The 70,854-nt window shown below is 39.9% G+C and overlaps 6 protein-coding genes across 7 annotated transcripts in view; 2 read left to right on the forward strand and 4 right to left on the reverse strand.

Moving 5' to 3' along the window:
* Positions 1–12,352: 12,352 nt before the first annotated feature.
* socs9 (suppressor of cytokine signaling 9) lies at positions 12,353–16,958 on the reverse strand. Its single transcript, XM_008280640.1, has 2 exons — positions 16,873–16,958; positions 12,353–14,800 (listed from the first exon to the last, which is right to left on the reverse strand). Exon 2 carries the CDS (start codon positions 14,650–14,652, stop codon positions 13,021–13,023), a length of 1,632 nt encoding a protein of 543 aa, XP_008278862.1. The 5' UTR covers positions 14,653–14,800; positions 16,873–16,958; the 3' UTR covers positions 12,353–13,020.
* A 185-nt stretch (positions 16,959–17,143) lies between these two features.
* samd4b (sterile alpha motif domain containing 4B) lies at positions 17,144–31,422 on the reverse strand. 2 transcript variants are annotated; one of them, XM_008280643.1, is made up of 13 exons: positions 31,098–31,422; positions 29,287–29,727; positions 28,704–29,138; positions 28,208–28,450; positions 27,957–28,066; positions 27,551–27,637; positions 26,914–27,187; positions 26,547–26,632; positions 26,128–26,243; positions 25,664–25,856; positions 24,990–25,116; positions 21,112–21,195; positions 17,144–20,164 (listed from the first exon to the last, which is right to left on the reverse strand). In XM_008280643.1, the coding sequence occupies exons 2-13, from the start codon at positions 29,480–29,482 to the stop codon at positions 20,136–20,138; spliced, it is 1,980 nt and encodes a 659-aa protein (XP_008278865.1). In that variant the 5' UTR covers positions 29,483–29,727; positions 31,098–31,422; the 3' UTR covers positions 17,144–20,135. The 2 variants fall into 2 exon arrangements, with proteins under 2 accessions (XP_008278865.1, XP_008278864.1); XM_008280642.1 differs by having other exon boundaries at positions 28,668–29,138.
* gmfg (glia maturation factor, gamma) lies at positions 29,413–34,889 on the forward strand. The gene is made up of 8 exons (XM_008280641.1): positions 29,413–29,418; positions 32,815–32,905; positions 33,335–33,431; positions 33,577–33,626; positions 33,711–33,760; positions 33,897–33,979; positions 34,170–34,243; positions 34,699–34,889. Exons 2-8 carry the CDS (start codon positions 32,903–32,905, stop codon positions 34,768–34,770), a joined length of 429 nt encoding a protein of 142 aa, XP_008278863.1. The 5' UTR covers positions 29,413–29,418; positions 32,815–32,902; the 3' UTR covers positions 34,771–34,889.
* A 189-nt stretch (positions 34,890–35,078) lies between these two features.
* Positions 35,079–40,555, reverse strand: paf1 (PAF1 homolog, Paf1/RNA polymerase II complex component). The gene is made up of 14 exons (XM_008280644.1): positions 40,317–40,555; positions 39,057–39,089; positions 38,840–38,932; positions 38,633–38,754; positions 38,463–38,529; positions 38,279–38,380; positions 38,061–38,166; positions 37,808–37,876; positions 37,442–37,545; positions 37,232–37,348; positions 36,953–37,081; positions 36,606–36,711; positions 35,975–36,059; positions 35,079–35,860 (listed from the first exon to the last, which is right to left on the reverse strand). The coding sequence occupies exons 1-14, from the start codon at positions 40,361–40,363 to the stop codon at positions 35,430–35,432; spliced, it is 1,611 nt and encodes a 536-aa protein (XP_008278866.1). The 5' UTR covers positions 40,364–40,555; the 3' UTR covers positions 35,079–35,429.
* Positions 40,556–49,091: 8,536 nt separating this feature from the next.
* Positions 49,092–60,586, reverse strand: LOC103356490 (serine/threonine-protein kinase TAO1-like). Its single transcript, XM_008280645.1, has 20 exons — positions 60,109–60,586; positions 57,086–57,334; positions 55,850–55,921; positions 55,646–55,747; positions 55,482–55,527; positions 55,270–55,366; positions 55,048–55,161; positions 54,847–54,938; positions 54,521–54,614; positions 54,339–54,420; positions 54,048–54,215; positions 53,720–53,920; positions 53,396–53,524; positions 52,822–53,058; positions 52,590–52,718; positions 52,251–52,454; positions 51,870–52,109; positions 51,286–51,498; positions 50,947–51,129; positions 49,092–50,260 (listed from the first exon to the last, which is right to left on the reverse strand). The coding sequence occupies exons 2-20, from the start codon at positions 57,215–57,217 to the stop codon at positions 49,718–49,720; spliced, it is 3,078 nt and encodes a 1,025-aa protein (XP_008278867.1). The 5' UTR covers positions 57,218–57,334; positions 60,109–60,586; the 3' UTR covers positions 49,092–49,717.
* Positions 60,587–65,808: 5,222 nt separating this feature from the next.
* The window catches only part of tsr1 (TSR1 ribosome maturation factor), a 13,108-nt gene continuing 8,062 nt past the window's right edge, over positions 65,809–70,854 (forward strand). Inside the window, exons 1-5 of the mRNA XM_008280646.1 lie at positions 65,809–65,945; positions 67,827–67,930; positions 69,612–69,840; positions 70,250–70,384; positions 70,479–70,854. The exon at positions 70,479–70,854 is cut by the window's right edge and continues 79 nt beyond it. Of these exons, the coding sequence (XP_008278868.1) occupies positions 65,828–65,945; positions 67,827–67,930; positions 69,612–69,840; positions 70,250–70,384; positions 70,479–70,854 (962 nt within the window). The 5' untranslated portion in view covers positions 65,809–65,827. The remainder of the gene's footprint in view (positions 65,946–67,826; positions 67,931–69,611; positions 69,841–70,249; positions 70,385–70,478) is intronic.

Here is a 70,854-nt window from a genome sequence, read left to right on the forward strand (position 1 = left end):
AAACTAAAATGTGTAAACACGTGAATTAATAGAGATATCACTGAATAGAATTAGTAATAAATAAATAAAACCAATTCAAATCAATCAAGAGTGTGACTGAAAAGGTAAGTCTTGAGTATGACTTTGCCTCGATGTCTTTATATTGGCATATTAGTGCCCAAGACACCTGGTGGAGTTACTCCTCACGCGTCCTTTGCTACAAACAACATGCAAACGAATGCAGCATCATGCATGTAAAATTTTACTAAATTCTGTCCATTTTTTAAACAAAGGGGAATAAGTGTTTGTTGTTCAAACACATGGCACCTCCACAACAAGTGTGCACAATATTGGAAACGATAATAGGCAGACAAAGAGTGAGGTCAGAGTTCACAAATCACTTGGCGACGCTAAAAGACATTTTGGTGTAACTGGATCACATTGTTACAAAAAGTGGAGTTGTGGATTTTCAAGTGCTTGGCTACGTCCCTAACCGACGTGCCAGCAGCCAACATGCCAGCTCGCCCCATTCTGGTCTTTCTTTTGTCATTTGCGGCATAAATGTCAGTTGAATTTAGCTGGATTCTAAGGTGCTCTTTGAAAATCTCCGGTCAAAAAGAGCATCTGGTCACACTGTCTGAGTGTGGATTCATTCAGCGATTGAGGGTTTATCACCAGTTAAAACATTTTATGCAGTTGGTTAAATTTCCAATGGAAATGAGATTTTTTAACTTCATCCCATTTGCATGCTGCATTTTTATTTTTGTTCAGTGTACTTTCTGACATTTGATTTGAATATGCAAATTGTCTGTGGGGGAAGTTCAAGCACTACATAGTCGTCCCCCTCCCCTGCAGAAATTTCAGCGATAAAACAAAATGCGTCCATGGCATCTAGCAAGTCCAAAGCAAAAGCCCAATCTTCACCTTTGATAGACGTGGGAATCGGTTGTGCAACAGAACACCATCGTGCAAGAAAACGATGATTCATCAGTGTCTCAATCTCAATTTACTCCTCATTACTGAGCGTTTTGTGTGTAGCTAACGGTGGATGAGTCATTTCAGACTCAACGCCAGATCCCTGCTGGTTTACACTGTAGCCACAATTTGAGATCTGCTGTGAACAGTGAATATAATTAACTGGAACATATTCACGTCAGCACATTTATAGACAAAATCTGTGTGTTTTGTTTTTTTGCTTTTTTTTTTATGCTAAGCTTTAATTAAGTAGAGGTTTAAAAAAAAAAAAAAACTAAAATGAAATAGAATGTCTATATTAGGACAAAGTTTACGGAGCCATACAGTGTCAGTGCATCCGCAGGCTTCTTCCACTTCCATGCAAATTTGTCTTTTGAATCAGCTCACTCAGCATGCTGGGATGTTTTTCTTCTCCAGGTTTTGATTAAGTGAGCTTGAGAAATATATCAGCTGGAACACAGAGGTGTGAAAAAACTCTTCCGACTACTGAGTGACACGTGTGATGCAACAACACAGCGATCAGCGAGAAGGAAAACAACTTGACTTGTTAGGCTATTAGGATCCAATGTGGTTAAAGCTTCAACATGCAACTTTTCTCTAACTGCTCCCCTGCAGTCGGCCATTCGCCAACACGCGTCACTCATTCTGACAAGGACCTCGAACAGAACGGATTCTGCTTTGAGGAAATAACTCTGCCTAAAGCCTCCGTGGGCACCAAAGAAACAGGCAGTTAATACAGGCTTAATTCTAAAAATCGCTGCTATTTTTGAGTCAGACGTGTCTCCTGCATGTCAACACAGCTGACACTACCGGTGGTGCAGAGATTTTAAGAACGAACCATATGCAGCTTTGAACAGGATGCGAGCCACCTGGCAGGAACGTTCCCACAACGCTGGACCATAACGTTGCCAACAAGTTCTAATAATTTCTTAAAGAAAAATGTTTTAACCAAATGTTCAAAGAATGTTGTCAGAAAAGTTGCATTTCCAGTAATGCTTCTATAAAGCAAATATAATGTTTTATCGTTATTATTCAGAAGAGGTTCCATGACAGCAAAAGGAGGACAGGGAAATATCCTTAAAGCAACATTCAAAAAATGCTTTCCTGATGTTCTTGAGACCTCAGATGTGTTTTTGTACTGCGATATATTAACAAAGGTAGAACATTCTGGCTGCAATGATCTGAATGTTCTCATTTTGGGGATGTTCTTGAGAAAACACATTGTAGAGCGTTCCTCTGTAAAACATTCTCACAATATTCCATGATAACAAAAGTAAAAACATTGTTAAAGCAACAGTCAAAAAATGTTTTCTCGATGGTCTTGATGCCTCTGATGATTTTTAGAAAACCTTCTTTTAACTTGATATACTCACAAAGGTGAAACATTCTGGCTGCGATGTTCTGACTGCGTTCTGGGGATGTTGTTGAATGAATATATTATAGAACTTTCCTCTATAAAACATTCTCACAATGTTCCATGACAACTAAAAGGTAGAACATTCTTAAAACAACATTTAAAAAATGTTTTCTGGTGTTATTGAGGCCTGAGAAGACTGAAAGTTTTTTTTTATTTTATCTAAACGTTTCATAACATTTCTGTAATGTGATATCCTAAAAGGTGGAACATTTTGCCTTTTTATTAAGGGAACCATCATAGAACGTCCTTTTGTAAGACAATCTCACAATGATGAAAAAAAAAAAAAGTAAGGTTCTCAAAACATCATTAAAAAAACGTTTTCAAGATGCAATATAGATGTTGGATGACAGAACGTTCTGTGTGAGACGTTCCTGTACTTTCACATATTATCAAAAGGTGGAACATTGTGCCTGTAATGTTCTAAGGGTGTTTGGGGGATGTTGTTGAGGGAACACAAATCCTCCCATACTGTTCTATGATAACAAAAGGAAGAACGTTTTGAAACCAACTTTCAAAAAAATGTTTTCCAGATGTCATCAAGGCTTCTGAAGACTTTTTTACGTAATGTTTTATAACGTTCCTGGAATGTGACGTATTAAAGGTGGAGCATTTTGCCTTTTTTGTTTAGGGAGCACATTAAAAAGAGGGTTAACAACAAGACGGTCCCACAATGACAACAAGGTAAAGATGTTTTCAATACAACATTCTGTGAAAACATTTTCAAGATGCTATCGATACGTCAGACGACAGGGAACACATTCTAACAAGTTTCTCTATAAAACATTCTCACAATATTCCATGACAACAAAAGGAAGAATGCTTTTAAATCAACACTCAAGGATTGTTTTCAGATGTTATCAAGGCCTCAGTAGACAGAACGGTTTCCATACAGAATGCTTTAGAACGTTCCTGGAATGCGTTATATTACTCATAGTGGAAAATTCAGCCTGCAATGTTCTGAGGGTGTTTTGGGGATGTTGTTGAAGAACACCTCAGTCTAGGAACTAAAGGATATAATGGTCAAACACCTTTATCCCCAAACACTTTGTAGAACATCTTTTGTTATGCTGCCTCACTCTGGGAACTAATATCCAACTCCCTGCTGAAAACATGAGTCGATCTTTGCAGAACTTTCTCAGAATATTTATGGAACAAAAAAAAATAAAATCTAACTGGGGAGATTAATGTTTTGGGTTGTTTTGGCTCCTTTTTTTTTGTTATCAGTCTGGCAAGCAACCGCTAATTGCACAAATATTGTAAGCTAAAACAATAAGCTGGCAGGCACAGCTCAGCACAAGTACAAGGCAGATGTTCTATCAACTAAAACTAATTCCAAACAATAATCAGACAAAGTGAGCACTGCACACACACACACACACAACAATCAATAACCGGAATGCTGATCAACAAAAGCTTCACAGGCACACAGTTATGAAACACAGCACACTGCCACATGCAGCACATAAATGCAATAACTTCAAACGGGAGAACGACTTACTTTGAGGAATCCTGCACAGATATTGCACACAGAAGGCCTGGCTGATCTCTGCGGCCTCGTGTTCATTTCATGATAAAGCGCAGCATCTTCGGGGAATCATGTTTTTTAAATGGCGCATTATGTTGCCGTGCAGCTTTGTGAGCACCTGATTGTGCTGAATATTCCTCGCTGAGCCTTGTTATTGTCTCCAACACGCGTGAATGTGGCATTTATCTGACAGCTCAGTCCATTATATCTCAGGGATGAACAAACTTGCAGGAGTAAATCTGTAAATCTGTTGTCTGCCACGTCTGGCTTTAAGGGGAAGCCAGTTTGACACAGGTCTTGTTCATTGTGTTGGACTAAATCTTTCTTTAAAAATCAGACATAATGTTTTTGGTCGCCGGAATTTCCCTGCGTAAAAAGGGGGCATGCGGTGCGTCATTTGGTTCCTTTTCCGCACAAAATGGACCGACGGGCTCCGCCTACCCCATTCAACAGGAACAGGTTTTTCCTATGAAGGCTATAAAACCGCATTAAGGTGGACAGGGCTATTACTGCAAATGATGCATGCCCGGAGAAAATTGTTAAGTTAATGCAAGTATTTTACTCCTTTATCTCGATCGTGACAGCTGCACTTGAAATTTCACACATTTAAGCATGATGTAGGTGCATTCAGGTCTGACATTGTCATATAACGAAAAAAAAGCGTAAAAATCATGTGAATTTTTGGTGGTTCTACAGGTTTGCAGATGCAGCCTAATAAATGATATCTGTAGAGATAAATTTTACCTTAAAAAATCTATTTCAGGAATATCTCAGGAAATATTCATGAAAAAAGCACGACATTTTCATATTTTTTTTCATCATCATGTCATCGATTAAGAATCTGCAATATTACAGGTACAAGTAGGTCAAATAATCTTTGAATTATGGGTGAGATGAAATGTGAAAAAATTGGAAGCCATGATGAAAAGTCCCATCTTTCAGCACAGATTTTTTTTTTTTTTTTAATGATAGTGCAGAATTCATCCAGTGATATTTTCTGAATCATATAAGTTGCATGTGACAATAATCATAGATAGATAGATAGATAGACAGATAGATAGATAGATAGATAGATAGATAGATAGATAGATAGATAGATAGATAGATAGATAGATAGATAGACAGATAGATAGATAGATAGATAGATAGACAGACAGACAGATTATGGGCATGATTTTCATATTGGAGGCTGGAGAAACAGAGTGAACTGTTACCTATTGTACCTATTAAATTCATATACCTACTGGAAGAGATGCTTGAATGTAAACTCTTCGGCAGCTCTTATAAATATACATGTATTCATACATTACCAGTGACACTCGTGTTGAAGGCCAAGTTTATTTCCAATGCAAAGCATTAGAATCTGTTTTGATCCTATCGAACCGTTTCCACGGTGATAATGAGAATAAGTTCACCACTAAAGTCTTGCTCACAGAGGTGCATCAGATTACCATTAACTATATGTGAAGGCAGGAGAATTCGCTGCTAGAAATATCCCTCTATCCCAACACATCTGTGGGTTAGGTTGTGGTGATATGATGATGATGATGATGATGATGATGATGATGTCATCCCAGTGATCTAGTGTTGTGATAACTCACAAAGAAATGATGCAAAACTACAAGATGAGTCTCCTCCAAAAAAGAGAGAATATATATTTTACAAAAGGAATATTTTAAGAGCCATTTTGAAACCCCAGAACTCTGCTCTACTTGGATTAAGCTATCTGGCAATATTTCTGTTTTTGTAGTACAGATTGTCCAACTTACTCAACTTTGTTCAGTGTTTGTTATCAAGTATTTCATATTAAAAAGTTCCCTATATGTTTTGTTTTGCATTATTGTCACATGCAACTACATATGGTTCAGAAAATATCACCAGTTTACTTCTGCATAATCAATATTTTTGCCCTGTGATAGACTGGTGACCTGTCCAGGGTGTCTCCTGCCTTCACCCTGAGTCAGCTGGGACAGACTCCAGCCCCCCGCGACCCTAGTGAGGATTAAGCGGTGTATAGATGATGGATGGATGGATGGATGGATGGATGGATGGATGGATAATCAATATTTTTGTTAATGTGTGTTGAAAGATGGGACTTGATGGATGAAACTTTATTTCATATTTCAACTCACCCATAATCAGAGACAAGTTGATCTACTCGTCCAATATTGCAAATTGTGATTCTTTAATGATATGATGAGAAAGAACAGTGAAGATTTTTTAGGCTCAACATACCCAGATAACCCATTCATCTGGCTTCATACTCCACAGTTCTGGTTCAAAGCACAGAACAGAATCACTGCAGCATCAGTCTACCTGTCCATGCTCATGTCACTGTCCTGCTTTTGTCTAGAAACAAGTGTTGGTCTGTTTCTCTTTAGTGTTCTTTAAAAAAAAAAAAGAAGATGAAGAAGAAAGAAGAGAAAACAACAAAAAGCTGAAAAAATAACACATATTTTGTTGGTGTGTCATGTCTGTCCCCTGCTGTTTGTGGTGTGCCTCTCCTCCTTTTCATATTTGATACGTCTGGCACTTGATGTAGTTCATGAGCTAAGCTCCTGTTTTTCACTAAGATAATTACCCAACTATAATTCTGAATTTCTAAACCCCAGCAGGACGTTTGACAACACTTAGGTTACCGCTGTTTTGAAGACATTTCCAGGAACCTCAAAGGCTCCCCCGTCGCGTTGCTACAAAATCTTCCCTGTGATGCACTGTAATTTTAAACAAAGAAAGATGGCAGCCGGAAATAACATATCAAGGATCCATGATCCAGTGTCTTGGTCTGTCATCGACCAAATCCTTTAGGCTGATTCAGTAGTAAATTCACTTCACTTCAGATTACTTTATTTCTAATTTAGTCATCTAAAGGTTTAGGTAAACTAGAGTAAGATGCTTCCCCGCCCTAATAATTCTCCTTCAGATCGTTTGATATAGTCATTTTTGACTTCAGGTTTTTTTCTTGGCTTTGGAAATCATTTCACTGGTGGGAGGAAACCAAAAGAAGTGGGTTTGACAGTCCAAAACAAGCAAAATATGCAGATTTTTCAAGTTGAGGTCCATTATATTTAAACTGGTAAAGGTAAGATAACCCTAAAATTATAGATATTTAAAAGAAAATTGTTCTCCAGTGGGGCATTTTACCCTGCTTTCCCCAGATTTTGAGCTCTATCTTACTTCTGGCGACTTAAGAAACAGCCTGGGTAACAATATGATCATTTTGTTTTCTTGGTTTCAAAGCTGGCTTCATTTATTTTCAGATGTGAGAACAAATGCTTCTAATGTAATCATGAATGCAAAATGTCATGCGCCTCTTGTGATTGCATGGTTACAACCACCAAACCTGGTGCAGTAAATACTCATTGGTGTTAACATCTACCTGTGTGACAGTATTATTAATGCAGAGAATTGGTGCCACGGATGAGTAAGCCCGCCGTGCTCTTTCTGATGTGTGTACTTTTGCAATTACGTTATGCATATATTGTTTCAAGACCAAACTAAACCAATCTAATGCTGCAGGTACAGATACAGGTGTAGTGACTGACAGTTTGTTATATAAAAAAAACTGTCAGAAATGAGGCAAACTTGTAGATAAACATACAAGAAGAATCCTTCATTTACACATGAATGCAAACTGAACTGGAAAAAAATGAACCAAATAATTACTTGTGTCAAAAAAAAGAAAACAAATCTGTCATAACATGATTTACCTGTTGAATAAAAAATAAATAAAAATGGCCCGAGCATAATTAAGATAAACTAATGATGGCTAAATTCTCTGTAACTGTGGGGGCTCACTGTCATGGCTTACACTTGATGAAGCCATTGTTGGGGAAACCTGTAATTTTTTTTATCTTTTCTATGGACAAAAGGCCCACAGCAGCTCAAATAATTAGTAATGTTTTCATCACAGAAGACTGAGTGTTAATATTTATGTCAGTTATATTGTTTGTGTTCCATTAGCCCTTTCACTTGTTGTTATTCTGATATACAGTACGTCGATAATGACAGAAATGTAAGAGATAAATGGAATGTGCAAACAAAAGCAAACCAGTTATGTATTAGTACATTACTGAGATGCACATGAAACACATTCTTGCAGGTAACCAACAAAAATAATGTCACTTTGATAAACCAACCAAGCACGTAATCAAACAAATATTATCTTCTAAGAATACCACAGTCGGGTAAGACGGCTGTATACTTGAAAGCAAAGGAGCAAAAGTCCTTGTTAGTTTGTGTGAATCTCTTGAGAGTTCAGATAATTTCAGCGTCTGGCCTCCACCAACATGTTTCTTTTTTTTTTTCCCCGCTAATTAAACTTGTCCACCCACTGACAATATGTTAAAAGGATCGAAAATGAATACCTGAAAATATCACCGGGTCCAAAAGGTGCCCGCTGTGAGGAATGACTCTTATAATAACTAGACGTCGAGGTCTGCGCGTTCCTTTATGAATTCTACTTGTTTTCTCCCCCCCCCTCACCGTGACACGCTGGTCACTGCGACTGTTTTGCAACCGCGTAATTAGTCACAGAGAGCAGGTGTTATGCAATTTGATTTATCATTTAAGCTATTATAAATTTTTCCCCTACCTATTATCAATGATGCGTGGGCCCTTTTCCCCCCCTCGGTGATTGTGGGGGCTTATTATAATTAACCATTCTTCTCAAAACAAACATTGCTTATCTATAATTATATCAGTTATCTGTGTCTCCATTACAGTGTGTTTGTACAAAGACATTATGACACACATTACAGCTACATTTTGATGTCAAATTACATAACATGTTAATTTGCTCAGCTTCATATACAATCAAAGTTCAAATATATCTTTAATGGTGTATCCCTGGTGTATATAGATTGTTTCCAGGGTGTTGGTTGATGACTGCGTATGGACTAAAACCCCTGATGTGGGCTGTTGTGTGTCATTTACACTGCAATCCCATCGATCTGTGCGTATCCCCTGGTTTAGCTGTTGCATGCCCAACACCCTTATTATTCCATCAACAACCTGTCAGCGCAGAGGCGAGTGAAAACAGGGTCAGCAAGAGATTGAGCAGTAAGAACACAAACAGCTCCAAATTAGAATAGTGATGGTTTGGCTTTTTTTGTTGTTGTTGTTTTTTTTTATTCTGTTGCAAAGGCCTCGTATGAGCTCCTACATGCCTGAGAGAAATGGGAGTGCATTCAGAACAGGGAGGGAAATATTGTGCTGTCAAAGGCTTGCTTCCAGAGACACAAACATCAAACATATGCATGCCACCGTTTGACAATGTACCTCCTAGGGGCGGAATTGGGAGACACTTTTAAGAACTGAAACTTTAATAACTTAGGAATTACTGACTTGTTTTTTTTCACAAGAAGCGTTTCGTGTTTGAAAAGGTGTGACTTGAAATAGGCAAGAATGTTCTGATTCATGTTCAAGGCTGCAATTCAGCCGGATTCATTTACTGACCAAAAATAACTCTATCTCGGCTGCAGTGTTTCCTCTGTCACGGAAATGTATTCCTCCTCTCTGAGCGGATGAGAAGAAACATGTCTAGCCGTATGCGTCTTGCAAGAATTGGAAATCAGTTTGATACGCCCTCCCCTGAATTAATGGCCCAGATACACACTGCATCTCATGGTGGTTGAGTTCACAATCTACATCGGTCTAAATACAGTGTGAAAAAGCACAGACCTACTAAAAAGACTGAGTCGCTGTGCACATTTTCAGTCTCAAATAAGCCAAGTCTGTGCCATGTTGAGCCCTTTTTGGGGCATTTGTTAGATTATGACCGGCAGATTATTTGGGAAAGTAATTGTCCCCAGGTGTTGTGAACATCCCAAGCTTATTCTCCACCCCCGTGATTCTCAACTGTAGAGATTAGGCTGAGAGGGAAAATCTTTTCCCTCGATAGAAGCAAAGGAAAAAAGAGGTCCAAACAGGCACAAACACGTTAAGTATGTGTAGCCAATCAGCTTTCTGCTTTGCCTGCGCATCCCGTCCCTCTGGGCCTGTTGATCCAGGAAAAGAAAAAGTCCGCTTTTCCCCCCAGGACTCGTAATACCTGCATGATGAGCGCCACAGTGCTGCCAGCTGCAGAAACCAAACTCGGTCCCACCGTCTCAATGCACCACACACAGAGAACATACAGGCCTGAGAGCAGCAGGAGGAAAACACACTGAAGCTCTTTACAGCCACCTGCTGTGCTTGATGTAACACAGCATTTTTTTGCACTAATGGGGGAAAAAAAAGCACATCAAATGAAAAAACGCAATCTGCATGTGTTGTGGTGTCGAAGTTATTTTCTGAGCTCTCTAATTGGAAACTGAATTGGTTATTCTTTATTTTGCAAGTCTGTAATTTCCTAATAATGTTTTAGGAAAATTCCTAGAAAGAGCTATGTAATTTAGAGCTGGGTGTGAGGAAAACAGAAGCAACCGGAGCGTGGCTTTATTTACCAACAGCTAAATATTAATCTAATATTAAGCAAGAAAATGGACATGTGCTGTATATTGTATTGTGTGCATGCCTGTCTCCATGCTACACTGGAGATGAATTGTTAAATGCAAGATTAACAGCTGAATCCATAAGTAGACACTCCTCTTCAGGAACCTCCACATGAACTCACAGTTACAAGTCAGTTCCCTTTTGAAAAGTGAAGGCAATCTGAAAATAAAGTCTTAAAATGTGGTCTTGGCATATAAAACGCTGTATTATTGGATCATTTCTGCCATGAATGCCAGATTGTAGAGCATTGTGTCGAGGTGGAAGATGCAATGCAAAAACCTTGAGCTGTCAAGAGACTGAAATTGCTTCTGCGGAGGTTCAGTGTAGCCCACCCTTGTGTATGCATGACAGGTCAAATGTCTTCTGCCACTGTAAATCTTATTTTATAGTTGACTTTTTATAGAGGCTTAATTAAGTATACAAAGGTCAAAGGTCCTGACTTTGCATTTTGAATGCAGGCTTTAATGGCGCACTGGAACTGCTGTCTAAATTATAGCGGCTTCATTATTGGATGAGTGCTTGTCATGGATGATTCACGCCCTGCATATCAAATTGGCCACCTCAAGGAGAAAACGGAATCACAGCGGTTCAGAAGAGGATCCCGGACCCATTCTCCATGCTTTCCCATTAACACTGGGACGGTTGTCTTTTGTGATTATTGCTCAGTGCACACAAAAGTTAGCGGTGTGGTCTCGCTTGTGTGTTTCCATTAATACAGAATGCTGTTCACACACGGCGGTAAATGACTCCACCGCAAAGGTAAATTTTGCAATTAATCTCGGAATAAGTCACAGATAATAAGGTAAATAAGAGCCCGCCTTGCGTGAAATACTTTCCTCCCTTTGCGTTGTTCATTTGTGGCAAATTTACTGAATTTATTTGAACATTCAAAAACGAAGATGTTTGATCATTTAAGAGAGTTACAGTATTTCTACTTTAAGTCAACATTATTACATTTTATAAAATAGCTTTAGAGTGTTTGACATAGGTGTATTACATAAAATATCATATTTTATTACGCTACAACCTTCACATTTCAGCATTTGCTACTTGACGTATTCACTGTTGGATCTTCGCCTCTCCTCCGTGTCTTTAGGTTTCTAGTTTAGCACCGACTGTTCTTTGAAGAGCTTCTCAAAGCTTGCAGATTTTCGTCTACGTAACTGACTTAGTGTCAAGCCCCAGCAAAAGCTCAAAATACACCCCTTCTCCTATCATTCTTCCCGTTAATTAGGATTCACCACAGCTAATTCATTATGATAATTTTGTCACTGAACTGCTGGAATGGAAGATTAGTGTGGAGACACCCTACCTCTTTCAAATAGACACAGCAGGAAGTATAGCAACAAGATAATTTCTTCTTTAAGGATGTGGGTCTTTGCATCCACATATAGATGCAAAGCACACACACACACACACACACAAAAAACCCTGACCAAGCCTCTGCATTAAAGGAACGAGGCAGCACAAGTCAGTTTTGAGCAAAATAAGGTCCATAAACCTCTGGGCTTCATCATTTTGCATTCTGATAATACCGCTGCTTCAACAATTGCTGACAAGTTCATGCAGGCCACGTTTGATCCTTCAAAACTAATAAAGACTACTATAGCACTGGCTGCATGCAGTTTAGACTTATAGGGAACCCACGCACACGATATAGGTTGAGAACAAAGCAGCTCTGTGATGGAGAATCTGAGCATAAGATGTTCACATTTACTTGTCGAACACTCTTTGCTGAAGATTAACTTAGCCCCAGACTGAAAAGCAGTGCTTCACTGCTGCCTTTGGTTGAAACCTCCAAATCTGTTTTGCCTCTGACCACATTCAGTATCATAGTTAGGTGCAACCGGGTGTGGCACCAGTCACCACACTAGGGTAGTCGTATCACACATCATTCAGTACACGGATATACACTGCAGCAAAGGGAGGGGTTACACCACTGGATACCAGCAAAAACAAGGTTTTCTGGGTCTTCAGTCAGTCTTTAATTTGCATCTTTCCCTGAAATGAAACTAAAAAACTAAAAACTAATGTGAGCATATAATTGTGACATTCAATGTGCGACAATCCTTTTCATTTTTAACAAGACCAGGTAGAATATGCACCTAAATCTTACCCCGTCTGGTCAGCCCGAGGCTCAGTATGGGGAACAATGATTAATACTGCATACGTGCCGCACTTCAACACCTCAGTAACAACTCCGGAACCTTGTCAGTATGTGTTTCACCTTCCCAGCACGTGACTGATGAACAACTCTATTATAATCATCTCGATTCACACTAGGACTCTTCCCCCTATCGTCAGATAATTAAGCTGATTTAGTCACACTTGAAAACACAGACGATACGTGAGGGTAGTTCTCTGAACGCCACAGATCTAAATAACTTTGTTTAATTTGAGCATAAAGAACTCTGAGTGTGCAAGATCAGTGAGATTACATATTGCCTCGTCAGTGTAGTTTAGTAAAATTGTTAAGACATGTACAGCAGGAATAAAATAAATACATACAGTGTAATGTAGGTTAATACAGCCGAGAGAGAGTTAAGAACAAGACTCATCGTTCTGTCCAGTCAGAGACTTGCATTAAAAATGTATTTGGTAGTTTCTTGTAGTCATTTGTCGTTGTCCTTCATTCCCACCAGGTATCCATTCGCCGTACGCGTACTCTCTGCTTATAGTGGTATTCTTTCAGGTGCTTTTTTAAAGCATTTGGAATGGGAAGCATGTTAATGCCATCGTAGGTGGTGCAGCTGCTAATGACCGCTCGGCAGATGTGCTGCAGGCTGAAGGGCTGTGTGCGGTGGATGGGGTTGGACAGGAGGGGCTCGAAGAACATGCAGGAGTTGGGGTCCTTGTAGTGCTCCAGCAATCCTGTGACTGTGGGAGCATGGAAGACACTGGGGTCGTGAACGTCAAAGCTAAAATTGTGGTTCCACTGTTCTATGCGTGCATGTAGCGAGCGGCCGTAGCGGCGGAAGCTAACAGAGAAGAGGTAGTCTTCCTGAGCAGAGTCGCGCAGGAGGAAGGTGCCTTCGGGCTTTCCCTCCAGCAGCGTTTCTGCCTCGTAGCGGTCCATAACCCCCCAGTAACACGGGAGGTTGGTGATCTGCAGCAGGTCTGGAACTAAACAGTGAATGTAATCAATCTGAGTGTGAATGCGGTAGCCATCGTGAGATTTGTGATGTTCTGTCTGAGGAAGTATGGCTCTAGAGGTCATGTTGGTCGCTGTCACCTCTGGGTCAACCAAAGGGTCGGAGACAGTGTCACAGGAGTGGACAGAGGCTGACGCTGAGGCCACCACCTCATCCAGAGTGTCCAAACAGCTCTGAAGTAGGAGTTGGTGTTGCTGCTGTCTTTGGAGAAGGAGCTGCTGTTGCTGATGAACAGAGGCTCTGTCAGTCCCAGATAATTCATTCATACCATGCGCCAGCTTAGGGCCATGCTTGTAGAGAGGGTTAATTTGGGCTGTCACCTCAAACGTGTGGATCTCTGCATTGGGTGGTGGCTCAACGCCTTGTTCGATGCTGATGCGCCTGCGCTCTCGCAGCCTGTCATCCACGTCCTCCACCACAGTAGCCATTGCTGAAGTTGGGGCACTGCACACGACTGCAGAATCCAGCAGGGGAGGCTGGGTAATGGGGGCCGTGTGTTGCTTAATGAGATACCACTTCTGAGCCAGCTCTGATCCTACAGGGAAAGGGCAGTCATCCAACATCAATTCACTGAGATGGATCTTACGCCTCGAGGAGGCACAGGCAGTTGACGATGAAAGAGCCTGTGGAGGTGGAGCTGGTGCCGCTGCGCTGTGTGTCTTTATTGGGAAACACTGCCCCATTGCATCTTGAATTTTTTGCCTGAGAGTGCGACTGCTGCTTGACCCTCTGCCCTCACCTTCGCCGGCTGCAGGTAACTCTGCCGCAGAGCTAACTGTTCCCAGACCTGGCCTCGCTGTTACCCGTTCTTGTCCCAGCAACGAGGCAGCGACTTCCAGGCCCTGCCATCTCCAACTCTCCCTCAGAGGAGAGGAGGAGGATTGGTCCCTTGTCTCCAGGTCACTCAACAGCTCGCCATACTCAAAGCCATCACTGACAGGCCGCTCAGCTGCTGGTTCATGGGAGGCGAGACCTTTTTTCTTCCCCTTCCCACCTTTCCGTCCGCCACCTGCATCTCGTCTCTCCTCTGACCGACTCTGTCTCACCTTGGGACGGGCCCCCCTCTCTCGATCTTTCCCTCGGTTTCCTGACTCCTTTGGTAATGACATGACAGCAACAGTTTCACCACTCTAGGGAGTTGCCAAGGAATGACTTGTAAGTGCAGTTATCTTTTAGCAAAAGTTTTCCATCCACATTCCTTGTTTGAGATGTCATTATCATCATCCATGCATAGCGGCCACAGAGACTTTAAACGACCTGCAAAACAAAACAAAGGCTTCGCTTAAGGCAAGAATTTAACACATTGACATAATTCTGAATAACATACTGTCACACATTTCATGATGCACAGTCAGCTGCCATTTTATTGTATGCACTCATTGTACACAACAGCACTGGTCGGAATTAAATCGATATGACGGCTGTAATGTTCGGTGTTGTTTAAATGGTTTCAGAAAGGTGCTGACTTGAGAACTACAACTGACCTTTAATTCTTGACTATTCTGCTGATTCAATCAATACTTAAAACTTTACATTTACAAAATAGTGAAAAATGTTCCACATAACATTTTGGCAGTTTACTGTGTTGCTGAATTAAACAACAAAAGACCTTCTAGTGTTTAATGACATTTTGAGTGTCTACAAGTTCGGGCTGAACAACTGATTAATTATAAACAGAAATCACAATTTGAGTCAATCACAAAGAATCCAATTTAAGATTCATAAGGTGTAGCTAGAAGACTAACACTGTGATTCAATCGCATTTAGTTTAAGCACATGTGAAACTTTTAGGGGTTGTTAATGAAGACATGCACATTGTGGTTTAACTGACACAAAGCCAGTCCCAGTGCTTAATAACCACACCTCGTACATCATGTGTCTGATCCAGGGTGTAAATTGTCTGTGATGGTATGACAAATTCACAGCACACTCCTTGTGCGACAGTCACGCCTTTGATGATATCTCATTAGAGCTCCAACAAATATTCAAGTTCTTGTTAACTATTAGGTAAATCAGCAACTATTTGAACAATCAATTAATTACACGGAGTGACTCTCAAGATGCTTTCTAATCTCATCTTGTTAAAAAAGTGGATGTTTCCTGTTTATTTACTCATTAATGGCAGTAAGCTAAATATCTTTAGGTTGCGGACAAATGAAGACATTTAGGGACATTATCTTGGGCTTTGGAAACACTGATCGACACTTTTCATCATTTTCTGACATTTTATAGATGAAGTCCGGAAAATAAGCGACAGATTAATCAACGATGAAAATAATCATGAGCTGCAGCCCTTTGTCTTCTGTCGTAATGCTTCCTCACATCAGATCAAAACTATTACACAGAGATTATTTAACTGAAGCTGGACTTAAAACAAATAATGAGAAATTGATTCGCAATATGTCAGAAGAAATGTCCAAATCAATCAAGATCAAAAGGAATTCCTGCGCATAAGTACACTGTAAATCAAAGGCATATTAGGAAAAATATTAGGAAACTAAAACAAGCATCCAACAGCAGCCAGTATAGCACCAACATCCAGTTTGCTGAATGAAACCACTGTGTTGGTTCTGAGGCATCCTGTTCCAGCTGACCTTGCTGCAAAGTTGTCCTATCAGGACTGCATGTCAGTTTATCTTTAGTTTGAGCAGATTTGATACTATTCTTTGATTTAATAAAGATCCCACGTTACCAGGTCTGACAAAGAGAAAACCATCTACTAAGTCTCCTAACATTAATGCAAGTGAACCTGAATTCACAATTACTGAAAAGTTAAAAGGATGTGAAACGTATAACGTCGTACCGAAAAGCAGCTCCTGTTGTAGTTTATTTAAAAACGCTGCCAGTGAACTACCGCGCTTATTAGCTCAAGTTCTTATTTATTTTAACAGAGTTGTTGTGTCAGCCAATAACCTCTATTTGTCTTGAAAAACAACGATACAAAAGCTCGGCATCAGAGACGAGCCTCTGTCCTCTCAAATCACATCCTCAAGCTATTATCGAGAGATTGGGACGGTCGATTAAAACTAAAAACCAACCAACTTTTCCTGTGTAACTTAAGCTAACATTAGCAGACGTAAAATACGCTAAACATTTCAAACTTTTAAGGCAAACTGCAGACTCAACCGTAGTTTTTACACCGAAACACATCAGAAAATAATGATAACTAACATGCTAGCATCGTTAGCAAGCAGCTGTTTACGGTCGGTGTGAGCTAAGTTAGCAGGGCAGCTAACTTGGGCACTCTTTACAGTAGGAGGAAAGGCTTAGCCGTGTGTGTAGACACTCGCATCTAGCTTTTACGGCTTTAACACAAAGCGTGAACATACCTAAGCAGTTGTACTCAAGTTTCCCGACGAGACAGCCTTTGTTTCTTCTTAGATAAACTAATGACGTTAACAGCAAGGCGGCTAGCTCACATTAGCTTGATGAGCTGAACCGTGCGACCCGGAAGTAGAAAGCCGCACAGGATCATAAAGGACGTGTGTAATATCACGAATAAAAGCAATTTAAAAAAAAAAAAAAAAAGAACACCGCACTTTTTTTTTCTCTAGCTGCTAATGTGGAACAAAGTGAATGGACACAAACACAGACCACAAGTGAAGTTGCAAAAAGAACTGAACCTCTTTATTTGGACTGTCAATGATCCGACGGATGTTGCACTTCAGACCATTCACACATATGAGTGACAGTAAAAAAGTAGAGTGTAAGCATGTGATGCAAAAAGGTTCATAAAATATTAGAAAATGTCTGGAGGGTGGGAGGGGGAGGGGAGTTATTAGAATTAAATATAAATTGTACAAGACATAGATGTGCAGTGTAGCCTACAGCTGGCTGCATTAATTCAATAACTAAGCCTGGCAGGGACATTAACATGATCTCAGGACCACTTGGTAGACGTCTCCATATGACACAGGCTCTGTACCTCCTAGTGGATGCTTGGTATGTTCAAATACACCAGGCTGAACTCATGAAGTGCATTTCCCAACTCATTTCACGCATCATTGGAATGTAAACATGGAGTAAACATATTCCTTGGCCTGTTATTAGTGTTCAGTTTACTCATAATCACATCATTTGTGGCTCAGATAAGCATCGTCATCCCCTGCTGCAAAATCATCATCATCATCAACACACTTGTCGAAATCTGCCGCATTGTACCTCTGTGACCGTTTGCAGTAATAAGCAGGCTTTCCAAAGCAACAGAGGCCATGAAAAGGTTAATCTGAGCCATTTGTAACATAACACAGTTGATATACAGTATAGTGAAGAGTTAAAAAATAAGAAGAGCTGAGTCTTAAAGCCAGCATTGGTAACTCACTGAAGTCCTTTGTTTTTGCGGGCAATGAGTGTGATGCTTTTACTAAGTCAGATCTATCCAAGAGCCTGCTCTGAAGAAAACCATGACTAGAATACTTCGTGAGATCGTTATTAAAACAAACATATCGAGGATGCTGGAGCTGAGCATTTTCAGGCACCACATGAACAGTTTATCAGGACATGACAGCTGACAGTTTAATCACAAGGCCAGAGGAGCTATTCTTTCTCGTCACCGCATGACCCAGAAAAGCAGGTGTTACATGCCTCATACAGGTATCATTTGAAGAAAAAAAAAAAAAAACAACTACTGAGACTCATATGGAGTCCACAGATTAGGGGGAGGGTAGAGGACTTTTGTTTTTTTTGTTGTTGTTGTTTTCAGGCTCTACCCAGCCAGCTCATGTGTGAGAAGGCTTCAGTTCTTTAATGTGTTACATAGTGAGACAATGGATTATTCATGACATCACATAACATGAACGGGGCATTATCCCAGAGAGATGTAAACAGTGACATTTAGGCGATATAAACATACAACATTAGTTGCAAGATCTCTGCTCTTCTAGCTGTTGGTGACACTGGGCACCATCAACCACCATGTCCTCTATCTACAACAGTGCTGTATTAGTGTGGCAAAACATGCGGTTATAGAAAATAAGCATAAGTTATCAATATCAAGGGAGAGTAAAAAATACAATTGGAAAAGATATCTGTAAATAACCATCTTTACTAGGACAGACCTCCTATGGCTCTGCTGAAATAATATGTGAATGGTTATCCCTGCCTTATGATGCAACCAAAAGTGATCAAAAAGTTAAGACCATATTACACATACATGCACCTCCGGCTCTGCCACATTCACAGACAGAGGCTGTATAAGACAGTTTTTGATTCAACACTGATACCACATGATAATGTTAGGGTTCTGAGACTGAAACACACCGAGACACAAACAGAAAAATATGGACATCGTCAAGCACCTTGAAAAGTATGATTCATCAAATCATCACGTTGGCCATTTGAGGAAGAGGGCACTGCGAGGGTGAGGCGCTGCGCTTCGGAGCATTTTACTGCAAGATCAGGCTTCATTTTCCAAAGCCAATCATAAGGGGGCCAGAGGGTTGAGATGAGTTTTCATTTAGTTTTTTCACCCGGTATTAGAGTGTAAATTGAAAACACTCTGCCCTCCTCGCTTTTATCAATGCAATATCAAATCAGCTCTCACGGTACAAACCTCCCCAGCCCTTACCCCTCTAGGGATTCCTCGGCACAAAATGAGATTCATCATCATTTATGTAGTAGGGCATAAAATAACAGACAAATTGCAGCTGGCATAAATTCTTCAAACCGCTGTTCTTTTTAAAAAAAAAAGAAAAAAAAATTAGATCATTCTGTTGCATTTCACTACAAATATCTTTCTCAAATTAACAATCGCACAACCCTTCTCTTTGGCTTTGTAGAAGTTTAGAGGAGGACAGTCACTTCTACTTTGACTATTTGTTCATGGGAACACCACCAAGACAAAAGGTATGCCTGTGGTTGATCTACAAGCTTTTCCAAAAACCCTTTTTCTCCTCCCTCTCTTGCCTTTGCCACAAAAACGTGTTCTCTCGAGAGGACAAGAAGAGCCAAGGAAAGCTGTCCAAGTTTTAACCAACACGAGCCCTGACCAGCGCTGATTAAAGAACAATTATTTTGGATAGGAATTGTATATAAACACCTGTCTACAAGTGAACCTCAGTGAGTATATCCTTGGCCAATTACAGTTTAGTGCCTAATATCAAGGATAATTTAATAAAAGTGCCTTACTTCTGGCTGCAAATTTTTCTGAATCTACACATTATGTGGTGCTGTGGCTGTCAGTGTGTTTTGGATAGAAAGCCTTGTTCCAAGGCAGAAGGAAAAGAAGAGTAACTCATAGGGCAGAGCCCCTTTAAGACAGCACCAATCCACTGTTTTTCTCTCACCAAGGCAAACGTAGCCTCTGCATATCATGCCACAGTCCTGCAGGTGACATGGAGCAGTTTGCACAGTTAACCTTTTTCTCTGTCCTGCAATATAATAATCATCTGTATTCCATTTTTAATAAACTTAGTTGTATATAATAAAGTACAAAAATATTAGAGAACATATACACAGTTTTTTTGTCATTTTGTAGTGACTGCTTTGCCTGGTTTTCTGAAGCATACGTATATCTTTGTGCTGGGTGATGAGGAACTGAACAGGCCTCAACTGAAGTGTATCTTTTCCTTTCTTCGTCTTCGTCTTCTTCTTCTCATATTGTTGATGTCCGATCTGTTCCATCTGAAAAGGAAACTGGAAATAAGTACGTTTCAAGACATTTACTACCATATAATGTGCTGTATTATCCATATTTCATCCTTAAAATAGGTACCGTCACTGCTGGAGAGAACTACTGCTTTTTCTCCTTTCCAGGGGCAGAAAAAGTTACTGATGCCTTTTTATGTGTCCACAAATTTTTTACATTCACTGAATGCTTTATGCATTTTTATGATTTTTCAGCCACTGGATATAGCATTTGTTATATTTATTACACACCTTTTTGAGTACCTAATACGCTTGTTCAACAAGCTGGGAAGATACACTTTCCTGCTGAATGAAACCATATACAATCCAGACCATAATTATTTGGATAGCCACACATCCTTTTTCTACAAGTGCTTCACCACATTACATTTGAAATAATATAATGGGTGCTACATTGAAGTCTAAACTTTGATTCAAGTAGCTTTACATCAATACAGAAATCAGAGTGTGGGAGAAACAGCAGACATCCAGAAAGTGAGCCAAACTAGGCTGTTAAATATACTTTAAGACGGAACAAGCCTTTAAAAAAAATCAATAACCTTCCATATCTCTGGTAAATGAAGGAAAACAATTTAATTTACCCAAATTTCATCTCACAAACACTTGAGAACACAGAGGTACTGAGCCTTAAACTGTGACCACACTAATGATATTGCATAATTTAAATGCTATTAAATATTAAGACACAAATACACCTGATGAAATATAATTTCGAGAAGTCATCATCCCTGTTTGCATAGGGGAAATTGTGTGTGAAGAAAGTCGTATGTGTTGCTTTCCCTGATGGGCTGTCACTGAGCATTGAATCCTTTTCTCTCCCCGCCTAGACACACTATATAATACAGCGGTGTTGTCTAGTTGGTAGCTGTGTGATGTTTGTCAGCCAGTGGCCTATTTAGTACCGAGCTGTTGAGGACACTTACCCCCTAAGGCATGCTCTGTCATACTGAGGCACAGTGACTCCAGCGTGGGGTTGATCTCCAGGTCAGCACCTGGAACTTGGCATTCTGAGGAAATGAAAAACACTGTCACTCCACAGGAACATTATGAAACAGATTTTCTTATCATTGCGAGTGTCTTTTCTTTATTTATTTTGTTACCAGCACTAAGAGTACAAAAGAAGCAGTATATTTTTCTCTGAACAGATAAAGTCCAAAGAAGATTAGCCTGCCTTTTTTTTTTTTTTTTAAACTTTAAAAGAACAATTTCCATTATCAGGACACAAGTACGCTTTATCTGGCCAATGTGTGTGAGAACTATCATTATGTTAATGTGGTGTTCAGCTACTTTTTTAGCCCAATTACAATATGAGAAAGAGACGATAGATACTACATGCAAGGAATAGTTCTGTTGGCCAAACAAAGAACGCCGCATATTATATACTACAGACAATGATTACAAGTATTTCATGCAGTTAGAGTATAATCATGTTATCTGACCCTGTTAAACTGAAGTCAGTTTCAATATGTGACTTTGAGCCATTTGATTGAAATGTATGCTGCATGTGAACCTAACAGGCAAACTGTGTTAATCGGGATTAAGGTTATTGTTGAACAAGTCCAGTCCAGAATGGTGCTGAACCTCAAATGTAAATGATTAATGAGTTTTGTATTTCTTTTAGAAAATATAAATGTTATATAAATACAATTATCAGGCAGCTATTAGTGTCCAGAATCATTGACCAGCGTGATTTGCTGTCTGTATTCTTGTACTCGTCATATGTTTGTTTCTTGGGATTATTATGCGAGGTAAATGCTGTTTTTTGGGTCATCTGGTGTTTGTTGTATTGGGCTTCTGGTTTCTTTTTTGTTTGTTTGTTTTTTAAGTATCTGTTACGTTGTATGATGAGCCGGCGGACTCCTGGCTTCCGCTGTGCCTTCTCGTCTCAAAGACAACTTGTACTTGTGCTTTGAAGATTTCTTTCTTTCTTTGAAGAATCATAAGCAAACCAAGTCACAAAAATCATTTTTCCCAACTCACTTCTTTGTTCCCAAATAAATAACACAAAAAGACAATTAGGTTTTGTTTTTTAAAATTCAAAAATATTCAGTGACCAATACAGCCACCCCTCTTTTCATTTACTGCAATGAGCCTTCCATCCAAGGAGCCTGTCAAGATTTTCATCAGTTCACAATCAGCTTTCACTGAAAATGTTGTTCAAAGATGGGCACTGTCTGCTCCCACTTTATATCTCACATTTAACAAGAGCCCACAAGTTCTCAGTAGGACTTAAGTCAGGTGTGGAAGGGGGTGCCGAGGTATTATTCAGTCATCTTTGAAGCTTTTGCTGGCCAGCCAAGCAGTGAAATACTGAGATGCATGTGATGGAGCACTGTCCTGCATAAAGATCACAGCCACTGTGAACACTGTGGACTTCTTCCTGTAACGCTGCTTGAAGAAAGCATCTTCCAGAAGCTGGCAGTGGGATGGGGAGTTGATTCTGAGTCCATCTTCGACCTGCCATGGTCCAAGTAACTCTTCCTTAATGATCACAGCCCACACCACCCCTCCTCCACGTTGCCAGCGCCCGACTTGAAGTGATGCCCTGTGTTCATTAGTGATCCAGCCACGGGCCCATCCATCTGCTCGGTCAAGAGACACTCTCATTTCATCTGTCGATCAAGCCCTTGAAAAATCTCTCGGCAGGTATTTCTTTTGCCCCGTCGCCATGCTTGAACAGTGCTAGTCATGTTTCAGCCTTCCTCACCTTGGCCACGTCTCTGAGCACTTGGCACACACTCTGTGCTTCTCGACACTCCAGGTAGGTCACAGTTCTGGAATATAGTGGCACTGGAGGATAGCATTTCTCTGGCAGCTTAGAGTTTCCTTTTCCTCAAGTCTGGCAGTTTATTCATGGCTTTTTTCCCCCTCCATGTGATTTTGCGCTTCTAACGACTATTTGCACCAGAACGTTTGATTAGCAGGTTTTCACACTTAATGAAGACTGGGGAATCTGTTTATAAGGCATTTTCTAATTTTTAACTCTTAAGTGTTAAAGACATCTTTCTGGAGCATTTCGCTTGAGGTGATGAAGCTGCCCAATTATTATGCACAGCTTAACATAAAGGTGTTAATCCCTACAGGCCACACCCTTCCTCATTACACAAATACACAACATCTGAGAGTGATTAAATCCAACAAGCATTCAAGGTGATATGGTTTGGAGTTGGAAAACGTGGACAGAAATAATGATAAGGTCAGAATACTCCCTTGCCTAATAATTATGCACACTGTGGTCTGTCTGTACACCTAAGTGGGTGAGACCCTCTTTCCTAGTTTTATGGCTTGTTAGCAACTGAGAGCACAGTTTACAGCCATCATTTCACCTGTTTACAAACCAAACTGTGATCACAAGTTGTCACGTAAGATGCACTCGAGATGTATTCTGATGTCAGGTGTAAACTCCAATCTGTCTCAAGTGGATGCAGACATGATATATAATACTGATCAGAGAAAGGGCAGAGTTTGGGTGAGCTTGGAAAGTGAAACCTCAGTACACCAGACAGCAGTGACCATTTGGGTGTTAGGTTTGACCCTTGGCTGATCTTTAAATTCAGCTGCAAAACAGTGACATTGAACAGCTTTAAATAGAAAGCACTTTGAGTACCCAGAAGAACACTGGTGAACACAACTTTTAACAGAATACAGAAGCAGGAATTTACTGGCACTCATTCAAGGGGAGTCCTTCCAATATCCAGTATATATATATATATATGTGTGTGTGTGTGTGTGTGTATTTTTTTATTTTATTTTTTGCTATGATTTGTTACAGTAAACCTTGAAAATAACAAGGTACACAATGCATGATCTATGGGCGCTAGGCATGTCAGCACTAGTGAATGAAGTGCACTTTCCAGAAAATATTGCAATAAACAAACCAACATGGTATCAAGGACAATCCTTTGTTAGAATGTGCCACTTTTAGAGAGTCACTGCATTAAATAGGAAGCTTTTAATAGCAAAACAGCAGCTGTTGCCATCTTAAACACAGTGAAAAGGAAACATGGTCGATGATCTTGTGACAGTCTTTAGGGTTTAGTGTGAAATTAAAATTTTCAACTATTTTTGCCACACTTAATTATCCACACTTTTGGTTTTTTATATAGCTCAGCACATAACCGCAAGAAGTAGACAAAGTCCATACCAGTGGACATGGAAACTGTAGCTCTGCTGGGTTTATATATCTACAAGGTTGTGGATTCTTTGGCTTTGACACAGAATGCTCTGTTACTTAAAATGTCCTACGTTGTCTCTGTTAAAACATGATAGAGCTATTACAGGTAAATTTGCAATACTCGTGTGTGGCATCTGGCACACAAGACAAGGCAACCCAAAGGTTATGTATATTGTACGAGGCGACAGATTGTTTACTGCAACATGCTGCTAAGCTGTCTTGTTATTTTGTCCTTGGCACAGAGGGAGAGCAGCCCTCTATTCTGTCTATTCTGGCATCTGACCAATCCATAGCAGGGTCTTTTTTAATTTTTTTTTTCTAATTTATTTACAAAGTTGTGTCGCTTGTGTTGCATGCAAAACTCGCTGTCAAATACACCTCTTCCAATAAATCTCAATTCCATTAAGTTCTTCCAGGGGAGCTTAAAACTGTTCATTTTACTTCCAAAATGAAGGGATTTCTAAATGAGCGACATGTAGATAACACTAAATATGGAAACATTTGAACAGGAAAGATAGTTGGTAAAGAGTATGTTCTCTTAACATGTAACCAAGGACAGGGACAGCATGCATGAGCGCACATATGCATGCCAATGAAAAATAAAAGAGGCTTGACCTCGTACTTTACCTTGCTGCTGGAACATGAGCATGGTTTGTGGGGAAGTGTGGACAGGGAGCGAGTGGGTCCGCTGCACAGAGCTGCGACTCTGGCTTGGCATGCTGTTACTGCCCCCGGGGTTGGCAAACCACAGGTTCTGTAGAGGAAAACACAAGTTCTCAATTACACAAACGATTAATTATCCAGGGAGGTTGACAAGGTTTGCTTATCTTTCAGCTAAGCTATTAAAAAAAAATAAATAAAAAAAATCATATCATATTAAATGCCAAATCCCTTTCACTGCCAGGTGTATACTGATTAAAATCATGTTTGTTCACTTTCAGAACAAGTATTGACTATGGTGTATTGTGACTGCTTAAGCATGCCATGAAGTGGGTCAATATCTTCAGACAAAGCGAGCGGAAGAAAGAGGAAAAACTCTCAAAAATACGAAGGCCTACAAAAGTACATGTAGTATTAATTATTCTCAATAACCTTAAGTTGTCAGGTCACGCTTGAGCACAAAAACAATTCCTACAACTTCTAAAAAGTCATCAAAATGTATCAAAGTGATAAATAATCAACAGTTGTTTAAATATTTGACTTTTTTTTATACCGTGTACATGGTCTATTTGTCTACAAGTTAAAGCAACACATGCAGCAAAGCGATGTTGAAAAATCCAGCCATTGACAGGAATACTGACTTGTCTACCCTGGGCTGCCAACGCAGGATTAGTGAGAGTGTGGCGTGGAGACGCTCCGCCGATCCCACCCGGAAGACACATGCGCCCAGCTGGGAGTCCACGAGGGGTCATTTGGAACTGCCTTTGCCCCCGTCGCCCTACACCTCCACTCACAGAACCTGCTGTGGGGAGGGAGTTGGACCCATAGGTCCAGCTGGAGTAACAAAACAAACAGAAAAGAAACCTATATTAGAAATCAATGACAGTTGAGAGAACTGCACGTTCAACTGCTGAAGCTTTCACACATGAAATCCTAGTGATGACTTTAATGAGAAATAGAAAGCGAAAGCAAGAAGGGAAAGAAATGAGAATCAAAGTAACAGCTACGTGTAGGATGAGTGCAGGGAGAGTGTTACATTCAGCTGGTGTGACATCTCCCCTGCTAAAGAAGGAGATCAAAGGTAAAAGAAGGCCGGCAATCTCACCCTTTCTGTCGGTACACAGGCATGTCCAGCATAGCTTTCCGAGGAAACAGGCGGAGCAGTTTGAGGACCTGCTGCTTCCAGGACACCAGCCTTTTCTTGTGAGTTTCTGTGAAAGCCTGAAAGGCAGAGCCAGACAGCGGAAGAAAAAAAGGCATCAGATTTTCAAAGCACATTAGCATAGGTTCTGGAGATGCTTTTTGAATTTGTGATTTTTCAAGGAAAAGGCAAGTTTTATGTTGAGAAAAAAATACAGGTATTCTTTGACAGCTATGCTATCTCTGAAAAGCCTTATTTAAGGTATTTTTTGTGCTGTAAGACTGCCACTGGGTGCATTTACAACATCGCACAATTGTATGTACACAAATTAATTGCATATGTTAAGCAAATGAAAGAAAAAAAAATCTTCAGCAGCATCTCACCTCATGTGTCAGACACTTCTCAATTAGCTGAAGGTAACAGCTGATATTTTCCTCATCCGGCCTTGACACCAGCAGCTGGGTGCACACTGAAACAAAAAAAGGGTTTATAAATTTATGTTCACTAAAACAAGGTAAATGTGAAGGATATCTGCAGATCTGTGAGTATGCGAAAATGGATCGTTTGTAAAGTATCTGTGTTTTTTCGTTAAACACTGACATGAACCTAAATGTTTTTATTGCAGTATTTTGTTATGCTGTTGGCTGTCTGTCTGTGTTAAAGTTGTAAAATCATTTCTTATCAACACAACTGAGATAACCACATCTAACTTGAGCGTATAAAAAAAAAAATCTAACACCATATTCTTACCTTTACCCATAACACGGGTGAACTGTCCAGCAATGTCACCGTCTGAGATGGGTGTGACTGAGGAGTCTCCATCACAGGGAGGTGGGTTGTGGGACTGGAAGCCCTCTGAGGCCGGCTCTTTGTCTGCTCCTGTTTTTGTGGCTTCCGAAGGGGAGGTATTGGTGTCTGATGCAGGCTGTGCTGCACTGGGAGGACTGTAGGCCTTAATGGGTGTTATGATGATCTGCTGCAGCTCCTGGAGGGCGTTACGCAGATTTCCCCCTTCCAAAATATCCTGATAAGAGACGGCACCATGAGCATCATATGTTGCTTAAGCTATTCAGAAAAGCAAACTTTGAGTATAAGGGTTGTGTTGTGGGCAGACAGAACAATATCCACACTGTAAATCTGGATTTAAGCTTTAGTCGAGCAAACATTTGCTCCACTGAAAAGTCTTAGAGGAAGACACTGAATCCCCGCAAGCGCTGTTTCTATGCCAACAAGCAGAATGGGAAATTCCTGATGGACTCACATCAATTGTCACATGATCATCGCCGAGAACATATTCAAGTGCATTTTTGTGAAAATTCATCAAGAAAAGACACAGTTGCTCCTTTTTTTCAGCATTAGAAGCACATTATCCTCCCATATGAATTACCTTTTCTAAAGACTTGAGTACACTTTGTCTCTCTCGCAGTTTCTGGATACTCAAGGCAATCTTATGCCGCGCTCCTTTAGTGACGTTCTAAAAAGGAGAGATAGAAAATAACAAGATGGCATGAGAGGCAGGCAAGTCATTTCTCGTGGGAACACTGGGCAATTTATACAGTTACTAAATAACAAACCGAATCACCATCTGTTTCATTAAAGCCAAGGGGCAGACGCAAAATCGCACCATTTGTATGTGTGACTGGCTCAATATAACTGTAGGGTGCGTTGTTTAATTTCATGCCTCATTGAGAGTTGATGTATCAGGTCTGAGGACAGTAATGTTCACAATTGATAAGGAGTGTAGAATAATCAAAGCCTGGCCCCCATTGTATGTAAAAGGGAGGCTTAAAAACCTGCGACTCCAGGTGCTGCTCTGTGAGAATCATCATCTCTTCGTAGGTCATCTGGGAGAAAAGTGATGCATATTTATGAAGGCGGAGACTCTTCAACCATGCAGGAACATCTAATACAAAGAGGGGAAAAAAGGTACAAAAAAGTAATGAGATATTTTGGCACATCTCATCACAGCTGTTGGCTGTGCACAGCTTTAGCCAGAGCCAAATGCTGGGAGTGGCCTTGGCTCGGTAAAGTAAAGAACTCTGACCTTTCATGCCACTGCCATCCTCCTGGAAGGTGTTACGAGCGGAGCCCTGGTCTTCTGTCTGCTCACTGCCTGAAGAGGCTACACTGCTCTGGGGCGAAAGGGGTGCATGATCTGTTGGAATGAAGTTCTGTCGGCCCCCTGTGTCATCCTGGTTAACCCACTCAGAGCCACAAGCCTGAGGACTGGAAGGAATAATGGACATGGGCTTCTTCAGAGGGCTGGGCTGCATCTGCCCACCCAGACCTGGTAAGGGAAACACAGCATGTATGAGCAACAACAGAAACAACAGCCTGCCCAGGAAAAGAAACATTAACAGCACTAAGAATTGTATCTCAGTGGACACTGTTGCAGAATATAGATGATATGTCCACAATGGACATATTTCATAGGTTCCTTCCAAACTATTTTCTGCTCATGTTTTCTCCTCAACTGAAAGTAAGCAATGAGTGAGAAACATTACCTGTATTATTGCTGTTAATAGGTGAGGACATCCCACCTGGGAAAGGCATGTGTCCATTCTGGCCTGCTGGAGACGTGCTGGATGAAGGGGACTTGTCGTGCCAAGCATGGCCAGGGTCCAGAGCCTCAGCAGAGCTGGGCCATTCATCTGAGCCCTGGCGTGGATGGTATGGGCTGGATGGGGGCCGGGGTGCATAGCCACTGGAAAGGTGCTCCTCCAGGTGGTTCAGCCACATGGCCAGAGAGGTGCGGTCATCCAGTGTGGTGGCAGGGTGGATGAGTGCGTAAGACAGCAGCTGTCTGCTTTCTTCCACAAAAAGGCTACTCTCAATCGTGTGACTCAAGACCTTCTGCAGCAGCTTCATGTACTCACATTTGGCCTCGCTATTACGTGGCTGCAGCAGTGGCAGATGGGACAACAGCAAGGACACCACTTTTTCTTTTGGCTCCTGATGCCACTGGCTGACAATTGCTAATGACAAGGAACAGAGAATTTACAAATGATTAATGTTTTATCACTTGTTTAAAATAAGCCTTCTTCGATTTTAGAAAATGAAATAACACTGTCTCATAATCATAAATAATCAACAATACATAATGACACGCAGACTCTCAGCTACCTGCATTGTTGGCCTCAGCTTCAAGGATGTGGATCTCGGTGCAGTCTGCCAGCCAGTGTTCAAGGCAGATGTGAAGGAAGCGAGCCTGGGTGCGGGACACCCTCTTCAGGAGGGACAACAGTGCCACCGTCTGTTCACACTCATTCCAGCCTTTGAACCAATCTGTGAGGATACCTACTTGGTCTCTGAACATCATGGCGTGTCTCCTCAGTAAGGAGAACAGGAATGTGTGGATGGGGTGGGGGATACTGGGAAGGCTGCTCTCTTAGACACAGACAGGATGAGTCCAGCCCCGCACAGCGGGGTTGAATTTCAACAGTCCTGGGATCCCCTCAGACTGGACCGAGGGGCCCTCACATGGTTCAGGTGCACAAGGAACTGCAGACAGGGATGCCGTGTGGATTTCTGGAAAGCTGTCTTGAGGCTGAAAGTGTGTGTCAACTGTCGCAGGTAATGACACAAACAGGAAAAGCTTTTTTCACTCTGGCATATTCAGAATCACATCATCTGTGACAATTAAATCAACAAACATAAAAAGTGAAAATTCTATGACAACAATCATTGAATGTCTACTTCAAATTTAAAATCACATCAAAAGCAATACTTGTTTAGTATAACAAACCCCAAATTTGCTAACCTATCTATAACAAAGCTTTTACAGCATAAACTAAGAATCGCTTGTTTAAATAAAGATGAGTGATTTGGAAAAGCAAATCGATTCGTGTTCATCCAGTGATCTTACAAAGGTTTTGTTCATATTTGGGAACGTAGTAATCTACTCCAAAGATGCAAACAAAGGAGTTATGATTTTCTTAGATATTGAGTCTCAGTGAGTGAAATACTGAACTAATAAAGAGACTAATCTTTTATCATAAAAGCCCACGGATAATACAACAGTCAGAGATTGTGGCACAAACACCAAATACAGAACAACAGTCTATTATGATGTGCAAAGAATCGCAGTGATAAGGAATGTACAGGTTTACAAGTTCCAAACTAAACACAATGTGAGAAATATATCTAAAATCAATTCAATCCATTAAGTTATTTGAGGTACTCTTTTTGCAAATAAACATTATCACTTCATCAAGACTCGTGCCAATCTTGCTCACCCTGCTTGAGTCATATCATCATGATAAAGCAGCAAGTCATTCACAAAAGGTGTGCCAAAGTCGTTATCAAGAAGATAAGAGAGCAGGTCAATACCGCCGAGTGTAAAGCTTCACACATAACACCAAAACAGACTGCTACCCAAAGAATAAGGGTCATCGGTGCCTAGTATTTACGACAGCTAATTATAATGCAGTTTATCCGCTACTGAGGAAAAGTAGCACAGACATAATCACTAACCAGCAAGGGTAACGTTAGCATTAGTTACATGTCAAAACTGCTAACTCTCAACACTGCAAACGGTAGCACCTGTAACAATATAGACTCTAATACTGATTTAACAGCAAAGCTGAGTGCTTTAATAAAAGCTCTGGTCAGCAAACTGTTGTTAGGTTGTTATTATGTCTGCAAGGTTTACTAAATTGATACAGGCGAACATTACAACCGGCAGCTAAGCATTAGATAGCGGTTAGCCAGAGTTAGCTTGGTCGGCCTAGTCTGTGATGAGGGATTGAGGATTTGTATTGTTTTTCGTTGACGCTGTTGCTGCCCCTTTTCTCCGCTTGGTACTTCAGTCTTAGCGGTGCGAACAGGAACGATAAACGCTCATTTTAATCGACAACAGGTTGTAGCTGGATAACAGGATAAAGTTATGTGAGTGGCGATTTACAATAAACGGACTCAAAAGGTTTGTTGTTTACCTTTGTCAGTTGTCACTGGTTAGCGAGCTAGGCTAATGAGCTAATGCATAGCTAGCTCGACGGTGGGTTATGGACAGCTAAGTGCTAGCGCTAGCTTCTTAGCTAGCAAGTTTTGCTAAAAGATGCAGTAACGCTAGCTTAGCTGAAAGAAGCGTAGATTTCGATCCCATACGTTGTATTCCTTAAGGATATTCCGTTACAGCGGCAAGCCTTTGTGGTTTCAAGCATACCATGTTAAAGAATTTATGTACAAAAATGTTAATTGCAATACAGAAAATAAGGAGTGTACGCCTGGAGAAATGTACTTCGATTTTGAGTTGACGTAAGACGTGGGCACAACGTCATACGTCGACACGTACGTAATGTTTTGTTCCGCCCACAGTCTCATAAATAAAAAAGGCTGCCTCCGTGACATGGACTGTCTTGTAGTAACTGTCGGGACGATGGGCCTTGACCACATGGAAAATAATAAAACACAACAAGAAGAAAGTATGCATCATATATTCATATATATGTTGTCGATTTTTTTGTCTGAAATATCTGGTTTTCAGCAATGAGGAACATTGCTTATTGTTACTAAAGCAGTGCTGTTCCTATTAATTTCTTGCATTATAATGTGCTTATTATATTTTTAATTTTTCCTATTGGTCTATAAATACGAAACATGAATTAACAAAAATGCATGTTTCCAAAAGCCCAAAATGTCATCCATGCTGCTTGTTTGTCCATTAGCCATCGACCTATATATCAATAGTAATACTGATATAAAGCAGGTAGAGCTCCTTTTTATAAGCACACAGGTAAATTGCAAAGGAGATGCTTTGTAATCACTGACTGGCGTGTGACTAGAGCTGCAACATGCCTAACATTTCCACTATTAAAAAGTATGGTAGCATTTTTTTTTTCCCCACTTGAGATGCAAAATTAGTTTCCACTGTAAAATTCTTTAGTTGCTCATTTAATCTACTCTAATATATGAATCACAAAAAGAAATCTGTCTCTGTCCAGCTGCAGATTTTTCTGTGCATATGACAGTTATGTAGTGTGGAGCTGTGTGGTCTGTGTTGCTTTCTGTGTTGGGCCACTTCCCCCTCTTGCTTTAACTGAACATATCTTCTGTTCAGTTACTGATCTACACCTTCAGTGATCAAACAATTACAAAAAAAATAAAAATAAAAAACGAATCAAAGCCATTCTAATAATAGCATGCACCGTGACTCCATGTGATTAACATAAACTTTTTTATTTGGATGCATAGGTATATTTCGCTGCTTGTGTTTCTAAACTTTGACTCAAATTAATAAGAATATGAATGCAACACTTTGAATTGCACATTCGTTATTGTGCTTATGTCGATATTTCTTTTATAAATCTGCAAGCTTGATGTCTACACCCATGCAGTAATGGGAAGTGAAAGTTACTGGTGTCGATAGCATATGGTGAAAATGACCATCTTTAACTTCAGAAAGTATGGATTTATATTAAGTTTAGTACTCCAATCTCCTCCACCAAACTAAAGTGTATTGGTTTGCTATGTGTGTTTTCACTTTAATGCATTCTATAGGCATTGAAAGTCTGTCAGACTGCTCCATACAGCCCACAGCAGAGCTCGCACACTGGTGTCATCTTGTGTCGGTGAAAAGAGGAAGCAGCACTGATGCATGCACTTGCAGTGTGTCTGCCCTCTCCTTGCCATCTAAAAGAGATCTCTTGACAGTCTGAGAGTAGCTGTCAGTTTGTCGCAAACTGTTTCAGGAAGACGGTGTCACCCTGAAGACACAGAGGCAGCGAAGGATCCTTTGAGAATGGTAGGTGAAACTGATGCAATTGCTTGAAAGATTTCGCTTTTCTGTTGAAATTTACTGAATCTGATGGACTGTCACATACATGTATTTGTGTATCTATATATATATATTATTCCTTAACCATTGCGACACAAGTCGACCATCCCCCTTGCTCTTTTACACAGGAAACTACATTCTTGCATATCGCTGCAAAACATTTCCTGCCCTCAATATGTCAGAGTAGAGCTATGAATGTTTAATACATCCAACAAGGTAGATAGAGACCTCTACATCTGAACAGAGCAGATGTCTTTAACCACAGTTCTCTCTTTCTATTTCTATTCTGTCGACCAATCTACTTAAGTTTTTGGAAGCACAAGAGCATGTAAAGATATTTGAAAATTTCTTAGATTGACACAGCTTTACTCATATTTTTATGTCATATTTGTGCAGTCAAGCTCCCTGGTTGTGTGTGAAGTGGATGAAAGCCTGAAAGAGAAACTGAAAAAGTTTAGATTTCGAAAAGAGACCAACAATGCTGCCATTCTAAGTAAGTGTCACATAGTAATCCTGCATGTATAGTTACTTCTATATTACACTTTTTAACACATTTGTAACTTGATCATAACATTTTAAAATTGCATGTAAATACCAGTACATAACTAACAGCCTAAATACTCACTTTTCATTTTTAGTGAAAATAGACATGGAGAAGCAGCTTGTTATCCTTGAGGAGGAGTATGAGGCAAGTCAGACGTGGTCACTTGATCTTTTATTTTTTTGTCTAATTCTGCTTTAAAGGTCACTTACAATCAACTTTGTCTTCTAGGACATCTCACTCGATGCGTTGAGAGAAGAACTTCCAGAGCGGCAACCCAGATATCCTAACTGAATTTCTTATGATTAGCAAAATCCTCAATTGAAAAAAAACAACAAAAAATCTACTGATGTGATAACAAGCATGCAATAATTTACCTCTGAAACAATAAGCTGGAGTTCCTTGACAGTCGTGTACATTCATTGTCTACAGCTACAAATACGTCCATGCTGATGGGAGGGTGTCTTACCCTCTGTGCTTCATATTCTCCAGTCCGATGGGTGAGCAGTTATGGCGCTTTAAATGGACAGTAAATTTTCTGCTTTGATTAAACCATTGTACTGCTTAGTAGAATAACTGTTGAAGAAGTAGATACCTCCTAGTCTAAAATCCACTTCTTAAAATTTATTGAGGTGGCATTCATTGGATTTTTTTTTTTCATTTATTTATTGGACAATTTCCTTTTAATAGGGTGCAAGCCAGAGCAGCAGATGATGTATGCGGGCAGCAAGAATCGACTGGTCCAAGCTGCAGAGCTCACAAAGGTAATTATCACAAAATTATGACCCACAGTTTATCATATAGTGCTACATTAGTGAAGATCTAAAATATGTAAGGTCATAAAAAAGCATATTTTTAATATTTATACACTGTGTATTTTTTGCTTAGACGTGTCTTTAACAGAAAATCTGTCAAAAACACACAGATGTGGATTCCTCACTCTTACATTTGGTCTCTCAGGCAGTTTTTCAAACTTGTATCTCACAGTCATTAGAGTAAAACGCGAGTTATTGAATCTGCAGCATAACCTAATTTATTTACCAAAGTTTATTGGCTGCTCCGTTAGAAGATTATGCATATCTTTAGATGTGCAATTTGTTTTTGATTCTTCCACCCTTGTAATAACTAGCTTGAGTATTGATGAGTTCATATCTTTTCCAATGTGTAAGATGTTCTGTTAATTAGATTTTGAATGTCACACTTTCTGCTTCATTCTGAGGTCTTTGAGACAAGAAACGCTGATGATTTGACAGAAGAATGGCTGAAGAACCAGCTGGCATTTTTTCGCTGAATATGCATCGTCTATATCTCCAGTACTATAATGTACAGTAATTTGTGAAACATGACTGTCAATTTAATTTCCAGTTATTGTGTGTTATTGTTAATAAATGATTAGTGTATCACAAATCAGCTCTGCATTGAAATCAGTTGTTTTATGCATCATTCTATTATTTTTCCCGAAAAAGTCTAAACTTAGCATCGACCAACCGAATATTTTCTAATTATTTGTACTTTTTAAACTGATTATAACAGGCTGTGACGCCTAATAGGACTAATTAGAAGGTCCCAAAATCTGAGAGAGAGAAAAAAAGAACAACCTCTGACCACCAAGTTTATTACAAAACGTCAGCTGCAGTTTATTTTCAGTTTCAGTTATAATTTTTACATGATCCTGTACTGACTTTCTGACAAATAAAACAGGGAAATGGTGTACAAACAGCTACTGGTGTTGGAGTTAAATCTACAAATAAAAACTGGACTGAATAGAGATGTCTCCCATCCAAATACAAAGAGTATCCTGCACACAAATTTGACATTTGTAATCATGGGCAAACAAGAGCCCTGGACTAAGCTAATATCAGGCTCACTGGCAGGGCAACGGTGCCACGTTTGGAGCTGAACATACAGATAAGACAGGTGGCAGTCACCCTGCTGTCCAGGCCACGGATCTCATTCACTGTCACTGGCATCGCTGGAGTCGGAGCCTCTCTCGCTTCCACTTCCACTCTGAGCTCGAGTCTCTGAATGGTCGCTGCTGCGGTCGCTGCGTGCTGGAGATGCACTGCGGCTCCTGCTGCCTCTTCTGTTGCCCCCGTCGTCGTCGCTATCGCTGCCCTCCTCCCCGCTGCTCCTGGCTGAGTTCTTGGGCTCGTTGTCGTCGCTGTCGTCGTCGCTGCCGAAGATCTCTTCCTCATCTCGCATTTCTCTGGTCCTCTCCTCGCCGCTCTCACTGCCGCTGCCACTCGCCTTCCTCCTCCTCTTCCCTCTGTCCTCTTCCTCCTCGTCATCTTCTCCCCTCTGTTCGCGGTCCTCATCTTCCCTGTCGGATTCGCTACCAGAGTTCTCTGCCTCACTCCCGCTGCCCTTCTCCTTCTCATCACCTGGAAAAAACAATTTAGGCATCACTTAAAGCAGATGTTGAATAACTTAGCATTACTTAAGTGTAACAGGTGGAAAATTTGGTAAAACCCAGTAGCAGGTAAAAGAAAACTAACCAGAATCCTGCAAGTCTTTGTCCAGATCCATATCTTCCTCCTCGTCTTCTGGCTCATGGTTCTCCAGCTGAGCTTTACGTGCCTCCTGAGAATCAGAATAAAAGGAATCATCAGTTATCAATACACTAATACAGATGGGAAAAAGCCATCCAGCTGGTACTATACAACATATACTTCTACTCATCTTTATTTTGTTGTCACGTTGGAAGGCATTAATAAATCTGTATATAACATGTATGAAACACCTTCTTGTTCACACATTAAACACTGGCCTCATGCCAGTTTTTAAAACATTGATATTCACAAGTCACGTCCCATACAGGTGCTTTTGTTGTGTTGCATCTACTTTGTTCAGTAACTACAATGTGTGGCAAAAGAACCACTTGTATTAGACCAACATTACAAATGTAATATATTATAAATACTGCATGGGTTCATGTACTTTTTTTAAACTTAATATCTTGTCATCAATACCTTTAGTTCTATAAAAACTATAATTGTTTTTATTCAGTTATCACAACTCTAGGATATAGTCACAGTAACAAACTACTGTCCAGAAAGTGGTACAAAACTCAAGTTCGTATGCATCACTGCATGTTCCTGAACATGAAAAACAAAGAAGTGAACTCACCTGGGCTTCCAGCTCCTTCTCATTCATCTCTCTGTGCTTGCACACCAGCACAGCATTTGTGGTGGATTGTGCTCCAGCCTTGGCTCGTCTCTTGCTCAAACGCACTCTACAAGTCAGAACAAAAGGTGTCAGAGGACCTGGCCAAACAGTTTCCCATGAAGCCCCACTTATTATTTTGTACTGATTATCGTGCTTGTTTTGTACATGATCCCCACCAATGCTATTAAACTTTCTAAACCCCCATAAAAAAAAGACTTACGAGCAACAAATGTTCCCATAACAGTAGAACATCCTCCCATCATATCAAGCTGCACGAAAAGGAAATAGTTTCTCTGATGAGTACGTACCGTGTCTCCAACTCATTGTAGTAAACACCATCTCCATCTCTGAAGATAAAGAAGTAGTTCTCTTCATAACCCTTGCTGGCTTTGTTCTTGACGTTCCAGTTGTACTCCCTAGCAATCTTGTAATCGTACCTGAAACATAAAGAATAAAACACATTAGTACTTACATAATACAAACACAAGCACTGTTTCTGCTGCTAAGCTGAAAAAAAAAATCAAAAAATGGAACAATTAGTGGTTCATTCTGTGCAACATGTTCAACAATCCCAGATTTTCACTTACAGATCTTCTGGCATATAATCCATTCCCTCATCACAGTCTCTCTTGCGCTTGCGAAGTGTGTCCTCATTGGGCAGGAAGTAGGCCACAAACTGGTTTCCTTCCTCATCCATCATACCTCTGTATTACACAAAATGAAGTGTAGTTAATGCAAAAAGATTACTTCTGCAAGAAAAAAAAAAAACACACAGAAAACAGATCTGTTATAAATACCTGATCATGGCCTGAGACATCATTTCCACTCCTGCGGGCCCTGATATGTCTTTAGGTGCAGGATCAGAGTCAAAGATGACTTGAGCACATGGGTTGATCCACATCTGGGGAAAGAGACATTGGACAAAGCATTATTATCTAAATCGGTAAAGTGCCATTTTGTCAAACAAAACGAGAGAAATGACTGACTGCGTTCTTTACTGCTGTATGTACATTTTCTAGATTTTTTTGTTAAGTGTTTGCTTAGCTGTTCTTTTAACCTTTCTGAGACTACAGTGATTGTGGTCTATAATTTGAAATCATTCATACGGACTCCAAAAGTCTATAAAATTGAGTAAAATAATTTCTGTTAGGTACTTAGCTCACCTTAAAGTCGGGGAACACAGGTAGTATCTCCACAGGAGTAACTCTGGGTTTACTGTAGTGCTGCGCGATCTGGAGATTTAAAAAACAACAATTTCACCTTTACGAGTCATGCAACATTGACTGTGAATACTTTTAATACGCTGATTTCCAACATCACAAACTGTATTACACAACACAGAAAAACTCTAACAACAGGTCTAATACAGGATTTTTAACAGCAAAGCTTTGGGCCATTTATAATATGTTCACTTACCGATTTCTGCGCATCTTCAAATGTCTTTTCAATAGCAGAAATCTGACTGTCTCTGTCCTTGTAGATCTCTTCTTCTGTGAACTGCTGCTTGACAGATACTCCAATTCTAAACACATAACATGTTGACGTAAATCCTCACACACAAAAACATATGCATAGTGTTCTTATATCGTTCCACTATAAGGAAATATCAAGGTGAGTCCATTTATCCAACTTACTTGACTTCCACTTTCTCATTAGAGACGCCGTATCTGTTAAACTCTGTGGAAATGTATTCTGTTTTTCTCATCCACGGGACCACTTTGGCGTGCTGCTGTGACCTTATAGGGAGGAAGTGAACATGTCTCTTAGAAAAAGTCCAGAGGAATCAGACAGGTGAAGCTGCGTATTTTGTAGCCTTACCTCTTTGAGCTGGATGGAGCCTGGATGTCTTCTTCCAACAGTTTTTCATCGGCGGGGTCCAACAGAACTGAAAATGTGAAAGACTGTATCAGTCTACGTAGTCATTTGACAAAGCATTAAAGTCTTAATAAAGAATAGCACGTGGCTTGAGACAACGACTAGAGACTTACTGTTGGGGTCAATGCGGTAGGTGTCAGGGTTGATGAGATCAATGGTGACTCCGAGGTCAGGCTCAGTCAGGAGCTCATGCTTGTGCTGTTTCTCTAGAGATGTGGCTTTGTACTGTACAAACCTGCCCACAACAGAAAGATAAATGTTTTGTGTCTGTGTTTATTTATGGACAGAGAATACAGAGACAACTGGGTGAGTATAATTACCTGTGCTGATCAAATGGATATGTGATGAATTTGGGATCAAACGGGATGTCAGGCAAGCTGTTGCAGTACTTTACTCGACAGACAACTCCTGACCTGTGATAGGCATAAGAGTAGAGGGAAAAAATGCAATTGCAGTCATCCAGCAATATACACATACCTTAGGCACACTTGAAATACTGCACGACAACAAATACAAAAGTGTGTGAAATCGACTCACCTCTCTGGAACAGTTCTGTGAGAGGACGGCCGACTGGAAAAGAAAACAGTCATTTGTCAAATGTGTTATCATCTTTTATAGTTTAAATCTGATCATACTGATAATCTGTGTTCCACTGTGTGCAGGACACTAAAGAACCACACCTTTGTGTTTATTCCCTTTATGCAAATAATTTCAACCAAACCATAACAAAAGGAAGAAAAATGATCAAGTCTCTAAATAGCTCTCATTATGGCCTAATGCATATTCCACAATGTACTGTAAAGGTGGTAGCACATTGTCACTAATGAGATCAAAAAGAGGTGTTTGCCAGGTAGGTTAACACCCTTAACTCCAAAACCCAGTACAAAAGGATTGTTTTAAAAAAAAAAAAGAAAAAAAAAAAGAGAGAAATAGAAATTTATCAGACCCATGAACTGTAAAAGCCAAACAAAGTCATATTTTGTGTTAAAATTAACCAAATCTAAGCCTAACATCGTGGTATTTCTTTAAAATCACATTATTCTACATGTCTCATTCAGAAATTTACCAAAAATAACCATTTACAGGCTTTTTTCTATTTTTGTAAGATCACAAAAAATTTACTTGGATTTTTAAAATGTATTTAATTATGATTCATGGCATTATGAGCTCTATCCTGCACATGCGTAGACGTTAGTTCTCTCTACGTGTAGCCATGGCTGTGCTGTTTCCACACAGGTGCAGGACTTTACGTTGCAGTGGAAAAATGAGCCCAAAATGAGTAAAAATATTTTTTAAAAAGGAGAAAAAAAAAGATGCCTACAAACCTGCTTGAAGTTCAGAGGTTTGTCAAACACATGTTGCTATGCCAGTGTTAGCTACCATTATAATGACTGAGACACTCACTGATGGTGGCGTTTGTGGTGTTTGGTTGCTTAATGATTATGATAATGATTTACCCTACCACTGACACATAGTTATCTGTTTAATTTCCTATATTTTCACGTTACTACCACTTAAAGGAAAGTTTTAAAAACAAACTGGTTAATTAACGCTAAACAATTAACTGGAGCACGCTAAATCACATTAGCAAGCATGCTAGCACAAGTCAAGCTTTTTTTTGTTTGTTTTAGCTAGTTGGCTAAATGGTATTGTTGGCTAATGTTATCCCCAACAGAAATACAAGCAGCTTCATTAACTCGTAGCTGCTTTAACATTAACTCCACAACATCATTATAAATTCCCTCGTACAGACCAGCAGTTGTATTTACCAACTCGTACAGGCTGCTGTGAACGTACCTGTGGCCGTCTTCTCGCTGAGATTGTGTCTGGATGGTTGGCGCCATGTTTACGAAACACTGCTAACAGCTAAAAGAAAGGCTGTTTGTCTGAACAACTAACCAACACAATCGCGCCAAATTATAACATCTACTATCGGTTTTAGACTACACACAACTAATAGATCTATCTCCGTTCATAATGCATCTTCTCACGGCAGGACGGGATGACAACCCGGAAGTGGATTGAAACCTTCAGGTCTGTGGAGGCGCTGCTTTAATGTCGAGCGACCCCTGCTGTCCAGGCATGGAAGGGGTGAAGCTTAATCTGTAAAAACTTTAGCATATGAATTTAAAGTGTGTTTCATTTCAGCTACAGAAAGAGACCCAACTGTACTGGTTTTGTTCAACAGCAAACCCTTTATTTGTAAGATATCTAAAGGGAACAAAAAAAAAAAGTCTGGCAGACCAATAATCTCACAGGCTTGCAAGGAGCAATATATAAGTATACTTTGCCTTTTTTTTCCCATTGGAAATATCATGTCTTACATTCTCCACACTGTTCTCTTCCTGTCACACATACATACACATGCCATCTTTGTTGCACGTCTCTCTAAAAAAAAAAAAGCAAAAACCACTGCTGTGAAGAGTACAAGCAAAAAAATAAAAAATAAAAATACACGTCAGTTAAAAAAAATATGTATGTGAATTGATAAATGGAGCGAATTAATTAATTTAAATCAGATTTTTACCAACGCTGTAAACTATAAATGTCAGGTTAGGTATTGTGAATGGCAGACAGTACAATCTAACACAACTCAGTGAATTATTAGAGCAACAAGGTTTAAAATAAAATTTCAATCAAGTGTCAATATTTCAATTGACATACATTTAATGACTTCCATTTTTATTTTTTGTTGTTACTCCCACACTTGAGGCCACTTTCCTCAAATAATAAATATTTATTTTGTGTTGTGAATGATACATGTAAGACAGGATAAGCTTTAAATGAATCAAGTCACTCCATGTTTCATTTCACATCCATCTGTACTGGGAAATGTTTCGACTTGCATGCAAATTCATTTTCCATCCCTCATACACTGCCAGGGTTTTCATGTCTATCTGTTCATAAGCAGATAGAGATGTTTTAGTTGCTATGACGTGACTTCTGCATGAAATATGTTTCATTAGAGGGAGACAACTGAGCAAAATCCAGCTGCAGATAAAGGATATGGAAAAAAAAGTTCTCAAAAATTAGAAGCAGGAGTATTTCCAAGGATGATATGAACCTTTGAGTCCTTCAAATAGTGTTTCCACTTTATCTACTGTAGGTGAGGATTATTAGTGAGAAAAATATATTTTTTAAAATCCTCAAACAAGTAATGTATTTTTGAGCATCTATTCTAAACTGTAGTGCATTGCTCCACCGCATCCGATATGAAAAAATAGCTCATCGTTAAAGGTTGTAGCATCAAAAATACACCAAACATCTGATAATTGTTAGTAACATTCATATTCCTAACGGGTAACAGACTGACTGCAATCAGATATTTGAAAACACAAATATAACTGTGATGACAGTATGATCAGAACACCATCTTACTGCAAGTATCAAGATGAACTTTAGTACGAAGTAAAGAAACAAAAGAAAGATGCCCTGAACTCATCTTTTGTCAACCAAGATTTTTTTGCTTCCCCAAAATCAGAAAGTGAAAATATAAATGCTGCAGCTGTAGGTGTGATGCACACATGTTTGGGGACCTCATCGACATCTTATTTGCGCCCTCACTCATGCTGCACCACTCCACCACCTATTATTAATGGTGGACTGTGAACAGCATGCGAGGCAGTCAGTGCAAAGGAAAAACGGCTACTGCCTTTCATCGTATGTTCTTTAGTCACATAACTGCAGCAGTCTTCTATGTAGAGTCCTTTCAGTGGACTTCTTGATCTTTTTTTTTCATCTCAGGTCTGCATCTCTGTCTCCATGCGGTTATCAACTCTGTGGAAAGAGGCGACAGATTAGACAAACAGCTACACACAGTTCATACCTTAAAACAAAGTGTTAAAAACCCAGTTACTAGAGTCAAGATAGAGTTCATATACCTGCTCAACATGTAGATCATCTGTCCAGGATCATCTGCAAATACCCTGTAACACCAAACAAACGCTTCCATTAAAAATTTTTTTTTTAAAATCCTGACTAACCGATGATTGACAGCATTTAATCCATAATGGTTACTGTCAATTAGGTTTTAAGTGGTTTCCATTGATTCAGGACAGGACTTGAGGACTCATAACATCTACGTTTTAATTTTATTTAATACATTTTGCCCTTTAGCGTTCAAATCAATACTATTCTACTTTTTGTTCTCGGCATCGATTTCCAAATTAGTTGTTAGCAGGACAATAAATGAGACACTTTCTGTTAAATAAGACAAACATAGATTAAAGTGAGTGAGAAAAGCGATACAAATGAGAAGAAACAATCAGAATCACTTGACGAGAACAAAAAAGGAAGCTTTAGAAACACTAGAAATATCTTCAGAATGTTGAAAGGAATATGAGAATTACTAGGAACATATATAGCAGCAGTATTTTTTTTCTTCTTTTTTGTCTGATTAACAAACTATTATAAATGTGTGATGACAGAACAACAGAAACGCCATCTCTTACCCATCTCCCCAGTGGTAAAAGGCCCGGTCCTGGTAAAACATTGACAGAAACAGCCACACACTTATTGTCTCGACCCAGAAGATAACAAACAGGAACCATAGCGACGACAGCAGGACTTCACACAACATCCTGGAGCTCTGTAAGGACAACAGACATGCAGCAGAAATAAGTGGCACCTTATGGAATCATGATTTACACACATGCGCTTTGATTTCTGTTTTTTCTTGTTGTTTTTTTTGGACAGTTGTCCTGGATGGGCTGATAAAAAATACCATCACATATTCAGATCTCGTTGAGGCCAAACATCATCTTAGTATCTGAGACCACAAAACAGCTCATCTTACTGGAGCTAACTACGCCCTGGGAGATGAAGTTGGAGAAAGTATAAGAGAGGAGGAGGGCCAAGTATTAGAAGATGGTAAAGGACCGCTGCAGAAACGGGTGGAAAGCTCGGTGAATGGTTGGTTGATCGGACACATCCTTCCAGAGCATCATACAGCAGACTGATAGCCACACCATGCTGTCTGGCTACAGCCCTAACTGACACACCAGCATCCAGCATGCCAACAGCTCTGTTCTCATCCTTTCTCTTATCAGCTGGGGCATCCTATCATTTAAAAAAAAAGCTGCATTTTAAGGTGACCTTTTACAGATACTGGATAGAGGAGGGTCTGTGTACTGGTCACACTGTCTGATCACTGTCCTTTTAAGCCACACCTGACTAGAGCTACTAGAGCTTGGATAAACTCAGTGGTTGAGAATTTGTCAGCTACAGTGAAAAAAAAACACTTTGTGCATGACTGGCTAAATATAAGAACAACAGAACTCAGACGTTTAACTTTTTCTGTCAGTCTGAAAAAACAAATCATTTTGCATGCTGCCCTCATCTTTTGTTCAATGTTTACAGCAATACGGAATTCAGCATTATAATATTGCTAAGCCTAAATAAGTAGGTATTGCATGTTTGTAGCAGATATATGACAGAAATATTTACAACAGATATGGACCAGGTTAACTAGCTTAGAAATGGTAAAACTGATGAAAAATCCCACTTATAAAAGTTTGTGCATATACAGCAGCTAACCTCACACCTTGTGCTGTTTGCAGTAAAGTTAGCACATCCAAAAATGTCTGTTAACGTTCAGTATCGACAGATATTCAGTCCAGGATACATAATTATGTGACCTAACATCAACCAACCTTGCACTATCGTTACAACCTTTTCGATGTCCACGATGCAGAGACTAATTATTTGGCGTCACCGAAATATAAATAAGCTTGCTAGCTTGCTAGCTAAAGTCGAGCTACATTAGCCAGCTAGCTATACTGTGTTGCTACTAAAGCTAACCACCACGTTCGGACTTTAACAGAAATAATTACATTTAAAATGATTAATGAATTACCAGTGCAAATATTCCGCAAGTGAAACGTCGGTTGAAGTTAGCTTAGCCACACGAGAAGAGCAAACTGAAGACCCATAATTTCACAGCGTCCGTTACATTTATCACATATTCCCACATTGTTTACGGGGCGAACACAGAGTTAGCTGTGCAGGTTTAATGGTGTTAAAGTCCTGTTTACTCACTCAAATCAATAATGACTCTTGAGACGGCATTCCATTCCCAGGCGAGCTAAACATTCACTTTTGTTTACAATGCTCGTCACATATCACGTTGCATGCATTTCCGCTTCTGGAACCAGTTATGGAGGTGGTCCCAAGCTGCGGTCCGCGGATCCTCAGAGGGCCGGTCAAGGCCTTTTCTGCGGCCGAGTGGCGCCTCCGAAGATGGAGCCACTGAAAATGCCATGTGAGTTTCAGGAACTGTATAATGTACAGTATTACAAGAAAAAAAAAGAAGCTAGATCAATATAAGAGTTAAGACATTTTCTGCGTCCCTATTTTACAGTAAATGTGACTAATGATCTAATTATGTGCCGACCAGTACAGGCATGTTTGACATTTGATCAGGGAGGCCACATTTAAAAACAGCCCATGAAAGGAAATCTTCCATTTGAGGGGAGTGGATCAAAATTCTGCTCATGCATGATGATGATTTATCTAATTATGATGACTTTGCCATCTGTTGCCACATTTTGGTCATATATTAATTAGAGAGATCACATTCGATAATGCATCTATACACACATCAATATGAAATATTTTGCTGTGAAATGGAAAAGTCTCCCTAAAAGAAACAATAGTAATAATTTGATATGACAGAAAAATATTTTGACTTGAGTGAATGGATCCAACTTTTACAGTAAAACGATATCCAGCTTTGGTGGAACTCAACAAACAACAGTTCCTGTTAATGTTTTGCCAAAACCAGAATCGATATATTAGCGTCATTAATAGAGATTTAAATGCACTAAAGTTATATTTCATTTAAGTTTGTATTGGTGTGAAATTGAAAAGAAAGCAAGGTGAAGCTCACTCACATTACCTTCACTTTGCAAAGGTTCTCTGTGAGATCTTTGTAGGTCATCTAAAGGCAGACAAACTGTGTTTTGCACTCTGTGATGTTTACGGTCAGGTCCCAGACTAACGATAACTAATCAAATATTGACTTTTACATGTGCTTAGAGGCCATAGCTGCATTCACTCAAACGTGGAAATCAGAGTTGTGGTGAATAAACATATCAGAGCTGGGGTGGCAACAGGAGTGGCCTGCTGGATCATCCATCCATCCATTATATATACACCGCTTAATCCTCACCAGGGTCGCGGGGGGCTGGAGTCTATCCCAGCTGACTTAGGGCGAAGGCAAGGGACACCCTGGACAGGTCACCAGTCTATCACAGGGCTGCACAGACAACCAAGCACACTCACATTCACACCTACGGACAATTTAGAATGACCAATTAACCTCAACATGTTTTTGGACCTTGTGGGAGGAAGCCGGAGAACCCAGAGAGAACCCACGCTGCACAAGGAGAACATGCAAACTCCACGCAGAAAGATCCCGATGCCCCCACCAACAGTGCTACCAACTGCTCCACCTTGCAGTCTCCTGCTGGATCAGTATTAGCAAATTAAAGCTGCACACTTTATGTATTCAGGACAGCATAAACAAAAAAAAAATACACAAGGAGAATTATACTAAAATTACTTTATTACAGCTGATTTCTGTTCAATATCCCTCTGCCAACACAATGGTAAATACAATACAAACAATATAGTAAATTTGATCCTATTTTTATTTTGTTTTATCAATCTTTTTACACAATTTAAATCCACTTTTAGTACTTTACCATCTCTTATGTAGTATCTTCATAATCTCTCAGACATTCAATAACAAGTTCCACCATCTATACATTTTAATACAGGTTTATGAGTTGTAGTGGTAATGTGCCAAAGAATACTGACATCTTCAAAGAAATGCAATATCTTTTCATAATTTGCCTGTCACCCCATCATCTTTTCAAGCCTTTTTTTTTTTTTTTTTACTTTGGCCACGAGACCAGAACCAACTTGTTTTAATGTTTCATACATTTCATGTCGTCAGCCCGATGATAGGTAAAACCATGGAGATGAAACAAATGCAGTGGTATCTGGGCTTGGCAACTCAGGTATGGCACAGTGTTTGACCATAGAAAGGATCGCTATTTTCTGTTGCCGATTCTCGTTCAGTATCCCACATGCTTTCAGTCAGTAGGACAAAATCTGACATCAAAGTTAAAAGTAAAATAATAAAAAAAAAAAAAAAAAAAAAAAAAAAATCCAGGCTGGTGGAGAGGTCTTACGACTGACGACAATATCCGGATTCCCTCACACACACAACCCATGACATAAAAGTGAACAAAATGTGTTCGTATAAAGTTGAAGTTGGCATGTATGTGAGGTTTGATTGGCCTGACATTCAAACTCTCGGCCTTGGCCTTTGACTTATGGTAAGAATCCAATAATGATAAATACATTCTCATTTTCTTCACCAAATATGAATAAATCAGAAAAGAAATGATGAATATAACCTGCTGTGTTACAGTAGCTGGAACTAATCAGTTGGCATTAAAAAACACAACAACACAAGTTTTGGGACCAAACCATATGTAACTTGATATAATGCATGACTTTCCAGGTAGGATATACACATACGGAAAATTAAAATCCAACCTAGAAAGAAAAAAAAAAAAAAGATCCCAGCATTTTTGTGTCCTCAAACGTGATAGGAATATATCAAAGAACAACATTCAGAGAGAGCCAGCATCTGAAAAAGAGGCTCTGAATCAGAGTGGAATGGGGGGAAAAATATGTGCAGTGGTAATGCTCAGAGATGGCCGGTCGACTACATACGTGGCATTTAAAGGAGATGACAGTAAATGTGTGAATATGAGGCATTCTGTCTGTGTACACAAAACCAAGACTGTCTTGGAATGTCCACAAAACTCATCACCACCTTAACTTTGAGAGTGAAAGGTTTGCTCCTGTCAGTGTGGTCTGTCAGTTAAATAAAGTTAATTTTAGAAATTATTTTCTTAAAATGCAAGTTTAGTTTTTACATTTTTTTCTTTAAAAAAACAAACAAACAAAAAAAACACACATATGAATGTTTAACTCCAGCTTTGTGATTCAGGGGAGCATATTTTAAATCTCTGGAGAGTTATTCTGAAAGGCCTTTTGTAAGTGAAGTGTTTCATTTTCTCTGTATGGAGATGACAAGTCTCGCTTGAACGGAGATGCTGTTAAAAGGTTAAAAGGGCACGTACTTCTCCAGGGACATATTATCAACCTCAAACCAGAGAGACAGGGAGAAAGCAGAAACAGATACGATTCAGAGAGAAACTGCTCGAGCTGTCAAAGGAATACCTAAGTGCTTCTTGCCACATTTATTCTCCATTTGGCTGTTTTTTTTAAGCGTGTGGGTTGAATCAGTTTTACATTTCAATGCAACAATGTCATCTTGATTCTGTCACCCTTGTTTTTAGGTTCTAATGAGATGCTGTAACATTTATACCTTAGCACCTTTTAGATTTTTAAATGGTGCTAATTTGGGTCCCGACATGGTTCAACAGTGTTTTTTTTGTTTAGTAGCGCCAAGCCTGCTGTCATGGTCATGACAAGTACCTTAAGCTACCTGCCTGCACGTAATAGACTCTCTTCAGTTTACTCAGTTTAGTTTGTAATAATAAAAAAAAACACGGCCAAAACATTTCTAAAAAGCCTGCAGCATCCTCACATACGCTATTCAATCAAAATTCAGCATAACACACCCAGGAGATAACCAACAGCAACAATTTCAAAACGCGGTAACAGCTGCAAAACAGGGGATAATGCTTTCACTCACATATAGGAGGCTGCCTTACCCTAGGCCATGTCTGTAACTTGGGAAATTGCTCCTAAAAAAAGAAAAAAAAAATATCACAGCACAAGTAAGTTTGACTCCTCAACTTAACTACATACGTACCGATGAAAAAAAAAAAAAAAAAAAAAATATCACAGCACAAGTAAGTTTGACTCCTCAACTTAACTACATACGTACCGATGAAACATTCATCCACCAGGTGCTTCGCGAAAAGAAGTCAAATATAAATTTTACACACATTTAGCTGTATAAAGTGCTTTGAAAAAGGCAGCAGTTTTAAAAGGCACTAATAAAAATAAAACAGATCGATACTAGGATTGTTTCTGAAGGCCAATGACTCTCCTGTTGTCTCACAATTCCCCCTGTGAACAAGTACAGTGACATTCTCTGTAAAGCAGGGGTTTCCCATTGTACCCCTTGAGTACCACCCAAAGACATAAAAATAGAGTTACTGATATGCACAAGTAATGTTCTATTCCTCAGTATTTATAAGACCTAAAACATATTTACTGCATACACTGTAAATATAATAATCTGCAAAAAAAAAAAAAAAGGGAAGTCTGGAACTAAAATCACGTGGTAAAACAGGCTAAACTAAACATACACTAGCACTGATTAGAAAATGCTAAAATTAAAAATGTTCAACTATAAACATCCAGGACTGATTTCAATTGTCAAAGTATTAAAAGGCACTGTAGTAGTGTTGTAGCATATGCCTGAAATAGCTAAGATTAGTTTATTTGGCTCTGAATTTGTAAAGTGTCATTTTGGTTGATGACCATTAAATCATACATGAAAAAAAAACAACAACTACTGAATAAAAGGAGGCATCTAATTTATCCCAATGACCATTACAGCAGGCTGGTATCACATCAGCAAAGCATCTTCAGTTAGGGCTGCTGCGATTTTAACCACCGTCAGAGGATTGGCCAGTGTATTACTGTGTATGAATGGGGATATTGGAGGAGGGGAAGGATCCTGAAGTAACTCAGTTTACTGTGATTGATACCACATTTCTAAGGACATAGTTAACACGTGTCAAAGGCATTTTAACAGTGCTTCATGTGCAAAATGAGAGCAATGGCTGTGAATAGCACAAACGTATGTTTTAAAAAAAATCCTCCGTAGGAGAGAACTGTAAATAAAAACAAATGGGAGTAACATGTTGACACTCAAGTTGCTTATGTAACATAAATTTAAGGATTTGTATGTGTGCCGATAAACTGCCGTGAGGACAGGCTGTGCCTTTTCCAGCCCTTTTGACCTGAGCAACATTTATTTCATCACACATCCACATCTGTACATGGGAGAAATGGTAGGGTAAGTGTCACAGAGAGAGACAGAGAGACAGAGCAGCAGAGCTCAGCCAATACTCTGTCCTGCTGTGTTTGTTGGATTCTACATCTCCACGCTCAAACTCTTAACTCCAGGGTCGATGGAGGATCTATGTGTAGGAGAGGTGTGACCCGTTAGATATCTGAGAGGTGACACTGGTGCTCCTGCTCATGCCCTGCTCGCCCCTTGCCCCTCCTGAGGATGTCCTCCCCATTGCTTGGGGGCTGTTCTGGATACCTCCACTATTGCGAGAGACCAGGGATCCAGATGACGGGTGGCCCCACGGCCGTGGACCCCCTCCTCCCTGCATGCCCTGCCCCCAGCCTTGCTGCATAGGTGCCCCTCCCGGACTGGAGTGATAGTGGTGATGGCTGCCTTGGTGGCTTGACCCTGCACCCAAACTGCCGCTGCCCCAGTGTGGCCCATGAGAGCTCCCAGATGGGTGCTGCGGCTGATGGTGACTCCAACTTCCTGGAGCACCGGGAAAGCTATTGCTAAGGGCTTCTGGGGAGATGTTTGATAGCACCATGTTGCTGAAGCCTAGGCGCATACTCTCTGAGTCAAAAGCCTCAACTTCTCTGGCTTGGCGTTCCAGCAGGCTCCGAATTCGCTCCGAGCGTTCATTCTGCAAGGACAGCATCTCTTCCTCAATCTATAGAAAGAAGGGCAGAATGAGACAGAGTTTAAAAAAAAAAACCTCAAACACTACAAGTGCAAATCTGGCAGACACAGAGTAGGAAACCATAATGAAAAGGTAGAAAATGGGTTTTAGAAAACAAGAAAAGTTTCTCTTGATATGAAAATGCATTTTTAGATTAGTGTCTTGCTCTCCTTCCTCCTCCTGTGGACACATCCTTATGTCAGGCCACTGTTCCTTTTGTATCAGCTGGTCACAAATATATGACTTTCTGGGACACTTGAGTATATTAAAAAAAAATAGAGCAACTGCACCTTTCCTACAAGCCAAAATATCTTTTCTAAAAGTGAAATTCCAGCACATGGAACACACTGACAATAGTTTTCACCTGTTTTACCTAATTAAATGCATATAGTAGACATGTACAAACTAAGCTTGATTAATGTCCACTTCTTTCCTGTTAATTTTGATGTATCTGTTATGGATGGAGACATTACACATTTTTCACCAATAACACATGGAGTTCACTAAGCTTGTGTAAATCCCAACACAACCTCGCCCAACTTCGCTTGGAGCATGTCTAATACACAAGAATAATTCAAAGAAGTGTGAGGTTTTATATGCAAACTGCCTCTAAACTCAAACCTTGCAACATTCAACCAATGTAAATCTCATCAGCAGAATCATTTATAGAGAAGAACCTTTTGTTCCAGCAGGGCCCTTCGGAGTGACACTCTTTGCTCCAGATCCTTCCTCTCACGGTCATGCTGGGCATCCGTCTGCATCTTGATCTTGCTCTGGTAGGCATTGAGAAGCTCCAGCTCCTGCTGTAGCTGCATTCGTAGGCCTTGGCACTGAGCCTCCTGAGTCTCATCCAGACGTAGCTAAGTCCAGAGAGACAATCACAATGAGCATCCAAGGAGTAAAACACATACACAGCTATTACTGATTTGAAAACATTCAATAGAGGTGGCAAAATGTAATACTGGGCGGCATTTAAATAGTCCTATTTTGCAACTTGAGGATTCTAAATTCCTTACCGCCTGAGTAGAAAGCATTTCATTGATGGAGTGGTCATACTGCTCTGCCAAGATGGCAAGTTTGCGGTGTTGCTCCTGCTTCAGGCGTTTAAGGACAGCTTTGTGCTCTGACTTTGGTGTAGTCTCCAGCAGATGGTTCCTCAGTGCTTTATACTGTCTGGTCTGGATCTTACATGTGTCCTGGAACTGCTTCTTGATCTGTAGCTCTTTGGACTATGTTGTGGAGAAAAGTGATTAAATGTATTATCTATTTTTGAATGAAAATCACACGGAAACAGAACTTTATTATCCGTATTACGTCTGTCACATTTTTGGGGCTCAGACTGAGCAAGCAGAATCTGAAAATCAGGCTTTACATAAATAGGAAAAATAGTTCAGGCTAAATTCTTGATTTTTCAAAACTATCTGCCTAGCCAGCAGAGAGGTAAAAACTGCACATTCCTAACTCTGATGCAAAATGTATAGATCTGTGTTTTCGCCCACTGGACCTTTCTGACAAATAGTGAGTTGCACAATAGACAGATCCTGCAAGAGCATTTTATTTTATATTTAATGTAAAGGCATGCTTGTAGGTTTATTCTAACCTTGAGGCTCTTGGGTTGCTGGCGGACCTCCATGACATGCTTGCGCCTAAGTTCTCGCTCCCTCCTCTTGTTGTACTCCTGCTGATTGGTGAGCTCCGTCTGGTGCTGCAGGCGGATCAGCTCAGCCCTTGTTTTTTGGATGGTGTTGAGCTGGCGGAACTCCAGCTCTTGCATGGACTCATGGTGCCGGAGAAGCATGGCGTGTTCCAAATCCTTCTGGGTCTGACGCTTATTTAGCTCCTAATTACATGCACATGGAGAGACAAACAAAGAGAACAGAAAGTCACTTATCAAAGACAAATTAAGGGAGAAATTTTATTTTAATAGGCAATTATTTAAAATTTGTAACATTAAGGATACAAAGCAGGAGACAGTACTGACCTCTCGCACTAGGTCCTGTTCAATGTTGTGACGAGCAATCAAGATCCTCCGTTTGAATCTGCGGCACTCCAGCTCCAGGTACTGCCTCTGTCTGCGCTGTAAATTGGCCTCTTCCTCTGCTTGGAAGTGCTGGAAGTTCTCCTTCTGCTTGGACAACCACTCCTGCTTCTCTTTCTTGGGTGTCGACTGGTTTTCATTCAATTCCTAAAGGGAAGAAGGATTACAGGTCACTAGTAGAACTGATTTCCTACGACTAATTGATGCCTATTTGAAGCTGCAGGTAAACTGAAAGGCACAATTGGGGAACAGTGTATGGGAGGAGAGCGTCAAAGTCTTTACCTCTTTCAGTTGCTCCTTGCGAAGTTTGTATTCCCGTTTCTGGGATTCTAGGAAGCTGTTCAGCTCTTTCTTCTGCTGACTCTGGATATGCTGTTGGAACTTCTTTTCATCATTACTAAAGGTTTTAGCCTGATTGAAAAAGACATGTAATAAAATCAGTTTGATCTATGAAAAACAATGGCCAGTGTAAACAGAAACACTGAGTGACTACATGTATAAGTTGAAAGCATACATCTTTCTCCATGGACCCCTGGTGTTTCTTGACCAATTTCTCCATCTCCTGGGCAAAACTATTCCTCTGATTCTCCAGCTCCTTGTCCAGACGGAGTCTGTGCTCATCCATTTCAGCCTTCAGCTTGTTTTCCAGAGCCATCAGCTGTTTCTGATGCTGCCGCCTCATGCGCTTGTAGCCCAATATCTGTTCCCTTAATTCAGAATCCTGCTCATGCTCCTTAATCTGGCGAGTGAGCTGGCAAACACAAGACACAGATTTTCGTGATGTTAGGTGGAAAGAACAAGAGTTTGAGAGAACAATATATACAGTATGCAAGAGTACCATGTAAACGCGCCCATGCATAAATGTTTTGAGCCAATTCATGACCCTGCTTTTGCTTACATAATGCAAATTACTTTTAGCCTTAAAAGCATTCTGTGATCACAAGGACAATATCTGAGAAGACTTGCTTTTTGTCAACTCATGGATGTGGAAAATGCCAAGCAGGAATATGAGCAGCTAGCTGAATTAACAAGCAGTTATTCTCGTCATTGTAATATTAGATTTCCAAGTATAAAAACTGTGTTGTTACCACTGAAGCTGTGCGTATAGTAGCAAAGTGTTCGCGGTTTCGTTTTGGCCGTGGAGTGTGTGCAGGAGGGGACTGTGGCTCAGTTGGCCGGTTGTGAGGCTCTGACTCTTCATTACGCGTCTCTTCCTCCTAAACAGTACGCAAAAATGCACAAAGGAACATGTTAACAGAACAACAAATTTCATGGCAAACAGAGGAGATCCACATAATATCTCTGAATAGATTTGAAAGAAATCAACAGGAAACTTTGATTACAATTCTATGACTCAATTATAAACTGTAAAAAGCACATAATTAGGACAAGGCTTCATTGCGGAGTCTTACAGGTTTCAGATGTATGACAGAGCTGTTGGACATCACTGTGTGGTCTCCCTCCATGTCCACCTCACTCTTGTCATCGCCTGCGTCTGTTAGGCTATTGACGGAGCTGCTCTGGGAACTGGCACTGATTGACATACTGGGGATGGATTGGTTGCTCCCTACACTGTTCACTGTACCCGTCCTACCCACACTGTGTTCTGGCTCCTAAAAATAACACACAGCAGAGAGCAACAAGTTACAACAATGTCCTTTTATAACATAGGATGACGCAACAGTATAAAATGAAAAACACAGAGGCAAGCTAGGAATGGTTGAAAGTCACGTGACAGACCTCTTCCTCATCTTGCGCCTCAGTTGTAGGGCCATTGTGGGCTTCCTGAAACAAGATCTTCTTCATTTTACGATACTGCAGATTGTCTAGCTCCCGCACGGCATCTTTAGTTCGATTTATCAGATCTATTAGAACTGATTCTGGTCTCTCACGCTGGACAAATGCGTGCTGAAAAAAACAAACAAACAACAAACATAAAAGGTCGTGTTGTATTGAAATCCTTCATTCTAATGTGGTTAGAAGGAATAACCATGAAAACAGAAATCTGTCACAGCCTCTTGTGATTTTTACCTTTAAGAGCTCCTCAGAGTTCGGCCTATCCTGGGGAAATTTCTGAAGGCAAGAATCTACAAAGTTTCGGAAATAATCCGTCCTATGGTTGAGAAATGAAATGTGAAAAAAAGGAAAGTTTAGAATGTTATTTTTTATTGAGTCAGTTTGTTTAAAACTAAGAAATTGAATTCTGAACTCACCATTCGCTGGGCTGCAGTGCAGGGCTCTCATTCTGTGCTATATGGTATAAGGCACTCATTGCATTCATGTTGAACAGTGGAGGCTTCCTCTCAGCTACGAACAAAGAAGCAGGTTACATTAAGGAGACATTAAGGACATATGATGTGAAGAAATATGAAGAGGAAGAAAGAGCAAGGTTATTTAATTATTGAATGACTCAGAGCTAACCTAATGCCGGCTGGAGGTTTATAAATGTATAAAAAGAAATGTGTGGATGTATTCAATGTAAAAGCAAATGACGTCCAAGTGTACAATGCGTACCAGGCCATATATAATAGTGACGTACCTAATTCAATGCAGGTTATTCCCAAAGACCAAATGTCCACCTTTCCATCATACTGACCCTCATCCATAGCTAAAATTACTTCTGGGGCCATCCTGAGAAAACAAACACAAACAGCACAATGCAAATATGTAAATAATAAATGAATTAAAAACTACAGAGGTCCTCCAAAACAAACTTCATTATGAATATTTTGTAACATACCAATATGGAGTCCCAACAAAGGAGTTTGCAGGACAGGCAATGGAGGCCGATCCAAAATCTGCTAGTTTTACCTGCCCTGGCTCTGTCAGCAAGATGTTTCCTGCCTTGATATCTCTGTCGAACACATAAGCGGAAATGATTGCAGAGCCACATAGAAGACAGAAAGCCTCAGGGCATAAGCACTTGGTGCACAGCATGCTCCTAAACACTTGAAACGCTCACCGGTGAATCATGTTGTGGGAGTGAAGATAAGCCAGCCCTTGAAGAGCACCATGGGTAATTGCAGCTATTTCAACTTCTTGCAGAGGTTTCTTGTGAACTGGAAAGAATGCATCACCAGTGATGTAAATCGACAATTGCAAAGAGAATACCGTCTCTTCCTATTAGTCATGCAGCCTCGCACAATGATCATGACTTCAAGGATTTCAACTCACCTTCTAGCAAATCTGAAGCAGAGCCTAGACAATACTCCATTACCAGCTGCAATGGAATAAAGAGCATTTTGTGTGAATTTGTTTCTGTCCCTCTTAATCAATCACTGGATAAAGCAGTTTAGTCATATATTATCACCACTGACACTCAAAACACAGAATCTTACCCAAGCAGTGTGCTCTCGCAGGTAACATCCTTTGTACTCTATGCTGTTTGGATGTTGTATTCTCTGCAGGAATTTCACCTCCTTGATTATGTCTTGCCATTTCTGGGAAAACAGTAAAATTCATAGAACCACGACAACAAGACAAACAACATTCATGAGTTAAAAAGTCAGTTACATAAGACAGGTTGGGGAATGCTTTCATACCTCAGTGGACTGCTTCCCACTGTAGGACATCTTCTTGATGGCCACCACCTCATTTGTCCGCACATCCCGTGCCTGAGTGATAAGCACATTACACAGTGGTAATTGTCATCTTCACGCTACAATTTTAATAGCGATAAACAATTTAGTTTATTGACTCGGGCTACATGGACAACCGTAAAAGTACCACATTCAAATATTTTGAGATTCCCATTGTATTTTTATGACATGCATGTAAAGATAAATTGTGTCTTTGTGTAGTAATAAATAAACATCAAAACCTTATTGACTCAATCAACATGACAACATAATCGGCATTAGAGACTCAACCACATGTTCCACATTAGTATTCAGACAATGTAGACTCTGTGACTTTGTGTTGAACCAACATGGCATTGTATAACATTAATGAATACAATTCTGTGTGATCTGACTGACAAGATATGTTCCTAACTGCTTAGACATAACATCCACATTATAGATGTTATATAAACCATTTTATCTACTGCAATGAATGAAAGCATGAGGTCCCACCCAAATTATCATATACTCAAAGACTTTATATCAGATCTCACCATCAGAACTATATCAACAAATATCAAGTTGGTTTTTTTTCGCTGTAGAATTTGTAGTTTACTGGACGTCAAAGTCTTAGGCTGTCGTGCGAATACAGTGCAGCTAAAACAATGCTGCATTTTAAGAATAGTTCTGTATTATTCCAAAATGTTTTAAAGAACCTATAATGATTTGTGGTTTATATAACAATGCTCTCTCTGAAACAAATCTGAATATTGATCTGTAGTATTCAAATGACCTTTAAGGCTACAAAGCTGAAATCTTTTGGCATATTTATATCTTCACATTGTAAATCTGACAGTTTAAAACACGTTTATACTGCACTTTTAGTTAGCGATTTATGTTCCTATATTTGTAGTTTATATTGTCTTTTTATATTGCCTTGTGTTTCTCTAAGATCTCCTTTGTGGTTAAAAGGTGACTTAAAACTAAACTGGCTTTGATTTACCATGCCTTTCTATGACACAGGATTCTTTCTATTTAACTTCTCTATCCAAACGACTGCTTAGTTCTTCAGAGGACCCTTATGTGCCAACACAGTGGTCTCACTAAAATGAAAAACGGAGGCTGTATTTTCTCAGCAGCCTCCTCAGAAGCAAGTCTGATGTCAAACTGAGCATGGCCTGAGGCTCGGACCATGTGCTTATGTTGTGAAATACTCACAAAATATACAGCACCAAAGCTGCCATGTCCAATTTCCCGCAGATCCGAGAAGAGCTTTTCTGGGTCCTCCTTGAAGAACAGCTCAGCTACTTCGGGGTCCTTCAGGCTCCCCGCCCGACTGCTGTTGGGCATAATGGGGAGTTGGGGGCAATGCCGCTGCCGCCAGGAACTATCTGGGTCTGCGACAGCGACGCGAAAGCCCCCACTGGTGGCTCATCTGCAGGACAGTGGTTTCATATGTGTTCAGAGCTGGAAGTAAGAAGAAAACCAAGAATAAGTACACTGGAATACCAGAACAGTAGGGCTGCACAACTTAATGGAGTCATATGTCCCATGTATAAATTGGAGAGCCTGTTTTGTCTTTTAAAGATAAATGAATGAATGTTGGTAAAGTAAAATATTCTCCAAGAGTGGACTCCAAAGTTAATTTGAATGTTTTGGGGTGGGATTCTCCACTTTACTAATAAGTTCCTTTGCATTGGTAATGGTATGCTACAATATTAACCATGTTATATTAGCATAAGAGCTCTCCGTTGGGTGAGAAAAGGCTACACAAAACATGAGCCAGACCATGATGTCAGGTGCAAAAGTGGAGAATGGCCAGTTGGAAATCCTGAGGTAGCAAGAGATAAGTCTCCTGTTTCCATAGTAACTACAGCAATGAAATCAGTGGGCTGTGTCCTGACAACCTTGCCTCACACCTTCAGTGACTGGTATGTAGACAGACAGATGTGATACAAAGAACTGTCTTGCAGTCGACAATCTGCAGTGTGAACAAAGACATCGAGGTAACAACAAGCTCCTTCACTGTGTGAATGGAGCATGAAATGAAACAAAGCATTCCAGTGACAGGACTACTTGTTAAACCTGTAAGTACTTGGTAAACACACACTCTCAAACATACCAAACACTGTACATACTGTATAATCTTCCTACAAGTGATTAAAGGGTTAGTCCATAAAAATCACACACACAAAAAAAAGTTCCCAATTATCCTTGGCAGCTTGTAACCATGCTGATAGTTTTGGCATTATTTGCCCTACCCACAGCCGCAATATTCCAATGTAGACAAATAATCTGTTGTGGAAAAATTACAAATGAAAAGCAGCATGCCTTTCCAAAAGTAATATCCTGGGTAAACATTACTGGAAACAGTCAATGAGATCTGTTTTTTTTTCTGAATGTAAAAATAAATAAATAAATAAATAACACTAAAAATATCCATAGTAATGTGGTGTGGATTCAATTCATCACAAACACTTGCCATACAAAAACAAAACTATATGATGAGATATCACTTGGGATATGAAGCAAAATGTGTTTTTTCTAACTTGCTGTTTTTTTGTAAATCTTAAATAATTTCACCTTTTAAAATTACATAGATGAAAGAACAAAGTCTAAGTCCAAAACACCACTGTCAAGTTCAAATGTATTACTATTTAGGAGTTTTATATATCTTAACAGCTGTAATACAAATGAAGACTGTAAGAGATCACTGAGAAAAGTTTACTGAGTCCATGCGGCTCAGATGATCAGTTGCAAACAGATGCAGAGCTGACGCTAGAGTCACAAGACTTCTTTCCCAGCCTGGGAGAAACAGCCCCCAGTTCAAGCAGACATCTTTTGTCTCACAACAACACTGAACAACTCACTATTCTACACAGATGCAGCCACAGCCCTGAAATAAAGCCTCATTACCATGTGGGACTGTGCCTCTTTATTGCCATTGTTCTTTACTACATTGTTGCTCATGAATGAGCTTTGTTGTCATATCTCATGATAGGATTTTCAACTGTGGACACGTGAGCACAAAAGTGAGTGATGATAACTGATACCTTCATAAAACACCCTTGCGTTCCAGCTAACACGCACACACACACACGCACAAGAATGCAGCAGGACAGGACAACAAAGCTGGAGGGCTGGAATTCCCAATGTATGCCCTCACTGCGCTGCATTTCTCAGCATTTCCTGTTCGCACAGCTATAGGGAGGTAGGAATGGGCCCTGGTGAGCATTTTGACCAGTGATTATCTGTCTTTCTTGACATAACAGCAATTGCATGCCTTCATACCTGGACTGCAATTGAGGACAACAAAAATAAAGTTGTTAAATCTATCACACTATGCTGATAATGTGTCCTTACAAATTACAGCAACCATCATTTTTTTGTTTTTTAAATCAAAGCACTATTTAAACTTTAAACAGTGACAGAGGTCAATTAAGTCATTTCCTTTGGGCACTCCAATCCATAGCACAATAAACACTGAATCACACTGTGTCAACCACCACCTTTTCCTTTATCTTCACCACCAATGTCAAAGACCAAAAACAAATCTCACTGTATGTTTATGTGCAGGCCTGCATTAAACTACATTGATCTGAGCTAATGGCAAATGGGCCTTAGTTTGTATATAAGGATTGGTAGACACTGAAGGTAAACATAATACTGCTACTGTTCAGAAAAAACATAAATAGTCATGGTTATTCCATCATGAAACCAAAAAATAAATAAATAAAAATCACATTTCTAGGGTAAAGCAGCAGCACAGTATTACCTGCTGCGTTTCAGCCTAAGTTACCTGTGGTAACTCCTCACTGGAGTTGCAACACAAGTGGAATTAGAAAGTGTACGAGGTGGGATTTGCGGAAAGCTGTCACTTTCCAACAGCTGTTTCAGGTTGTCACAAGAGAGAGCCAAACTAACAAAGTCTAAAACGCAGAGATCTCACAATATTCTCAAGCGTGCGCAAACAAATCAGTGGTTTCAGGAGCTCCCAACTAGCCAACGTTGCCTGTGATGTTAGCTACACACCAAACTTAACGTTAGCCAAGTTACGTGTCATATGTAGAAACACTCCAAGCAACACCCACGTCGTGTTTACTGCGTGAACGGTTGAGCAACTACACAGGCAACTTGGAATTAAACGACATTCAGGAGTCATTTTCGAGAAAAATGCTAACTTAGCACGCTAACCTGTGTGATGTTTGCTAAGTTAGCTTAGCCAGCTAGCCGAAACTCACCCTCTTCTGACAGGCCAGGGCTTTCAGCGCCGTGGAGAATGTCGCGTAATTCAAAACAGTTTGGGATTATAAAAGTGTTCCTGCCGTCTCATCCCCGGCGAGGCGGTTTCGTGCGCTGAATTCTTGCGGTTTTTCACGCTGTCAGTCGATTATAAGGCGCACATTCGTGTATAACTGTAGGTTAAAATCCCCACCCTTGAAGTAACTGGGGTGCCAGAGTAGTCAGTAGATCCCACTCCCAGGCAGGTCCAAAGATGGCTGCCGAGCGCTCCACCGCCGCCTCCCTTCGTGAAAATACGTTGGGGGGGAAAATGTGAGGGAAGTTCAAACACCCTTCCGAAACACCCGCAAAAGAAAACAAGCCGCGGCGGTGTCCGAGACGTCGTCGGTGAAAGCTGGGGATTTGGCCTAGCACGCTGGCATTTAAACGGTTGAGCTGTTTAGTTGAGTGTGTGTCGCTAAACTCCGCCTGGGCGTCCGTGTTTCTTCGACACACTGCGAACAGCAGTTCCGCCCTGCCTGTTGCAGTTGCAGTAAACTCTCTCTGACCCAAGAACATCCAGAGGCGGAGACATTGGAGCATAAAAACACCACACCGGTGATATGTAGGAATCACTCATCTCTTACAAAACCTTACATTCAATTGTGGTGTAGCTTTCCCTCATGTTGGATTAAAGGAGTATCCCACAATAAATATACTTCCAATTAAAAATGCGTTTCTTACGTGATCACACATTGTTTCTGTTGAGACGCCTACTGTGGTGATGAGATGATTTCACAACAGCACTTTCATTTGCGTCATTAAAATTGTTTGCTCAGTGTTTAGGAGATAGTTTAGTTAAAATACCTCATGGATGTTTATTATCATTATGTGTCAGTTCAGACAGAATTCAGGAAATGTGTCGCTGCATCATCCCAGATCTTGTTCAAATTTGGCTTATTTGATATTTTTGACCACAAACTAATTTCTGACAACATATTTTTGACTGACTTTTGAGAGTTTCATGTGTTCAAACTTGTTTTTTCTATTTTCACCCTAAAGTAAACTAGGGAATCATTTTAAAGGTTCAATAACTACAGAACTATAACTCTCATATTCATGAAATTAGGTAAAGACCCAGATGCAATAGTTTTCAGCAGTAAATATTAGATTTATTCTAATGTAAGTTGAATTATCACCAGTTGAAACCAGAAGTTTACATTGACTGTGTAAAAGACGTATTACTTTTTTCTTTCTCACTTTCTGACATTAAATCAGACTAAACTGTTCCTGATGAGAGAATGAATTTGTGAGAGTCAAAGTCAGAAGTTTACATACACTAAGATTACTACGCCTACAAACTATTTGGGAAAGCCCAGACGATGATGTCATGGCTCTGAAAGCTTTTGATAGGCTAATTAACAACATTTTAGTTGCTTGGAGGCACACCTGTGGCTGTATTTTAAGGCACACCTCAAACACACTGCTTCCTTTTGTGACAACACGAGAAAATCTGAAGAAATCCTCCAAGATATCAGGAAGAGAATTGTGGACCTCCACAAATCTGGTTCATCCTTGGGTACAATTTCCAGAAGCCTGAAGGTTCAACATTCATCTGTTCAAACAGTTCTACGCAACTATAAACACCATGGAAATGTCCAGTCATCATACCGCTCAGGAAGGAGACGGGTTCTGTGTTCCAGAGAAGAACGTGTTTTGGTGTGAAATGTGAACCCCAGAACAAAAGCAAAAGACCTTGTGAAGATGCTGCTAAAGCTGGTAAGAGAGTGTCATTATCCACAGTGAAACCAGTCCTGTACCGACATGGGCTAAAAGGCTACTCAGACAGAAAGAGACCATCACTCCAAAAGCAACATAAAAAAGCCAGATTACAGTTTGTAAATGCACACAGGGAAAAAAGACCTTCATTTTTGGAAACATGTCCCGTAGTCTGATGAAACTGAAGTTGAACTGTTTGGCCATAATGACCATCATTACATTTGGAGGAAAAAAGGGGAAGCTTGTAAGCCTGAGAACACCATCCCAACTGTGAAGTACGGGGGTGGCAGCATCATGTTGTGGAGGTGTTTTGCTGCAGGAGGGACTGGTGCACTTCACATGATAGATGGCATCATGAGGAAAGAACATCATGTGGAAATATTGAAGCAACATCTCAAGACATCAGCCAGGAAGTTAAGCTTGGGTGCAAATGAGTCTTCCAAACGGACAATGACCTGAAGCATGCCGCCAAATAAGTTACAAGGTGGCTTAAGGACAACAAAGCCAATGTTGTGGTGTGGCCATCACAAAGCCCTGATCTCAATCCTGTAGACAATTTGTGGGCAGAGCTGAAAAGGTGTGTGGAGCAAGGTGGCCAACAAACCTGATTCAGTTCCACCAGCTCTGTCTGGAGGAATGGGCCAAAGTTCCAGTCAACTATTGTGAGAAGCTTGTGGAAAGAAACCCAAAACGTTTGACCCAAGTCATACAGTTTAAAGGCAATGCTACCAAATACTAAGGACGTGTATGTAAACCTCTGACTTTGAAGAAAGTAATAAAAATTTTTCTCTCTTGTTATTCTGGCGTTTATCAAATAGAAATAATTTAGGTAATCCTAATTGACCTAAAACAGGAAAAGTTTAGTCTGATTTAATGTCAGTGCCAATGACAGTGAGAAAAAAAAGGTTTATGTCTTTTTACACAGTGTGTAAACTTCTGGTTTCAGCTGTATTTACTTGCAGTAAGTATTGGTTTACATTAAGTGTGTTTTGCTGTTACCCCGCCTTGGCTCATAACACAATTTAAAATGCATACTCACACAGATTACTTCAATGGTGTACTACAACGGGTTAAATGCAAATATTCTAATACTGGCTACTGAGCAGCTCCACTGGAACAAAGTGTTATGTGCCTTGCCCTTGGGGTCCTCAGCAGGGGTGTAGTTGAGGGGCCAGTTTATCTCAGAGCCTTGAACTGTATTATCTCCAAAGATTTCAGCCTGAAACACTGGAAGCATCTCAAAGAACTAATCGTAACACACCTAAAGATAGAGAAATGTTGACATCAAACACAGAATTATTTTTCATTTCTCAAAAGTTTATAATAATCTGCCGGATAAAAACGGACTTGTTCAAAAACTGGATTATTAGGAGTGACTGGGTGCAAATATGGTACTTATATCATAGACACACTGAGAGTGTGAGAGCTTTCCCCTCAGGTCACTGTATAATAGTTCAAAAGATTTGGTGAGTCTGTGCATTATTCACAGTTGCAGTTAAAATGCCTGTAGCCTCTCTTTCAGATTCAAACCTCCATGAAGTGTGCTTGGTAAATTCAGCCTGTACAATGGCCTGCCTGTGGCAAAGTCAACAAATAGCAAAATTGTACTGAAGTTGGCTCCTAGAGGGCAACTGGTCTTGAGTTGTGGAGGCTGTATTACTTTCGACATACTTCTTCTGCAGAGAGTCCACATGTGACTGGTGCTGTATATGTTTTGCACGGTGTGTTTAAGATTGAAGACTGTAGCGATGACAGTAGCAAATGTGTCTGTTTTGTGCCCTAATGGTGTTTACATAAGGATTTAACCTCAAATAGTGGAGTTGTAAATCACCAAACTATTGCTTAAACCCAGCCGAACAACAACAATGACGATAATGATGTTGATAATAAAGTAGATGTAAGCAATTTCTTGCTTCATATATCACACTAATCATGTATCAGCAATTACACATTACTAGACTTCCTGTTTTTCCTCTGCTGTTGTATTTTTCCACTTGTGTGATTTCCTAATTCTTCTTCTTACATTTTTTTTATTTTTAACCTGGGTAGTATTATTTGAGCAGAAACTCACTTTAAAATGAACAAATCAGCCTTTATTTCTCTGACTAAATTTTTATCCCTTGCTTGTCTTCATCTTTACTGCCACTTCCAAATATACAGAGGAAGAGTCTTGTGTAAAATGGGACTTTTTGTCCCTGTGAATACATTAGAAGTGGACAATTGCAAGAAGCATGAATCATTACAGGCTGATGAGAAAGACAGTTCAGTCTCATAGAATTATAAAACAGAATATGAATGAATCTTTTGAGAAGTGGATTTGAGTCATTGTCCGGATGATTGTAAAAAGCTCACATATCAGATTTTTGGGGATTTTGTTTATTCAGATAGATAATATGATATGATACTGAGAAGAAAAACTCTTGAATGTTTTTTTCCCCCCCTGTTGATTTAGAATCTTTGCTATTAATACAACCTATCTTAAGCGTTAGCAGCCTGTGCTCAGTGATCTAATGTGGCTCATATATAGAATAACTTGGAGTCTCACATTTCTTGGCTGATGTTTAAACTTTATACTATAAACTAATGGCGTTGTGAGGCCTGTGCATTCAAAGCTATAGACTTAAGGGTTTTCTGAAAAGCCCCATTCTAATCTGATATGGTTGTTTGTTTGATTGTTTTCAACATGTGCATAACTAATTTTAAAGAACGACCCTGTATCTGTTTACCTATTATTCTGATGATGTGCAAACGACCTTAAAAATAGCATGATGTACACTATAAAGCATTATACAGAAAGGTTCTGAAATCAGCCTATCTTTTTCTAGTTTACTTAACCAGTTTTGCTAATTTCTCATTATTTGATCTTGAAATGTTAATTTTTAACCATCATCTATGTTACTAGTTGATTCAACTAAATATCTCAAGTTTATTAAACTTGTTTTCTCGGGTTCAGTTAATTTAACTCTTTCACTGACATCTCATAAGATGACTTTGTAAATTAACCGAAAGTGCAGATAACTCACATTTTTAAAGGCAGCAGGGGACCTTATGTTACTAAACTGAGCAAAAACACATTAAGCTCTGTTAGAAACTACAACCAAGTCAATTTTACTTCCACATTGGCTGTCACAATCTAAAGCCAAAATCTTGTCTTTCAACAATTTTTTTTCTATACACAACTCCGAGCATCAATTTCATGGAGTATACGTTGTAGTTTCAGTACTAAAACTGCAACAGTTTAATGTCTATAACACAGAGTACTATAAAAAAGTATTGGTACCTCATTTCTTTTTAATAATTATTTGGAGAAAACTTTTAAAAAAGTGCATTCTGGATTCAAGTTTCAGGGTCATGTTACTGTCTGGTGTAGGTAGTTGGTCAAAACGAGTTGTAACACATAAAAGGGCTATTTTATTAACCTACATTTTCATCTTAAAGTCATGATTCCTTCTATAAATTTTTATTTTATTTTTTTCAAATATAGTAATATATTACAAAACATCATATGACTTGAAAAATATGATAGTATGAAGGTAACATTTTGCACCGCCCTAATAAATGTTCTGAAGTTATTGTACATCAAAAAAACTGGTAATTCTGAGAGAGTAAGGTTGGATGTGTTTTTAGATTTGGTTGAGTTTATATTAAAAGTCCCACAAAGGAAGTGGGATGACCTTACGATGTGTGGAGCACAGTGTCTCTCATTTTATATTCAGTTTACTCTGAAATAACTTCAAAATTTAAAAAGTACTGAGGCTAACCCAGCTCCCATTGTGTCAAAGTCGTAACAAGTCATCTGCAGTAAACACAGTTGTATAAATGCATTCCCTAACGTTCACGTAATCATAACTGAGGCTTTTATTTTGAAATTAAAAAAAACTTCCTGAAGACACGCCCCGCGTCGTGACGTTGGTGCGAGTGCGGAAGTAAAACAGCTGCTGTCTTTCTCACGTGGTGAAAATGGCCGCGAATGAGGAGAAACAGCAGGGCCACAGACCCGGCGTGTATAAACAGAAAAATAAAGGACACAAACATGGCAAGCACCGGACGAAAGGAGAAATTGAAAGAGAAAACAAAGGTAAGAAGCGTTTAGTTACGACGTGCCGCTTCTGGCGCTGGATGTGTTGTGTTGTTAGCCTGCAGCTCTGGCCTCTCCAAACACACGTGTTGAGATTTCTTGTCAGGGCTTTGGGGGTGAAATCAGAAAGTGTGGTATGTGTAAACCAAGTGTTTTTTGCTTTTTTGAAAAAGCATTTGTACGTTAGATATTTCGTAAAAACGTCTGGTCGTGTGTCGATTCTGGCTTGGCGTTCCACTGCTGGAGTGTGCATCATATTCCTTTAAAGCTAAAGACAACCAATCAGATCTCAGATATGTCAAGAGAGAACAAAGTCTCCTACTAGTGTATTTACAACTGAGACAGATAACATCCCATTGTTAAATGTCTTAATTTAATGATTTCTAATTCTTAATTTGAGATTTTCCCACGTGTTTTAAACCATAACATAAATAAAAGTTGCATTTTCACTCTATGTATGCAGTGTCATACAGTGCAGTGTAATAAATACTACCATCTCATCTTCTTTGACTTAACTATAAAACAACATCTATTGAGAAAGCTATGTCTAACCTATAGCTTAAATTTGCACATTAAAAGTAGAAACATAGACGTAATTGTGGATAGCAGTGAAGTGACAGTTGTTCAGGTAGTAATGAGCTGCAGCTAATGAAGCAAATTAACTGAAAGTACTCATCATTTAAAGGATCCACTAAAGAAGTGCTGAGATTTATATACTGAGAATTATTTGTCAGACAAAACTTTGGTCTGCAGGGATATCTTTATCTACAGACTGTGATCTAATGTCAGTTGTATTTCAGTTGGTCACTGCTATTATGTATGAATTATGTCCTACATGTTATGTATATGATTTTAGAGATGCAACAATTATTTAATAATTAAGAGGCTGTCGACTATTAGATTAAACACCAGCTATTTTGATATTCATGTTGAGAAATAGTTTAAGAATAAGAAATCTAAATGATCTGACTCCAACTTCTTAAAAGTGAATATATTATTGTTTATTTGCTTTTCTGTGACAGTAACCTAAATATATTGGTTGTGGGGAAAAATGAGACATTTGGGGACTACACTGATCAACATTCTTTACAATTTTTTGACATTTTATAAACAAACAATTAATCAATGAATCGAGCAAATAATTGACGGATTAATCAACAATAGAAATAATTGTTATTTGCAGTCCTAATATCAAATAAATATGAAATACCCCTTCTGTTTAGTGTTTGTTGTTTATAGTTTATTTGGCAGTTTTTTTATTCGGCATTAGTGCAGGTAATTTAATGCAGAATTACTTGGCATCACTGCAAACCTATCCTTCAGAGCAATGATAAAATATGGTATGGACTCAAGAATGAACCACTAAGTCGATACTTCTCTGCAAATCTAAGAAAAGTATGAGCCTCATAAACTTCACAAAGTGAAAACAGTTGTATTGGATTGCACCGCTCTGCCAGGTGTTTTTGATGACTTGTCCACCCAGCACATGTTTCGAAGCAGCAGAAATATTGTTGACATCAATCACAATTACAATAGCTGTTGTTCGAACACTGTTCAAATGTCTGCTGCAGATTTATTGACAGCTTAGACTTGTACAGTACATTTTCCTGGAAAGTTGTGGTGCAACCCAGCAGCAGTTTTTTTAAGTATTGAGTTATACCTGGAGAGTGATGCATGATGCAACGTCAAATATGTGAAGACTTCTTTTGCAGTTTGTGTTTTATGCAGTAACAATGCTTTGGGGTTTGCTAAATAAAGCATTAAGTCAAACTTTGAGTACTGCATCTAAATATATTAAGTATTTAGATGCATATACATACAGTATATATGTAGTATTGTTATTGGGATCTTGTAGTAATGAATCCTTTTGCTGTCTCACAGGGAGAGTGTCAGTGACGGCCCTTACCAAAAAACAGAGGAAGGAGCAAAAGAAGATGGACAGAAGGCACAAAGCTAACCAGCTACGCAGAAACAAGAAAGACATGGTATATTTGTTAATCACATGAAGACTAGCTTGAATTCCTGATTGATGCAGCAGAGGGTCCAATACTTACTGCTAGTAAATACAATTGAAACCCGAAGTTTACACACAGTATAAAAAGACATAAAACCTTTTTTTTCTCACTGTCTGACATTAAATCAGACGAAACTTTTCCTGTTTTAGGTCAATTAGAATTACCAAAATTATTTTGATTTGATAAATGCCAGAATAATAAGAGAAAGATATATATTTTTTTAAAAAAATGGTTAATAACTTCCTCAAAAGCAAAAGGTTAAAAAAAACTCCCTAAGAATTGGGAACAATGCCCTTAAAACGGAAGAACTGGGGGAAAACGTTTGGGGTTCCTTCCAAAAACCTCCCAAAAAAAGTGAACGGAAACTTGGCCCAATCCCCCAAAACAAACCGAAGGAAACGAAGCAAGGTTGGTGGCCAACCTGCCCCAACAGCCTTTTCAACCCCGCCCAAAAGGTGGCCAAAAGAAAGAAAACAAGGCCTTGGGAAGGCCAACCCAAAAAAATGAACTTGGTGGCCCGAAACCAACCTGGAAACAAACCGGGGGGAAGCCTCAAGGCAATGGCCAATTGGAAAAACCGGCTGGGAACAAACCTTGAACTCCCGGCCGAAGGCCTGAAAAGGTAAGCCAAAAATTCCAAAAGAAGGTCCTTCCCCAAGAAGCCAATTAATTTGGGAAAGGCAACAAGCCCCCCCCCAAAAAAAAAACCCAAAAAAAAGAAGCCGCCAACCCCCGAACTCAAAAGTCGGAAGAAGGTCCCAAGCCTACAAACCTCCCCCTTTTCCCCCAAAAATAAAAAGAGGCACAATAGCCAAAAACAGCAAAACCACAGTCACAACACAAAACGACACATGTTCAAAAAAAAAACGCTCTTTTCCCCCTGTGCACATACAAAAACTAAAACGGCGCTCTTATATGGCGCTGGGAGAGAGAGCCCCTCTCTCTCTCAGAAGACCCTCACACCAGATCAGGACACAACACGGGTCACACTGGAGAAAAACACACTCTGACAACAGCCACAACAACATCCACAAAAGCTCTAGCGCTTGTGCTCGGGGGATCACAACACGCACCAAAAAAACACCATCCGCGCGACAAAAAAACCCACCCCCTCCTGAGCAGCATGATGACTGGACATTCCCATGATGTTAATACTTGTGTATAACTGTTTGAACAGATGAACATTGAACCTTCAGGCATCTGGGAATTGTACTCAAGGATGAACCAAACTTGTGGAGGTCCACAATTCTCTTCCTGATATCTTGGCTGATTACTTCAGATTTTATCATGTTCTTACAAAAGGAAGCAGTGTGTTTGAGGTGTTAACCTGGTAATAGCCTCCAAAGCCATGACATGATTGTTTGGGCTTTCCCAAACTCTCTTGTTATTCTGGCATTTAGCAAATAGAAATAATTTTGGTACTCCTAACTGACCTAAAACAGGAACAGTTTAGTCTCATTTAATGTCAGATAGTGAGGATAAAAGAAGGTTTAATGTCTTTATATACAGTGTATGTAAACTTCTGGTTTCAACTGTATATCCTTTATTCAGCCCCTTCTGAAAATTCAGTGTATCCAGTAGCTCACACGTTACATTTAAGAGCAATAAGGATGACTTATGTGCAAAGTAACGTGCAAATCGTGCTTTTTAGGTCTTGACAGAAAAGCGACGACTTGGCAGCAGGGACGGTCCACCTCATTTGGTTGCTGTGGTGTCTGTACATGCGGGAGTCGATGCTGGCGCCATTACCAAGCTGCTACGTGGAGAAGCCGCTGGGGGCGTCGTACATCAAGAGCGCTGCGTCAGTGGTGTCAGTGACAGCTTTGGGCTGATTCTGCCACGTTTTAAACAAAGGTTCACCTTTCTAAACCAAAGCACAGGTATGCACTGTGAGCTATGGAACAAGCGTTAATACGTTTTGCTTGGATAGTGTTACAGATCTTATTGATGTTTTTATTAAATGTCTTTATAAATGTGTGACATAGAAAGTTAATAGTTTGTACAGAACGAAAATGTGCAGTCCTGGTCATGCATAAACACTTGAGACATTCCATAGAATATATTTAAACTCAAAAACTATACAATAAAGTGTTCAGAGACAATGGATAGATGATGTCTCACTATTTTACTGGGTATAGTACCATTAGAAATTGCATTTGTATTTACATTGTAATGTAAAATCTCCTTAGTATTTACATTTTGTACTATGTCTTTGTTTTACTACTTTTTCTTTAAAATAAGCAGTTTGTTCTCCCATTCTGAAGCTTCTCTCATGGTTTCTTTGTGCAGCTGACATGCACTCCCTGCTGGATGTGGCGAAGATTGCAGATAGCCTTGTATTCGTATTGGACTCTACTGAAGGTTGGGACAGCTACGGAGAATACTGCCTCTCCTGCCTCTTTGCCCAGGGCCTCCCCAGCCATGGTGAGCACAAATCTGAGCACAATGAGCACCCTTCACTGTCACAAATTTGAGTGATTTCTCTATGTTTTTAAGACCTTAAACTCTCCCCCTGCAGCACTGGTGTGTCAGGGTGTGTCTGATCTTCCCGTGAAGAAGAGGGTTGAGTCCAGAAGAGCTCTGTCAAAGATCACGGAGGTCCGTTTCCCCGATGCACGTCTTTTCCCTCTGGACTCGGAACAAGATGCCACCCTGCTTCTCAGACACCTGGGCAGTCAGAGACAGAGAAAGCTGGGTTTCCGCTCCAGACGCTCCCACCTTTTAGCTCAGCATGTCACATTCACACCCAGCAGGCCTGCCGAGGGGACAGGTGGCGGAAACACAGGCCTGGGCACCCTCTGCGTCTCTGGGTACGTGCGTGGTCGTCCTCTACGGGTCGACAGACTGGTGCACATCAGTGGACACGGAGACTTTCAGCTCAGTCAGATTGATGC

This window comes from Stegastes partitus, unplaced genomic scaffold, assembly GCF_000690725.1.
Source record: "Stegastes partitus isolate 25-593 unplaced genomic scaffold, Stegastes_partitus-1.0.2 Scaffold204, whole genome shotgun sequence".
NCBI lineage: Eukaryota > Metazoa > Chordata > Actinopteri > Pomacentridae > Stegastes > Stegastes partitus.

Bases quoted from the DNA above. Each gene is read 5' to 3' on its own strand.
- gmfg (XM_008280641.1), top strand. The intron at 33,627-33,710 runs GCAAGTCAGACG...TTTGTCTTCTAG, and splicing joins TCCTTGAGGAGGAGTATGAG to GACATCTCACTCGATGCGTT. The intron at 34,244-34,698 runs GTAATTATCACA...CTTCATTCTGAG, and splicing joins AAGCTGCAGAGCTCACAAAG to GTCTTTGAGACAAGAAACGC.
- socs9 (XM_008280640.1), bottom strand. From the start codon at position 14,652: ATGTCATTACCAAAGGAGTCAGGAAACCGAGGGAAAGATCGAGAGAGG.
- paf1 (XM_008280644.1), bottom strand. From the start codon at position 40,363: ATGGCGCCAACCATCCAGACACAATCTCAGCGAGAAGACGGCCACAG. The intron at 38,755-38,839 runs GTAATTATACTC...TGTTGTGGGCAG, and splicing joins TATCCATTTGATCAGCACAG to GTTTGTACAGTACAAAGCCA. The intron at 37,082-37,231 runs GTAAGTGAAAAT...TTTATGTTTCAG, and splicing joins GATTATATGCCAGAAGATCT to GTACGATTACAAGATTGCTA.
- samd4b (XM_008280642.1), bottom strand. From the start codon at position 29,482: ATGATGTTCAGAGACCAAGTAGGTATCCTCACAGATTGGTTCAAAGGC. The intron at 28,067-28,207 runs GTCAGAGTTCTT...TCTTTGTATTAG, and splicing joins GGATGGCAGTGGCATGAAAG to ATGTTCCTGCATGGTTGAAG. The intron at 20,165-21,111 runs GTAAGTGTCCTC...TTTCCTTTTCAG, and splicing joins GACAGAGCATGCCTTAGGGG to ATGGAACAGATCGGACATCA.
- LOC103356490 (XM_008280645.1), bottom strand. From the start codon at position 57,217: ATGCCCAACAGCAGTCGGGCGGGGAGCCTGAAGGACCCCGAAGTAGCT. The intron at 53,921-54,047 runs GTCTGTCACGTG...TGTTATTTTTAG, and splicing joins AGGCGCAAGATGAGGAAGAG to GAGCCAGAACACAGTGTGGG. The intron at 50,261-50,946 runs GTTCTTCTCTAT...TTCTTTCTATAG, and splicing joins GGGCCCTGCTGGAACAAAAG to ATTGAGGAAGAGATGCTGTC.